This window comes from Cibotium barometz, chromosome 2, assembly GCF_041138505.1.
Source record: "Cibotium barometz isolate CiBa-2024 chromosome 2, ASM4113850v1, whole genome shotgun sequence".
NCBI classification, from domain to species: domain Eukaryota; kingdom Viridiplantae; phylum Streptophyta; class Polypodiopsida; order Cyatheales; family Cibotiaceae; genus Cibotium; species Cibotium barometz.
This window is the reverse complement of record NC_141047.1, coordinates 29,927,737-29,987,736: the sequence shown is the minus strand read 5'-3', so window position 1 is coordinate 29,987,736 and position 60,000 is coordinate 29,927,737. Positions and strand designations below refer to the sequence as shown.

At 40.1% G+C, this 60,000-nt stretch overlaps 2 protein-coding genes across 2 annotated transcripts; one reads left to right on the top strand and one right to left on the bottom strand.

Moving 5' to 3' along the window:
• Positions 1-21,947: 21,947 nt before the first annotated feature.
• On the bottom strand, positions 21,948-25,969 carry LOC147640915 (nonsense-mediated mRNA decay factor SMG7-like). The gene is made up of 5 exons (XM_086816602.1): positions 25,638-25,969; positions 24,910-25,533; positions 24,434-24,556; positions 23,840-24,039; positions 21,948-23,666 (listed from the first exon to the last, which is right to left on the bottom strand). The coding sequence occupies exons 1-5, from the start codon at positions 25,710-25,712 to the stop codon at positions 22,061-22,063; spliced, it is 2,628 nt and encodes an 875-aa protein (XP_086672728.1). The 5' UTR covers positions 25,713-25,969; the 3' UTR covers positions 21,948-22,060.
• Positions 25,970-38,408: 12,439 nt separating this feature from the next.
• LOC147640914 (methyltransferase FGSG_00040-like) lies at positions 38,409-40,748 on the top strand. The gene has a single exon (XM_086816592.1). The coding sequence runs from the start codon at positions 38,438-38,440 to the stop codon at positions 40,637-40,639; it is 2,202 nt and encodes a 733-aa protein (XP_086672718.1). The 5' UTR covers positions 38,409-38,437; the 3' UTR covers positions 40,640-40,748.
• The last annotated feature ends 19,252 nt before the right edge of the window (positions 40,749-60,000 follow it).

The window sequence follows — 60,000 nt, the reverse complement described above, 5'->3', positions numbered from 1 at the left end:
ATTGTTGCAAATTTAACAAGAAGGTCTAGTCTGGTGGTCTGAATCGCAGTTTTTTTCCTTCCTGCTTAAAGCATCGGCCACTTGATTTGGCCTTTCCTAGAAAGTTACTCAATTACACCACCCTATTGTTGGAAAATATGACTCCAATGGTTCTGATCACTCCAATGTGCACTTGGCATTATCTAAATCTAGCACAATGCCTGATGTGGTCAATGCAAACCTCAAAGTCTTGTCCATAAAGGAAATGCTTATGTTTTAGGGCTTGAATCACTAGGAGGAGTTCCCGATCATAGACCGAGTATTCCTTTCTGTGGATAGCAGCTTACAAGATATGCAAGCCATTAGATGGCCACTCTATTGTAAAACATCTCCAATCACCAATGTTACTTGTATTAGTGATTACCTAGAATGTTTTATCCCACAAGGAGCCTTTGACAAGTCCACCTTGAGTTTGTTTAATGCTTTCAAAGCTCATGGAGTCATTTCGACCCGCTGCCTTCTAGTCTTGACACCCTTAAGAAGATCTATAAGATCCACCAAGAGTTCAGAGAACCTTAGATAGGTGGTATGGAAACTTTCTCAAGTGATGCAAGCCTGGGAGGAGGTCAATCTTGTGGTCCTCTGGTCTAGATGGGGGGAGCTAGAGAGGAGGATTGTCCTAAAGAGAAACCTTGTCTCATGGGGAGAGCCTGGTACTTCTCGGAAGCATTGGCCACTGTCCGAGCAGTATAGATCTATAAGATTCCTTCCCATTCTCTCAGGATGTCCAATATCTTCCCTTATAATCAAATACCTCTTCAGAAAAGAAAGATCTTGTTTCTACCTGTTTTGGCTTAGAGAGAGAGAAAATGTTCTAGAAAGAGGTTATTCAGATTTTGGATATTTTTGGATGAAAAAATATCTCTTCTTATTAAAATAAATTCTCCCAAAACAGAAGTTCAAAAAGATTTTCAGAAGGTGCATTAGAAATCAATTATAATCTATTCAAAAGGCCTTATCCTGAGGGTCCAGATTTTCAAAAAAATTTAAATTAAGGTTCTGAGGGGCCAATCAGATTCATCCAAATGTATGGAGGAGATAAATGAAGAAATAAAGAAAATCCCTCCAAAAATGAGTAAATACTCACATAAAAGATGAAGAGTTGACTAAGGACAAGGATATTAGTTAAAAAAAGAAGAGATATTTAGTGCAATGATGCATTTTTGACACCTCAGTGTGGGGGAATTCCCCTCATGAAGGAGGCGTCTATTTCACATGTGTGGGTGAGTTTTAAACTCACAAATAATGAGATATTTTCATCTCTCCTCTCTCCTGCTTCAACTAGATCCAAAAAGTAAGCTAAACTGACCTAAAAATGGTCAAAAATTGACCAAACTGATCTGAAAATTTCTAGAATCAGTTTGCTTGGTTAGAGGCTCACTTTTTTCTATAAATAAAAGCCTCCCCCTTTGTTAAAGCTTAATAGTGTTTTATGCACTGCTACTCTGCTCCTCCCTAGAGCTAAAAACTGTGAATTTGTTAATAATTCATTAGTTTTTTATCATTCCCTCTTCTAAAGAATTGATGGCCACTCTTGTTGCAAACAAGAGTAGATTCCTTAAACCATCAAGCCAAAGGAAAGCTCCCAGAAATTCATGTAAATAAGACATCTTACTTTTTCTTTATTCTTTTAATGGTTTTCTGATTTTTTGTTATCTTTAAAATGATAAACAAATGCTATGCCTTATTGGAAAGGGTTTCCTCCTCTCTTCTTCTTAAATTCAGCCCTTCTTTATCCTAGTTAAATAATCTAATTGTAGGAATTAAACTTTTCATATTGTTTCTCTTTTAAAAGTTAAATTTGATTAGTTTTGAATGCTTTAGACCAATTGGCGATAATTAAACTTTTCATATTGTTTCTCTTTTAAAAGTTGAATTTGATTTTTGGAATACTTTAGACCAATTGGGGATAATTTTTAAGTAATTTTAGGATAGAAAATTTGAAAAATGGTTAGCCATACAAAGGAGCTTATGGCAAAATTTTATGAAATAAGTTTTATCTTTTATTATTCAAAATTCAAAAAGAGTAATTCCCATCGTTTGTGTATTCTACAAGTGTTATTTTCATTCTATGCATAGAAAAATGCATAGTAGAAATAATTTTATTATAAAAGTGTTATTTCTATTAAAATTAAATTCTATGCATAGAAAGATGCATATTAGTTATTTTTTTATTATAAAAGAGTGATTTTCATTAGATTTTGATTTTATACATAAATAGATGCATAAAGAATTTATTTTTATTCCAAAAGAGTTATTTTTATCAATTTTGATTTTATGCATAAACAGTGCATAAAGAATTTATTTTTATTCCCAAAAGAGTTATTCTCATCAATTTTGATTTTATGCATAAGTAGATGCATAAAGAATTTATTTTTATTCCCAAAAGAGTTATTCTCATCAATTTTGATTTTATGCATAAACAGTTGCATAAAGAATTTATTTTTATTCCAAAAGAGATATTCTCATCAATGTTGATTTTATGCATAAACAGATGCATAAAGAATTTATTTTTATTCCAAAAGAGTTATTCTCATCAATTTTGATTTTATGCATAAACAGATGCATAAAGAATTTTTGATAATTCCAAAAGAGTTATTCTCATCAATTTTGATTTTATGCATAAACAGATGCATAAATATTTTTTTTTATTCCAAAAGAGTTATTCTCATCAATTTTGATTTTATGCATAAAGAATTTTTTTTATTCCAAAAGAGTTAGTCTCATCAATTTTGATTTTATATATAAATAGATGCATCAAGAATTTTTTTTAATTCCAAAAGAGTTAGTCTCATCAATTTTGATTTTATGCATAAATAGATGCATAAAGAATTTATTTTTATTCCAAAAGAGTTATTCTCATCAATTTTGATTTTATGCATAAATAGATGCATAAAGACTTTATTTTTATTCCAAAAGAGTTATTCTCATCAATTTTGATTTTATGCATAAATAGATGCATAAAGAAAATTCTTTTTATTCCAAAAGAGTTGTTCGCATCAAAATTGAATTTATGCATAGAAAGATGCATAAAAGATTTATTTTTATTTCGAAAGTGTTATTCTACTTAAAATTGAAATTATGCATAAATAGATGTGTAAAGAATCTTTATATAAAAAATAAGGATTCTCTTGCATTCTAAGAATAATGTGATGAAATGTGATGCGAATCAAATAGATGAGACTGAATGGATGGATAGATGTGATGAGAATGAGAGGTAAATAGATGTGATGCGAATCAAATAGATGAGAATGAATGGATGGATAGATGTGATGAGAATGACAGGTAAATAGATGTGATGAGAATGAGAGGTAAATAGATGTGATGAGATGGGATTTGAATCAGATAGATGGGAATGAATGGATGGATGGATGCGATGAGAATAGGAGTGACGAGAATGTGAGGTGAATAGATGTGATGAGAAGTAATGTGAATCAGATAGATGGGAATGAATGGATGGATGGATGTGGATGTATGTGAAGAATAGAAGTGGATGTATGAGAAAGAATGGATATGGATGTATGTATGTGAAAGGATGGACGTGGAAGTATGTTAAAGAATGGATGTGGATGTATGTATGTGAAAAGATGGATGTAGATATATGTGAAAGGATAGATGTGGATGTGTATGTGATAAGTATGGATGTGGATGTATGTGGATGTGAATGTGATGGATATGAATGAGGATAGAGGCGATGAGATGGAAGTAAATTGGATAGATATGAATGATAAAGGATGTGAATGAATGATATGGGATGTGAATGAATGTGTTAGCATGTGAATCAAGATGTGAATGAATGATAAGGGATGTGAATGAATGTGATAACCTGTGAATCAGGATGTGAATGAATGATAAGGGATGTGAATGAATGATATAGGATGTGAATGAATGTGATATGATGTGATATGGATGTGATAAGATGCGATGTAAACTGGATAGATGTTAATGTATGTGAAGTGATGAGATGTATGGGTAGATGCAAGTGGATGAGATCTGATGAGGATAAATGAGGAATTAAGTGTTGAGGTAGAAAAAGATGTGATTAGATGAGAATGGAAATACTTATGAAATTGTGTGGATAATGTGGATTGATGTGGATGGATGTATGAATGATGTGGATTGATAAGTGGATGATATAAATTAATGTGGATGATGTGGATTGGTGTGTGTATGATGAGTGAATGATGTGGATTGATGTGGATGATGTGGATGGACGTATGGATTGATGTGGATTGACGTGGATGATGTGGATTGATGTGGATGAGTGAATGATGTGGATTGATGTGGATGATGTGGATGGACATATGGATGATGTGGATTGATGTGTGGATAATGTGGATTGATGTGAATGGATGTGTGGATAATGTGGATTGATGTGGATGGATGTATGGATGATGTGGATTGATGTGAGGATGATGCGATTGGATGTGATTTGATGTGGGAATGATGTGATGTGATAGGAATCGATGAAGAAAATAAAATTGTGGTAAGATGAGAAAAGATGGGGACTAATGTGAAAGGATGCGGAGTAATGAGAAAAGATGAAAATATTGTTAGAACTGTATTTATATGTGAAACCTATTTTTAAATGACTGTTTTATGTCAAGAATGCTGGGGAAGCATTTTGACCGTCTTGTGAATGAGGTCTTGGAGACCTATCTATTAAAGTTGCAACTGTTGACGGAGAGTCAACGAAGGACGTCTCGCGTAGTAAGGTCGGCCGAGGTCTTGACCAGCCTCGGTTTGATTTAAATGGTGAGCTTCCGGTACAGTGGATGAGAGACAAAGGAAGCAGCCTATGATGAGTGAAGCGCTAGGTGACCTGCGAAGGATCCTAGAGGGTGCTGACCATGCGGTGCTCGGGCTCTGGGTCGCCGAAGATACCCACAAGTACGTCGAGGAAGATATTGGAACAAGGAGTAAGAGTTGTTTTATGAATTCGGGCATGGATCTGGTTGATTGACCTTGCTGGTCCTCAACGGATAAGTCCATGGCTCTTTTATATGGATCTGTTGGTTGATCTTGCTGATCTTCAACGGAGATTCCATCTGGATATTTTTATGTGATTATATTGTCGGGTACTATGAGCTAGGAACTATTGAAAAGGCCCCTAAGTAAACAAGTGTTGAGCGTTCTGGTTGCCAATGATGCCATAGGTACACCGATGAAGGAAGGAATTGGAAATTAGGATTCAACTGGATAATTAGAGGATTATGATCAGTAACTTGTATTTCTCATTTAGCCTTTATGTGGCTTATGATAGGGAAGTTCGAGATCCCTAGCTCACACTTAATGATTATTGGAGGCTTTGGACACATTTCAGGTAATCCAAAAAGTGTGCCTGTCCCAATTAATGTTGTCAAAAGATTGAACATGGATCCTCAAGCATGCATGGCTATTGTGTGCTTAACCCTAATTATTATGATTAAATAACACTAATCTTATGGTGGCTGTAGCCTAATTACTTGAAAATGACCCTTTTTATATGAGGAGGGTACACCTCTTAAAAATGTGCTCATGTGGGATAATGTCCAAGTGTGATGTGGCTACATGCTCTTGATCCCGATCCTCTACTCATACCTTGCCCTCAATGGCACCACAAATTTCAACACCCACCCCCCTCCTTGATACCATGATGTAGAGGCTACTACAAGGTGGTTGGATGTGAATTACAAAAGATCCATCACTTACCCTTAATGCAACATGCTACGCAAGGTGTTCAAGTGCGGTATTACAATATGTCATCACCCCCTTGGGTGCATAAATTGCTACTCTTAGGTGGTCGTGTGATAAGAAAACACAATAAAAAGGACAAGGTCTACTCATCAGTGACCTTTTACAATCATGGACTAAGGTTGTGAGGCTTGTCAATGTAGATTTGGTTCAGAAGAGATGCTCATCCTAATGACTTAATCCAGCTTAACTCAAGCACAATTAGGTTACAAGATGGAAATTTGTACTCAGAGGCTTGAGAGATTCTTATCTTCATTGCTTAAAAATGACCCTTTTAATCCTAGGCCAGTAGCCCTACGCACGTACAAAATGCCAGTTCCTAAAGCCATCAAACTCAAGGAACAGCTTAGACAACTATTAGAACAAGGGTTTGTGAGACCCAGTGTTTCACCTTGGGGTGTGCTAGTTCTCTTTCAGAAAAAGAAAGATGGAACGCTTAGACTCTGTGTGGACTACAGAGGTCTAAATCAGCTGACAGTTAAGAATAAGTATCCTATCCCAAGAATTGATGAGCTTCTGGATAGGCTAAATGGAGCCCAGATCTTCACAAAGATAGATCTCAAATCCGGGTATTACCAGATCAGGATCAATGATTAAGATATACTGAAAACAGCCAACCATCAATACTCACTATGGGCATTATGAATTTACTGTCATGCCATTCGGATTAACTAATGCCCTAGCTACATTCAATCGCCTAATGCAGGACATCCACACACACCAGCGTTATGCTCTGCTGGTCCACTGTTCACACACATTGCACGCTATTTTACACTCACTCAATGGCTCATCCTAAGCTCCATCCCTCACCGGACCCTAGTTCCCCCTCACACCCAAGCCCGCCTCCTTAGGGAGCCGCAGATCCCATCGATTGTCACTTTTTCACTGTCGTCATCATCGACACCTTGCCCATCATCAATGTACACCCCACCGCCACCCTCGTCCATCGACACCATGTCCATCATCGGCGTCCACCCCACTGCCACCCTCGTCATCGACACCCTACCCATCATCGACGTCCTACCCCACCACCACCCTTCCCATCATCAATGTCCATGCCACCATCACCATCATCATTGATGGCTCCACCATCAACTACCTCTTTGGCACCCTCGCCTCCCATTCTCCTTCCATGGATCCCTTCTTCCTCGGAACCTGCATCACACCACATCTCCTTGGTTACCCCCCCATCATCACCCCTATCCTCGCCACCCTCGCCTCTCCCGCACCCTCCAAAGCCATCTTGGAATCTCTTCCGCGACAGAGGTTCCTCCCGCAATAGTCCACCCCTCAGTTCGCCCTGCCTCACCCATTTTTTCAGCACCTATTCCCCTCGTCACACCACCTCATCTTCCACTTCGCCCCCAATCTCCCATCGACACCAACATGAGCTACTTACTTCAGCCTCTCCCACCCTCATTAGCCCCTTCGACACTGTCTCTCTCGACAGCACCACCACCTATTCCTCCAAGCTTCACCTCCATCATCTTCTCCACCACTCCCTGAGATGGGCTCTTTCCGAGCCTCCCTCAGATAGTCCCAACCACTCCCTCCGACCTGACAAGGCTTCCTTCTTCTTAGTGCTATCGTGTGGCTGACACATTGATGGAAGCCTCTCGACGGATCACGACATGGGTCTCATCCATCAATGAGTCCTGGGTGCTTCACCAACTCGACACTTGTGTCAGTCGATCTATGGGTCTCATCCATCAATGATGCTTCACCAACTCGACACTTGTGTCAGTCGATCTATCTAGCAGAGCGGACCGCTCAGGAGGCTACAGCCCCCGCCGGTCGGGCAGAGGATGCAGAGAGGAAGCCCTTCAGCAGTTACAGGAGACCATGGCATAGCAGGACGGCATGCTTCAAGAGCTTTATGAGAGGAGATATTTGAGCTGTATTTATCTCCCATCCTCGATGAGGATGCCATGGCATCCATTCGGGAGTAGGAACGCACACTTTTGGTAGAGACCCAGTCACAGCAACAGCATGAGTCAGAGATGCAGGCCCTCCAATTGGAGCATGAGACAAAGCTCGCCACTTTACAAGATGTGCATGCACACACTCTTACAAAGCTCAGACAGTAGCATGCACTTGAGTTAGCTGATCTCTGTCAGCAAGCTTCATCTGCAGAGAACGACCTTATGGAGTTCCAGCATCTCATCGAGTAGCGTCATTTAGTTGGCCGCCCACATTCCATATCCACCATAGATCCAACAAGACTTGGGACTAATGCCTCTTCCCATGCCACTTATGATGGCTAATTCAGTTTTGATAATTGTATTTTTTTGTGTTTGCCTAACGGGCATGTACTAGGTATAGCCAAGGTTCATTTTGTATCTTTATGTTCTAGACTTCGTGCGCCGGAAGTTTTGCCCGAACAAAGTGGCCAGTGATGTGATTATTGTTTAGATTGGTTTTGTGCTTTTGTTGATGTTAACCTTCCTGCCGGATGCTTTACTTGAGGGACGCCATGGTAATACAAGTAGTGCTAGCTTGCTGGATGAAGTGCCCAAGAGCTCTCAGAAATAGCTTGCTAGATGAAGTGCCCAGGAGCTCTCGAAAATGGCTTGCTGAATGAAGTTTCTCACGAGCCTACTTGAATCATTTTTATTATTTGTGTCTCTCTAAAAACAAGGTTTGCTTGGAAGGATCATTGTTTGAGGTATTCCTAGGAGCCTACTTGTCGGATGTTTTGCCCGGAGGCTGCTCGGAGGCTAGCTTGCCAAAGAACCACCTGTGTTTTTTCTGTGGCATTCACCGGGATTGTGAATTGAGTAGTAGTGGGCGACCTATGGACAGGAAGCCAGGTCCTCCACACTCCACCAAGAGCTGCGACACCCATCATCTCTGACCCCTTCGACAGCTCCGACCGCCGTCACCGCCGGTGTGCTCCGACCACTTTGATCCCCGGTGCCCTCTGATGGCTCCGACCAATGTCACCACCGGTACCCTCCGACAGCTCCGACCACCTTGACTGTAGTCACCGCTGGTGCCCTCCGATGGCTCCGACCACCGTCACCATCAGTGCCCTTCGACTGCTTCGTCCGCCAGTGCCCTCCTCCAACCTCCGATGCCCTTTGACCGCTTCGACTACGGGTGCCCTTTGACCCCTCCGACCGCCAGTCCCCTCAAACATCTCAGACGTGCATGGCCAACTTTGATGGCACTCATGGAAGCAACACTCCTCTCCCTTTCCCAAGGCAGGGAGAGATCCTCTTAAGGATCCTAATGAGCACCATCTTCATTTCCCCTCTCCCTTTCCCAAGGCATCTTAGACACACTCTCACAGACGAGGACACTCTCTCTTGTATCCCATTCATTATAGCACATTCTCTATTGGAGCAGAGTCTCTCCTGTATCATTCCTTTGGTATTGTGATATGCAGTGTTGCGCTCTGGTGGTGTTTTGTCTCTCTCTCTCTGTGAGCGAGGTGAGTGAGTGGTCAGTGATGTGTGTGGTGTTTGCGTGAGGCCTGTAGGGATACTGTGGTGCTAGGTGGTGGTCGGAGATCACGATAAACAGTGTAGAGCATAGGTCTTGCATGTCTAGCTAGTGAGGTCGACTCATCCTTGGAGGGTATACTTCCCTGAGAGGATCCACGCTCTCTTTTCCCCAACCTTACTGTTTGTGTCAATAGTCCTTGAGTTCCCTAGCGAGGACCAGCAGAGTCATCCACAACACTGAAGGGAGTAGAGCCAGTAGCTACTAGTTGTCTAGCTAGTACATTATCTCGCTCTTCATGGCCCCATTGAAGCGTTCGGTCATGTCTTGGTAGATATGACTTATCTCATAATGTGTCCAAGCATATCAAAGATTGCCACTCTCCCCTTGAATTTAAAATTTGGTATCTTTTTTTTCTGGAATATACTATTTAAATTTTAAACATACTATTTTGAACCTTAAAATTTTTTAAAACATACTGTTTATATTTTCAAATATACTATTTAATTTTCTAAATATACTATTTAAATTTTTTAACATACTATTTTATACCTTACAATTAACAAGCTTAACACAATTTTTCTAAGAATTCAATAGTTTATTTAAACATACTATTTTGAACCTTATAAATTTTTTAAAACACACTATTTATATTTTCAAACATGCTATTTACTTTTTTAAACATACTATTTTATACCTTATAATTAACAAGCATAAAATAAATTTTCTAAGAATTCAATAGTTTATTTAAAAATATCATTTTGAACCTTATAATTTTTTAAACATACTATTTATATTTTTATACTATTTAAATGTTTAAACATACTATTTTATACCGTATAATTAACAAGCTTAAAATATTTTTTCTAAGAATTCAATAGTTTATTTTAACATACTATTTTGAAACTTATAAAATTTTAAAACACACTATTTATATTTTTAAACATACTATTTTCTTTTTAACATACCATTTAAATTTTTAAACATAGTATTTCTCCCCTTATAATTTGCAAGCCTAAACTAATGTTTCTAAGAATTCAATAACCTTTACATGCTAAAAATACATTTTCTAAGTTTAAAACTAGGGCTCAATAACATTCACAAGTTAAAACAACTTTTTTAATTTAAACATATTTTTTGTGAGGAGTAGGGTTTATGGAGAAGAAGGGTTGAGGAAGATGATTGAGGAAGTGAGCCCGATGGAAACCAACACCGGTACGCGCCTAAGGAAGCCACCAACACCAAGGTAGGAAGCCGCCAATGCTTGGTTTCTTTGGGTTATCTAAGACTGCTTGATTCTCTTCAAGGAGCAAAAAAAAATGCCCAGAAACAGGCCGCGCCGACGTGGTCTATTTCTGGGCATTTTTTTGTATGTATTGCACAGAAAGTTCATGGAGCTCCTTTGGTCATGGCATCAAAGAGATAAAAAAAAATGCCCAGAAACAAGCCATGCTTTGGTCATGGCATCAAAGATATTTTTAAAAAATCCCAGAAACAGGCCACGCGGCCTATTTCTAGGCTTTTTTTTCGTATGTATTGCACATATTATGCATGGAGCTCCTTTAGTCATGGCATCAAAGAGATTTTTTAAAAAGCCCAAAAACATGTCGCGCCAGCATGGCCTATTTCTAGGCTTTTTCTTTTATATGTATTGCACATATTATGCATGGAGCTCCTTTGGTTATGGCATCAAAGAAATAAATAAAAACGCCAAGAATCAAGCCGCGTTGGTGCAGCCTGTTTCTGGGCATTTTTTTCTACGTAGTGCACATATCATGCATGGAGCTCCTTTGGTCATGGCATCAAAGAGATTTTAAAAAAGACTTAGAAACAGGTCGACCAGCATGGCCTATTTCTGGGCTTTTTTTTATGTATTGCACATATTATGCGTGGAGCTCCTTTGGTCATGGCTAGTATTGAAGGGCTTGACATTGTGTTAAAAGAGATTGTAGACATTATTTCCTGCAAACATTGTGTTTTTTTTTAATGTATTGGTCTCTTCTGTGGCTAGTATGAAGGGCTTGAGTGTGTGTGCATGGAGCTTTGCATTAGCATGTCAACTTAGGGATTGTAATAAGTGGTGAAATTTCTTGCAGACATTGTGTTCAAAGAGATCATAAGGGTATCATAAGGGCTTTGTATGGGCATGATTAGGGCTCTTGTGGGGGGCAACTGGTTTTTTTCTTTGGGTCTCTCTGAGTTGTGGCCAAGATCGAGAGGCATCAAGCCAATTTTTTTGTAAGCAAGGGGCTATGGCTAGCTAAGGCCGTGTCTCTTGTCTCTTTTTTGTAAGCAAGGGGCTATGGATGGACATGATTAGGCCACATGTGGGGCATATGTTTTTTATATTTGTTAAGGGCATGATTAGGGCACATGTGGGTGCATTAAGGATGCATGGGAGGTTTGAGATGAAGGTGAAGGGATATGGAGGTGATGTTTGAGACTCCTTGTGAGGCCAAGGAGTGATGTTTGTCTTTGTTCAAAGTGTTTCTATTTCTAGGCATTGTTTTTTATATGTTTGGGTCTCTCTGATCTATAGAAGCTTTGACAATTATCCCTTTTGATGGTGGTTGTCTCTCTCAGAGCTACCGAAGCATAGTTGGTGAAATGAATGGTCATGTGTTTTGGTGAAATGAATGGTCAAGTTTTTTGGTGATGCATAGTTGAATGATTCTGTTGTAAAGGATTAATGGTTGCATTTCTCTTTTTTTGATGTGTAGACAATCCACCACTGGTGGCAGGGGAAAGCGTACCAAGAGAAAGGGCACAAGCAGTTGAAAAGGAAGGGGAGTCTCAAGCAACAATTAGCTTGGACCAAATTAATCAAGTGGTGGAGACTAACTTTGAGGGTGTTCAGGATGTTGGAGATGAGGTTGATAGTCAGACAGTGACTGACTCTTTGTCGGGTAGCTCACATGTGGTTGTTGATGATATAATCGTAGGCAGCACTCAAGAAAAGGGTGGTAGCACTTCACCAGGTACCTCTCTTAATACAATGGATGAGTGGAATGGCAAAGAAGCTTTCTTACAGATTGTGCCTTATGTGATGAGATCGGAGGTGCCTCCATTGGAGGACAACAAAGATGAGAATAAGATTTACATTGAGACAAAGGTGAGGACATCATGAAAAAAATTATATTGTTTAGTTGTTTAATGTCCTATAATCCCTTTGTGCATACTTATTCCTTATGCCCGTGTTAGGGGTTTAAGGGAAGATATTTCTACTCTAAATACTACATTTGGCAAAGAGGGATATGTGTGAAAAAAGGGAGCATTTATAGTTTCTCTTTGGACATGTTAAGAAGAGACTACCTATGTGAATGATGAGATTACTAGTGGATAGGATGCTATTTGGCATGACATTAACAGGGAGTTTGAGGAGGCGGTTGGAAGTAGCCTAGAGTTGCAAATCCTTGAGGGTAGGATGTTTTATGTGTGGGAGGGCAACCATTGTACGGTGGCTTGGACACAAGCTATTAAAGAAAGATTTTCTCAAACAAGAGCAAAGCACCATCGTGTATTGTGTACGATCATTGATCTTACACATGTGAGCAAGATCACTCTCGTGGCAAGCCTGCAAAGGATGAATTAGTAAGCTGCTTATAAATTTATGTTTGATATCTTGATCATGTGGTGTTTTTCTCGGGCAAATTGTAATGTTTTCTCTCCATTTTTTAAAGCTTGAATACTCATGCTTTGGTAACCACAACCTTGCGGGACAAGATTATAAATTGTGCCAAAATTAGTGCTACCAATCATGATGATTACATGAAAGATTTGAAAGAGAGAGATAGAAACTTAATTACTTTGATTAGAAAGAAGAATACAAAGGGAGCCGAGCCTTGGTACCCTCTTACTCATAGATACTTGGGCAAGCTTGTTTATAATGTGAGTATTTGACAGCTTAAGCTTTGCTTAATACTCATGCTTTGCTTTAAATTGTCATGTGATGAGATTCGATGTTATGTGAAGGTTCAAATTACTCAAGCCTTGAACAAAAAGCTTGAGCAAGTGCGCATGACCATGGGAGAAGATAAAGAGAAAAAAATTGAAGCTAAGGAGATAGAGGAATTGGCCATGAGATATGGTGACCACATAGGGAAGGTATTTTGTAGTGTGTTTTGCAATGGCGAATTGCATGACTATTGAGATTAATATAGTGTGATTCTAATTGCATTTCAAGATAATATTAATTTTGAACATAGTGTATTAAGAATGATTTCCATTTGCATAGATCCTTAACATTATTGATCCATCTTGCATGGTGATGCATGGCGCGCTAAAGTGTGGTCCTTAAAGTGGGATGTGTATAGCTTCGCTACACTGGAGAAGCTGAATTTATTAGCATTGTGTGATGTACCAATAGAGTCCAAAATCTTTTGGTTGGATTTATTGGAGGCAAACAAGACAACCAAAAATATGTTTGTCCTTGTGCGTGGAGATCATATCTGTAGACAGTAAGTCATGGTTTTCTATAGCTATTTGTGTTTAGTTGTTTGCAATTTCTACAAATATATCATATGCATACTTTCCTTTATGATGTGATCTCTTTTTTCTTTAAAGATGGCTTCGAAAAGAGGTCACTCTTGTTGAAAAGATTTTGCAAAGGGAAAATGTTGTCCTTAAATATTTTGTGGATGATCCTAATGGCCTAGTGGTGCCCAATGATTGCTTGCTCTATGATTATTACAAGAAAATAAATATTGAGAAGAGGAAGCAATTGTTTCATCTTGAGAGAGGCCAAGACACAAGGGAAACAAAGAGTGCTGAGAAAAGGCAACAAAGAAGTCTGACATGGTCTAGATGGCTGCCCATAGGTTGATTTATAGCTTGATCTTTTTTGCGAGTAGTGTTCAAAATGTTCATAAGAAAATGCTACATTCTTTTTAACTCAAAAATTCATTCTCAATCATATGTTGCTTTTCAATGTTTTCAAATATTTTGTGTGTTTAAAAGAAAGGGGTCATTTGGCTGTCATGCATGTAAGAGCAAAGAAATGGTTGGTTGTGGATAATGATACTTAGGGTGGACTTATTGGATGATGAGATATACATGAATATTGAGGATGCTCATGATGATGGTAAGTCATTTTCAACCTCTCTAGAATTGAGCTTGGAATATTCTTTTTGTTGTGTTGATAGTACATTATTTCAAGTTATGGTTTTTGACTTTTTGACTATCCTATCGACAATTGCATGAATAAGGAATTTTTTTGACTATAAATCTTTCTTCGGGTTGTTTTCAAGATGAGGGCCTTAATGGCAAAACAACAGGGATCATTTCTAAAAGAATGACAACATATGTCTACCAGCCACATTTGCCAGTTTCGGATGTGTCATGTGGGGATGGTCCAAAGTGTTTAGCTATTGTTGGGGATTATATTGCTATTGGCAAGGATTTCTACAAGAGATCTAAAGCCTAGAGGCATACAAGACCAAGTTACCCGTGGAGAGGAGGTGCAACAGCTTCATCTACTTCATCAACATGTGCACTACCTTTCAAATGGTTCTCTGGTAAGAGATTTAATGGATTAAGCTTTCTTTCAATGTTTCTCTTCCTTCAAGCAGGAAGCAGGGGATGCACTAATAGATGCTTTAATCTATGATGCTGAGACCACCACAAGGTCTCTATCCTATCTTTCAACATTGATGCATGTGTCAACAAGGCATATGTGTTTTGCATCGACATTCACATCATCACAAACACATCTACATTTGGGTGCTTTGCCCTGGCCTGTGAACCTAAAAGGATGACCCAAGCATCCATTGCTTAGAAAAGTTATTGAAAAAAGGATGACTTCTCACCAACATATGTTCAAGGGGGGATCTTAATCTCTCCACAGTTATCTATTTCCTATTTTATGTTGAGTCAAGGGTTCTCTTCCCGGATTGTCCCCCAAAATTTGAATATTTAAGATGTCTTTTTGGAATTATTATAAAGCCTTGATGCTATAAAAGGCAAAGATGTTTTTCTTATACTAGGAGTCAGGGTCTGGAGGGGGGTGGGGGGAGAGTAAGACTAAGTAATTTTCTCAGCTTTGGTCATAATCTGATTAAGAGAATAGCATAGCTAGGTTGCCTTTCTCAAGTGATGTGATGGAGTTGGGGGTTGGTTTCTTTTTTGTGTTTATGTCTCACCACCTTCTTTGCTTTAGTAGGGCTGTTTGAATTGTCAGAGTCTCTATAGTATGAAAGTGTTATTGAGTCTTATAGTATGAACACTCTAGGTGTGAACCACCTCTTAGTAAGGGTCATAAGGTAAGGGCTTAGTTCCTATAGTTACATTGTACATGGTGTGAGTATCATCACTTAGAAGTCAGGAGTCAGGGTTGGCGGGGGTAGAGCGAGACTAAGAAATTTTCTCAACTTTGGTCATAACCTGATTGAGGGAATAGCACGGCTAGGTTGCCTCTTTGCAATGATGTGATTCTTTCAAAAATGATGCACATTGCATCTTGCTTAAAATGTACCCCCTCACATACATGTTTGATAGTGGTCTCAAGCTTTGGCAACTCGGATACTATCTCTTGTCTTTTTAGGCATAACAAACTATCAAAACTCAAGTAACCAAAGTAGACATGCCGCCATAGCTCCTCCACATCACTCACATAGCATGAGTGGAAGTAATAACTAAACAAGAATTATGTGCCAAACTCTCATAGATATCTAACTTGAAATGCCCATTGCTTAGAATACTAGATATACCGCAGTGATATATATCTCCATCACGTCGGTCATGAATTGTACATGTGCCAACAACAAATTTGACCACTAGCAATGATAGATACTGATATAAAGTTCTTTTTAATTCTTTGAACTAGGCCACTAGGCTTTCCCTAACAATGGCAGAGACTGACTACATTGATGTTTTATGGATCTTTCATCCATATATGCATGAAACGCCTTCGGCATATACCCCCCCTTGATCTATACGAAGGGTGCCAACAGCTTTACATGCAGACATATTTTGAGCCATAGAAACAAAGTTTCTAAATCATGTAAAAAGCTCTCATTTTTCCTTTAATAGATACACTCAAGTGTGTGTGGAGTAGTCTCATCAATAAAGGTCACAAAGTAGAGATATCCCCCGATCGATGGTGTCCTCATAGGACCATAAAAATCACTATGTATAAGCTGTAATTTTTGGATAGCCCTTACTGACCCATCTTTCGGGAATGATGTTGCCCATTGCAACTTGCCCAAAATGCACCTCCTCACATACATGTTTGTTGATAGGGGCCTCAATCTTTGGTGGTAGCTCTGACACTATCTCTTGCCTTTTAAGGCACAACAAACTATCAAAAATCAAGTGACAAAAGCAGGCATGTCATAGCTCCGCATCACTCATAGCATGTGTGGTAGTAATTAAACAAGCATTATGTGCCAATCTCTCATGCATATTTAACTTGTAAAGCCCATGGCAACTCTGACACTATCTCTTACCTTTTAAGGCAAAACAAACTATCAAAAATCAAGTGACAAAAGCAGGCATGTCATAGCTCCACATCACTCATATAACATGTGTGGTAGTAATTGAACAAGCATTATGTGCCAATCTCTCATGCACATTTAACTTGTAAAGCCCATGGCTTATGATATCAAATTTCATAGTGATATCTCCATGCTATACACCTGTCATCAACAAATCTTACCATTAGGCCTACCCTAGCATTGGCAAAGATTGATAGCAAGTTTTTTTAAATTCTTGGAACAAACAAGACTTCTGAGAGCGTGATTTTGTCCCACCATTTGTAGCAGTGAGCACAACCTTACCAAATCCTTTCACTAGAGATGAGGAGTTGTTTGCACATGTGATTATGCGTGCTTGAGGAAGCAAACTCAAGGGAGGAAAACAAATCATGCTAAGAAGTAATATTCTTGCTAGCACCACTATCAAAAATCCAAACATGATGATATGTCATTAACATGAATACATTATGGACAGAAGGGTCATAACTACAGTGCACAATGCCACACAATAATCATGTACAAAGTTTGCTAACTCCTTCTTTTCAACTCCTCTTAGTGCTGATGTATCAGCCCAGCCGCAACCACAGCCATGCCTGACTCTTTCTCTTCCCCTTCTCCAATTTTTTATGCATTCATTGATATAATAGCCAGGCATCCTGACAATAGTTGCATTCGCTTTTCTTCTTAGGCTTATCAACCCCCTTCTCGGCATCCTTGCTACAAGAATGGGTTGATTCTACCTTTAGCTTGTAGCGTCCCTAAGAGAAAGCTTTGCCTTTACCTTTTTGCTAGGATTTATCTTCTTGTAAGAGAACTACAACTAATTCACCAAACATAAGGGCATTGGGGTTACCCTTTATTAGAGCCAAAGTGTGGATGCAAAACCCTAGTATGAAGCCATGAGAACAGTACAGACACCAATGAATATCTAGATAGGCCACACCGATACATGTAAGCTGCTCTCTAAGATCTTTGATCCTTGTGAGAAACTCATACATTAAGCCTTCTTAAATACTACCTGCTTGTGCAAGTAGGACACTCATGCCTCGTTCGCACCTAGTAAAGCACAACAAGTGCATCCAAAGCGTGCTTGGTAATTTTACATGAGCATATGGAATAATGCTTCTTTTCATGAAAAGTACCACCAATCCATGTGTATATGCAACCCTGCCATCCCACCTAACTTGCTTTGTTCTGGGAGGTGTGGACGCGGATATGCCACAGTTACATCTGAACTAGTATCACCATCTAAAGTATGTGTACTATACTGCACGCTGGCAAGGTAGGGCATGCCTCAATGGCAATAACAACATTCCAAATCCCTTTGGCAACCAATACATGATGCATATTATAGGATCACAACGGGTAGTTGGTCCCGTCAAGCTTATCATCAGTGGAAAGCATCCCAAATATGTCATTGTCTGCCATTTCAGCCTGCAAATAACAAATCTTTGACACAATGCAAATATCTTGACAACCTACATGTATTGTGAATGCCCACTGAATACAACCAAGATGGCTACTAGTACATCACTAATGATGAGATGAAGAAACCTACAAAGTGTATGAAAAATAGCAAAGTGTAAATAAAGTGTAGAAATGTTATTGGCAGGGATGCAAAAGTCGATGACAATGATGACGATGCTGACAAAACTCTTGATGATGAGCTCGAAGATGCGATGTCGATGAACGAATGTCGACGATGATGAATGTCAACGAGGACGAAATGACGATGACGGCCCTGCCTTCACACCAAATATATATTGTTATAGTGTAGAAAATCTAAAATCGAACAAAGATAGTTTGATTTGATACCCCGAGGATGTCTGCGAAAACCTTACAGCATGTAAACGAGCCCCAAAATGCGCTCAAAAATGCACAAAAGGTGCAAAAATCTCAATCGTTTAGCAACACAATATAGAGTAACCTTATCACCGAAGAGGATAGATCAATCTGAGACAATCAGAAGAGCAGATTGAGGAGGTGATGAATGAGGGGGTGAGAACCAAGGGAACCTTCTCTGATAATGATTGTTAGAGTAGAGATAAAGGTAGCAACACACACACAGATGCAACAAAAAAGTAGAGAGAGAAAGAAGCACAACACTCAAAAAAGATTGATGCGAATGAGTGAAGCACAAGTGAAGTGACATAATAAGGTCAATTCAACCCTCATAAGAGTGTGTGCACATGCTCGGGGGAAAAAAACCTCCTAAGGAGGGAAAAAGTGTCCCAGTCCAACGTCCACACATCACTATCATGTAAATGGCTACAATTTCTTGGTATGAGATGATTGGCTTTTCTACAAAAGTTGACTCTGCATCTTGAAGCAGTCAGGGAAACTATTCTCCATGATCCCCATTACACTATCATTGGCCATAGGGGCATGAACTTAATGTTGGAGAAGATAGAGAGGCAATCCAGCTGGCCTAAAATGAGGTGGGATGTGTTCACTTAGGTGCAACAGTGTCTAATTTTTCGAAAGGTGAAAGCGTCGCATGGAAAGAAAGCAGGTTTGTTACAACCATTGTCGATTGTCAACAGCCCTTTTCAAGATATATATATGGATTTTGTGACAAGTTTGCCTCCTAGTCCAAGTAAGTGTAACACACAGTGTTTGACGATTGCTAATCGTTTAGCAAGTTCGTTATGCTTATTCCTTGCAAGCTTAATATTACTACCAAAGATGTTAGTGAAGTTGTTTATACAACATTGGTACCCGATTGGTGGCATACCTAGGACCATTGTATTATATCGTGATGCCAAGTTCAAGAGTCATTTTTGGAGGGCATTGTTGGATAATATTGGTACTAAGATAAATTTTGCCCGTGCATTCCACCCACAAATGGACAGCCAAATAGAGATTTACAATCAATTGGTGTTCAATGTCCTGAAGTTTTATGTCCATGATCAGCAAGGTAAGTGGGAACAATATGTTCATTTTGTTCAAGTTATTCTTAATGACTCGTTTTCTTCAACTATTGGCAAGACTTCGTATGAGGCAGTGTGTGGAAGAATCGTCATTGTTGACCATGACATCGTCTTCATTTCTCGACGCTAATCACAGAGTCTCACCATGAGATTTTAGAGTCTGTGAAGGATGGGTAGGCCAAAGCACAAGGCCTATACTCGGCAGGCCAACAAGGACAAAAGGAATGTGAAATTCCCTTAAAGGGATTGGGTATATCTCAAGATTATGAAGCAAAGGTTGAAACAAGTGGGCAAGCAATGCCCAAAGTTGTCATTTTGGAGTTTCATACTTTTTCACATTCTAAAGAAGATGCATAATGTGTTTCATGTCACTTGGCTAAAGCAATATGCCAAACCTCCTCCCATAGATGTCCAAGATGCAACTGGAACCTGATATTGTCAATGAAGCTGAAGTGATGGTTCCAAAATAGATCCTGTTGCATCCTTTCAAGCATGACTCTGGCCATTAGAGAGCGTTAGCTCCTCATGAAGTTTTAGAACTAAGGAATGCATGAAGCAATTTGGCTTGACAAGAACATCTTTGAAGACTATCCGCCATTTTTGAGACGAGCTTCCATCAAGTTAAGCAGAAGGGGATGTCACATGCATACCGCACTTCGATGTCACGTGCATACCGCACTTCGATGCCACGTGGACATATTTGTGCAGTAAGACTTGGAGTGGTAACTAACCCTTTGTGAGCCCTTGCTCGCGACAAGTCATCCAAGGATCCACTTTAGAGGGTCATGGTCAGGTGTGCATCCCCCTCACATGAAGTTAATGCATGTTCCGCACATCTGTGTATGCCTCTAGAATGATGTAGAGGTGGACCGGGCTTTGCTCGGACTGCCAGTTTTATGGCAGTCCATGGCCCATCAAAAGGTCAGCCCAAGAGCCACCAAAGAGTCCATGGATATGGGGGCTAGCCATAGGCCAGCCCCCTGTCAACCAATAAGAGGACTATCAACCAACAGCAAGGGCTGCCCAGCAGCACACGAGTGAAGCGATGGCAATTAAATGCTATTTTCCCTATTCGTGAGCAGGCCAACAACAGCAAAATCAACCGACTAGCATATGGGATGGCCTATATAAGTGAATCTATCTTTTGCATCAATCATCTTATACTCACTACAAGAGCCAAGGTTCAAGGGTTGAGATAGCCAGGGAGGAGCAAAAGGCTGCTGAAGGCAAGGTAGAAAGTGAAGATAAAGGGTCATCTTCAGGCTAAAAGACGTCTAAGCCAAGTGAAGGTCTCCAAGTTAGTTCTACTCATTCAATAAGGCAAATACACCATATGTAGTGGGGACACTTCAAAGGGTAGTTGAGACCCAACACTTTTTATTGTCTCTCTTCTCTCTATGCACTTTTATTTTCATTACATTGTACTATACATCGTCAAAAACTAAGGGGTGAAAGATATTTATCAAAGTATAATCCTCACTTGTAAGCTTCCGCATGTTTCGCATGGTTGGGTTTCTCAGAAAGCCAAGTCAAGTGTCAAGTCCTTGTCCAAGTCCCGAGCAAATGGGCCATGCCATGTGTAAAAGCCACATTGTCTTGCCAATGAGGTGATAGCTCAAGTGGTGAAGGTGTTTGCCTAGGACCAAGACGTCTTGGGTTCAAAAGTCCCCTTGGTGCTTCCTCGGCGGCATCGCCTACAAGTGGTAAAATAAGCGCTTACGGGTGGCTGTCTACGGACGGTGAAATTTGGTTAACTATGGGAGGATTTTGGGCCTAAGGCCAGTTGAAAAAAAAAAAAAAGTCACATTGTCTTGTGGTCACTAGCCATGGTCATTTAGGGGCCATGGTGGCTATGGACAGCCCATGTGCACCCTTGAGTGAAAGACCTGAAGTGAGCATTGTGTATTGTCTGAACACGGGAGAATAGGGTGGACCTTTACAGCATCTTTACAGAAAAATGCATCTGTGAAGGGCCAGCCAGAGCAACAAATAAGGACAGCACATCAAGGCAGCCCGCAGCCCAAGGGACGGCATAGATTAGTCCAAATCAGGTCCATATCTTCAGTGAAGTCTAGTCCCCGTGGGATAGCAAAGCCAGCCAATCTTGTACTCATTCTCTTGCAAGCAATAAAGCAAATACACCGATAAGTTGCAAGTACACCTACAAGGTGGGTGCCCTTGAGAGGGTGGATTGGAACCCAATCTGGTGTTCTTGCTAACGTTATTTGTGCCTTAAATATACCATCGGTTTATGAACAAAGACTATATATATGGGTAAGTTCAATAGAAATTTGAAATGGAGAGAATCCCATTATTTTTGGACCATTAGAAATTTGAAATGGAACAGTGACTATATTGAATGTAACCCCATCTCAGTAAGGGAACAAGACAACACTGTGAAGTTGGAATATGAGTGCAACACACAGATTGATGAACTGTCAAACATCACGACATTTTGTTCAACCGACACACGAATGGGTTCTGTGATTCATACGCTTTATTGTTCCAAGTGATCAGTCCATTATACCTGAATGCTGTTGCATTCATTTTGAAAGCAGAGTTCAAAGAGTGTCTTGATCTTGAACCGGTGATAGCTTCCATAAACCCTTGTCGTTTCACATGTGTGATGCTATCAAAGCACACCTCGAGAGGAATGGGCTGTTGTTCATGTATGTATGAATTGACCACCATATAATTTCCTGACAAATCCCTATTTGAACCTTTTGTTGTAGTTCCAAAAGTTAAGATTCTCTCGCCCTCTCTATTATGGAAACTGTTGCTAGTCTTTATCCTTATCATAGATGGGTGTGGAGGGTCATGTCTTATAACATCAAATATCCGTGATCTTTCCCCACAATCGCAATCATTCAGTCCTCTGCTGCTGTTGATATCAGGTGCTCTTTCAACCATTACTGTATTGGCTTTTGTTGGTGAGACTGAATCAACCTTTACTACAATTCCTGTTGTAAGCACCTGTGGTGCTTCCATGGACATCGGTTTGTCCATGTCTTTGCACTCTTCCAAGAAGTGCTCACCAGAGTGCATTATCATTTCTTCTTCACATAGCAATGGCCATGCGCTAATCTGAGAGCTTCTTTGAACATCGCCTGGAGGATCAGAAGGGCACTTGAAACCAGCAGTTTCAAGAGCTTGTGAAGTAGAAACCGCTTCACCATGCAAGTGTACATCTATCCTATTGCACTGGACCTCCACATGTTTAGCACGAGCCAAGTCAGACAGTACCTCTGTAGAGAAGAATGTTTTCTCAATCCACTCCTTTAATGAAGGTGTGGGATTAACCCCCACAGTGGATTCTTCTGCTGCTAGTCTGAGGTGGCTTGCATCAGGCAGTTTCAGCAGGCAGCCAGAAGTACTCTGTCCAGATGCATTGCATGACTTCTGCAAAGCTTCTGTGTATCGAAGCTTCCAACAAGAATATGTTGCCAAATCACGAACCCCATACCCTGGAAGCTGCATTGAGAAATCCAAGTTCAAATGGGTGGGTGCAAGGGGAATAAACCCTAAAAGTTCATGATCCTCCCATTGAGCCTTATCGGAGAACCTTGAAAGATCATCTTTTCTTGAAACTTTTGTATCCCCCCACAGATCATCCACCGCAACTTTGCTGATTAAGGTGACATCAAGGACAATGACTCTCTCACAAAACTCTGAAAAGCATGATGCTGCAGCCTTCTCTCTTTCAGTTATCTGAAGTGCTTTGGGCTGGCTTGCAAGCCATTCCATGAAGATAACTGCCACCGGAAAGGCTGACCATGTTTCTTCTTCTTTAGCCACCTTTGCTAATACAGAAACAAACCTGAAGGCAAACTTCAAACCGCTGCTCAGAACATGATCCTGGTCCATCAGGTTTGGCTGTCCAATAATATGATGCATACAGAAGATGAGAACCGTAATTGCTTGCAAAGCAAGCGGTGTTCTACCTGCAAGCTTACTGAAAGATTTCGATTGATTCACTGCATCAAGTTCAGCATGAAGAAACTGCTCGAGTTTTCTCTCAGTTGCATCAATAGCTTTGTCAAGCTCGTCTGCACTGGCATAATAATACAAGTCAACAAGGAATCAGGAGAAAAGAAGTATCTTCCTAAGCATTAAAATTTAGAAATTAGTCCATGTGATTCTACATCTTGGAGTTCCGTATACTAGGTGATGGCCTATATGTGAGAAACAATAACAGAAGAGTGATGATGGCATATTAGTTCACACCTTGATTGAGTCAGAAGGATACGAACAAGCTCGATGAAATGCATTACAAACAACCCCTGAGACGTTCCTACTGTGTAAGTCGACCATAGATCTTGCTCGATCACAAAACCATGCAAGTTTGTTGGCAAAGTTGTCTCACCCCGACTTTTTTTATCACAATCACTTTGAGGAAGACAGGCTTGCGCAAGGTGCTGTTTGTTCTGGCAGGAACCAACACATCCATCAGACAGATCAACAAAAAAGAAGTACCTCAGAACTCAATTAACCTCTGGTTAGATGCCCCCTCAGCACTCAGTCACGGGTCTTTCTCCATCAATCAAAGGGCCTTTCCTCTTTGATCTCTGGCCTTCTTATCAACACTTTTTATGCACAATTGATAGGCATCCTGTGGAGCCAGTAAGATATCATCTATGCAAGTGACGAACTGTACTGATGCCACTAATTAGCACGTAACAGCTTTGAGAAGAAATCTATCACACAATTACAAGCACGAGACCTTAGACAAGGGCAGCTACATTGATGAAAAGGTCACATATACGCAACACTGCTATCACCTTATCAAGTGCATTTTATACAGCAGGCATGGAGTCTCACCTTCTCAAATAGCAGAACCACATTATCCCAAGCTGTCGCAAAAGGTACACTGACAGCAAGGCTTCGGCAGTACAGATACAATGCCGTAAGACTGTCTCCACAGTATGTACAAAGAACAGCAAGCTGCGATGAGACAGATCATTAGGTGTATTCATTTACAACATTACATCTACACATGGCAGGAGCTAAGGAAAATCCAGACCTGTCCACCCAGCGCACGGCACATTAGATGGCCGGTGACATTGCCTGCGACTAGACAGGGTTACCAGCCATGCTGCACAAGGGCAGACATCTGAGCCACCAGATGCTGCACAAGGGCAAGCATCTGAATAACTTAAGAGCTCAGATGATGCGCATGGCCAGGCACCTGGGCAGATTGAATGGACAGGCATCTAAGCAGCTTGCCAGCAATAATGCACAGGCGTGTGCTTGTGGGGTGCGGCAGGTCTCAAGTACCTAGTACCTGCTGAACAGACCTGGTTGTAGGGGTTTCCACTGGAAGGCCACAGAAAAGCGGCTTGCTTGTAGTAATTTGCTGCCACGCTCCAATCCCTTACAGATACATCCATGACACCATAGAGCTCCTTGTACCTTGCCAGATCGCCAAGGTAAATGAGAATCCTATGGCATGTTACCATGCACCGGCGAAGCTCCTCAGTGAGATCTCCCTCAGCAGAGAGCCTTTCTGTGTTACCGACCGACGAGGCGAGTCCATGCTGGAGCCTGAGCTTGATGAGCAAGCCATGAAAGAAGCCCGAGGCTTCTCCAAGAAAACTCCTGAAGGAGGTGAGGACGCGGAGAAGAGGTTCATGCTTGTTGCCCTTCTTTCTCTTCTTGCCACGACCCCCCATAGCCGCATTGTCTTCAGCAGGAGTTTTAGAAGTGAGAAGCCTGCGGATCCTGACTCGGAAACCTTCGATTTCACGGTAATGGAGGCGCCATAGGGCCTGCGCAACTTCAAAAGACTCGCAGAGGGCAAGGTCACGCAGGATGAGGAGCTCATAGCCATCTCGTATGCTGGTTCGCAGGCGGCGGACGGCCGGGTCGAAGGGGCCTTTGGTTTTGGAGGCAGCGAGAAGGTTGCGCTCAAGCCTAAAGATCTGCCATAACCACCAAAATTACGAGCAGAGACAGAGGTGAAGGGCAACCAAGGGCAAGAGAATTGCAAAAGGCTGGAATTGTTTGCCAGGGCTCTGTGTTTTACCTGATCGTAAGCTTCGGCTGGTGCTGGTGCTGGTGCTGGTGATGGTGATGGTGCTGGTGCTGGAGGGCCTTCCATGCTCGAGCCACCGTTGTTTCACGCCGTAGCTGATGAGGCCACTGCTGGACTATAAGAGAACCTGTGATGGTCATTTGCATGTTTTTGCGTTTTTCTCGGTGGCAACCTCATGGTGGTAGCGCGCATTTCGGAACAGATCCAGGTATCCAAGGCCACCACCACCCGAGGGCTTCTCGAGGTTCCTACATATGGAAGCACCTCAACCCACCAACTCAACACTACAACTAGGCCTTGTCCGTCATAAAACTTTAGGGGGTTGTCTTTCAAATACCATCTGGTCTTTGGCCCAAACTTGAGAGGTCTTGCCCTCACATAGTGCCCCGTATTACCCTCCCACATAGCAATATTTGCTAGGAAATCCTAGTCTGTAGTACAGGTATCTCCCCGGCCAGAGAGACGTTCATTTAATCCCTTCATTGAGAACCCCATGGGGCAGGAGACCAGTGGTGAAGGTTTGGACAAAAGGGGAGTGTATGGAGGAACAAACTCCAAAAGGTTGTACTACTGAGTCTATTATGATAGCTTGTATGCAGTTAGACTGTCATGTCTCTTGGGAGCAATCCTCTTTTGTTTGGGAAGATGAGAGATGAGACTTACTATGCAATTTGTTGAATTGTGAAGAAAGTGGTACAATTAGTTCTAGTATATAACTGTTGTTAAGATCTTAATATAATTATTCTATGTTCCCAAAAAAAACTTTAGGGGGTTGTTTTATAAAACTTTAGGCCTAGGTTGGGTTGTGCCAAAAACAGCCCCATAGAGAATTGTACTTGGCCGACAACATCAACATGATGCTATTGAAATACTCTAGGAACTTGGAGCTACACAAAAACAATCCCATAGAGAATTGTACATAAACTTGGCCAAAAACGTCATCATGATGCTATTAAAATACTCATGGAACTTGGAGCTACACAAAAAGGGTGCACTCAATATAAGGGCAACTTGCACGGCCAATTAACTAGGTTGTGATAAAACCTTGTAAGTACTTATTTAGTGAAATTATTATATTTCAAACATTATGAGGGATTATCTGAGCCTTTACCCTTGCCTTCTTTGTGCTAGTGGAGAACATTATATCCTCACCATCTCATGACCTTTAACGTGTCTCCTCCTCGAGAAGTATAGCACTGAACTCTTCTAATGCACCTATATGCAAGATCTTAGGTCGTGATTATAATCCTAATATCCACCATCATACTTTCAAGGTAGGACCCTAATGCACCTATATGCAAGATCTTAGTTCGTGATTATAATCCTAATATCCACCATTTGTCACACAATTTCTTGATCCTCATGAGATGAATTGATCCAATGCTTCTTCATCGTAAATGTTCTTCAAACTAAGCCGATTCTGAAGGTTATGAATCCTTGTCTAATAGTGGTCTCATATTTAGACCTTACAACTAGCCAGGCTTCTTGAGCCATTAACACATGCTGAATCATTGTCATAACACAACCATTGACGCTAATGACAACAGAATACATAATGTCGACATCTCTTCTCATCCATGTGCAAGGTTCAGCAAATTTATTTACGTTAGCTCCTTTAAATCGTATTACTACTAGCATCCTATCAATCCCCATAGGTGTCTCTTATAATTCATTGTTAACCCCATTTTCGGTTAACTAGGCACTCTCCGCCACATTAGAGAGCAACAAAATAAGTGTCATGAAAGGGCAGTATAAATCAATGTAATATTATATGAGAACAACTAGCTAGTGTCTAGGCGTTTTAATAACTTTTTAAGTTTTGGGTGCCCGAGTGTGAATAAGGGCGAGTTGTATATAAGTCACTTTTCTCATAATGAAAGACACAATCCCCCTTTGTGCCAATAGAGTCTTTTTCTTCTCTACTTGCTCTCTCTTGTCTATGTGTGTGTGTCAAGAGAGTTGAGAGTAAATAATGTTTGATTCTTGGTGCATATTCCTTGCCCTCTTTGTGTGAGAGAGAGAGTGGTGAGTTGAGAGAGATGTGAGTCCTTTCAGAAAGTAGAGCACCCTCCTTATGGTGAAATAGAATGCAATGGAACTAGGAGTTGGCAACCACCGGTTGAGCACGATCGACTACGGAGTCCTGAGCTCGGATGCATGGTAAGTTCCCTAATGATGGTTGTAGCTTGCTTCTCTTTCTTCTAGGTTGTGGGAATCCAGAATCCAAAAGAGGGTAGAACAGGTTGTAACATTCATACATAGACAAGATTGTGTGTATTTTGAACTTCTAGGGGATATAGTTAGTTTTGTCTAACTTTCCTTCATTGCCGAATGAAGGGAAGACAAGATTGCATATATTTTGATTTTTTAGGGGATATAGCTAGTTTTGTTTAGCTTTCCTTCATTACCAAATGTTGGTGGTGGTCAATCCGGCCACCTCATGTGCTCGAAGACTATTTGAGACCCAGAGTGTATGTTGGAATACCCCCATAAGTAGTATGGTTATTCCTCCACACCTTCAGTACTACCACCCCAGTTGGTTCCTCCAAGAACTACACTAGTACAATAGTACTCAGTGACCCTACTCGCAGAGACAAAAACCCAAGAATAAGAGAGCTATGAGTCTTATAACTAACAAGACCCATATGAGGAGCAACAATATGATCCCTATGGGTATCTTGACTAAGACTACATCTATTTGTTTGAGGCCATGGTACAACAAATAGCAAGAGACTTGAACAATCTGGTACACATGCCATTAATCCAATATTTTGGATGTAAAGGCCCACACCATATTGCAAAGTGCACTCACAAAGACCTTGCACAAAGTCCCCCAATTGCTCCTAGCACTCTGAATCTTGTGCCCAACCCCAACGTAATTCCTTATGGGGGCACATGCTATAAGTGCAAATTCGACCATGCCTACAAGGATTCTCCCAACAGAGTGACAATTTTCCTTGTGGGTGGAAGCATATAACTCCACTTTGACGAGCCTTAACCTGTCAAACATACATGGTCTCCCTTAATCCAAATTACAAGGCTCCAAGCCAAGATAAGGGCAGTAGCCAAAGGAACATCTAAGGTCGCCACCAACAAGCAAAAAGCACAAGCTTCAACTTCAAAGCAAGCAGCAAAAAGGCTCCAAGCCAAGATAAGGGCAGTAGCCAAAGGAACATCTAAGGTCGCCCACCAACAAGCAAAAAACACAAGCTTCAACTTCAAAGCAAGCAGCAAAAAAGCCCCAAGAGCAATAGTAGCACCTAAAAAGGCCAATGAACTAGAATTAAAGGTTAAGAAGAAGAAGACCTTGAAGAGAACACGTAAAAGCATTGCACCATCAGTCGTCTATCAAGGGCAACAACGTCGTGACCATCAAAAGTGGTTCCGAAAGTGGTTTGGATGAGAGCTCCAAAGCTGTCTCCCAAAGCTGTCTCCCTTGCCACCAAGATAACCAAGGATCTCCTGCTCAAACCCACTTAGACCAAAGAAAAGAAACCCAAAGACTATGAAAATCTTCCAAAGAAACTCAAGGAGTACTCCAACCCTGTGTTGGAGAAAGAGAGAATGAAACAAGCCCAAGAACTTAGGAGGAAGGTACAGGCTAAATTAGAACAACCATATTAGTGAATTTGGGAATTTCCCAATTTCCATTTTTGAATACTTAAAAAAAGAGGACATGGATAACATGTTTGTAAGTTTCTCAAAACCCTATCATATGACCTATCGTTTGAAAGCGCTTGAAAAATGGAAACTAAAGAGCTATAAAGCGCTCATTTTGGATTAGTGGTGTTCAAGTTATGGTTAATCCAAACTTTTGACCACGTGTCCCAAACTTGTGGGAAATTCCCATATTCCCCAATATGGTGTAGACTAAGAGCAATGTTAGAGAAAGTGGTCTAGTACGAACCATGAACCGCATGAGCGTATCCTAGAGCCAATTATAGAACCACTGAGGGATCCTCAGACTTTGCCCAAGACCTTAGACATATCCGTATCTACAATTATAGAACCACTGAGGGATCCTCAAACTTTGCCCCAGGCCTTAGACATACCCGTAGAGAACTAGTTTGGAAGACTCTACCTCTAGAACCAAGCCCCACATTGCTAGATGTAGAAGTATGAATACTGTAAACAAATGCTGGAAATGCCAAAGTGTGCATGAATCAAGGCTAACAATGCACAAAACACACATAACACATGAACACGCCCATATAATGCATCAACACGTGTGACACCTCGTACGCATGAAAAATCCCAGAATGTGTGAAAAAAGCTCACAACTCACCAATGTGCATGAATAATCCCCCAAACCACATAACAACTAAACTACGTGTGAACAACCCCTAACAATCAAGAGTGTGAGTGAAAAATGTATGGGTGTGAGAGTGTGAATGGACCCGGTGTGAATGGACAAAAGCAATATAGGGTGGGGAAAAAAAGTGTGAAAAGGCTGAAACCCTAAAGGTTACAAGTCTTATCACAAAACCAAAAGAACACAAGATTCTCTCTCCCTAGCTCTCAAACGATGCTGGCGAACAGCTCTTTACTCGTTGAACCTCGTTTTCTTTCCAAAGCCGCCTCCCTTTCTAACGCTGGAATCCCTAGAGACGGCGGTGACGCGGTTTTTTTTTTTCCCCTTTTTCTGAGCCGCCTACCTGTGTGTTTAGATCTCTGCTCTTGCACTGAGCCTCACAGGGGGGATGTGCTTGCGGCCAACGCTAGCTCTAAGGCAACATGAAGCTGACGAACTGAAGCTCGTGCTGATGCGATTGCTAGTTTTAAGGCAAAATGAAGCTTACACCAATCACACTCCCATGGTTGCTCTTGCAGCCAGCGCTAGATCTAAGGCACAATGAAGCTAACGACCAATCACACTCCCTTGGTTTCTTGCAGCCAGCGCTGATCTGATCCTAATCCAACATTCTTATAACAATTAATCCTATGCTATCAACAGACTATTGTGCACATAAATCCTGTGCTGTCACCAGACTGTTGTGCACATAACTACTCCCCTCACATGCAATGAACTTTGTAAACTTCTTGGGCTGCGTAAACCTGTTGTGAGCTTGTGAAGCCAAACCTGAGGTGGTTTCAGCACTGAACTAGATCCAAGATTTCCAATATGAGGAGCATAGTGAAGTCCATTGTGGATTTGTGCTTGAAGTTGGGAGAGGAGTTGTGGTGAAAGATCCATCTCAGAGGGTATTGCTGGGCCGAGCCTTTAGCCAAAGGCAATGATGCATGTGGTCTTACAAATCTGACTCTCTTTCTAAAGGAAGCTGTTACAATTGCTTAATCACTAATCTTTTGCAAGCTCTACCCTAGGACTTCTTAATCATCATGATTAACTCAAAATCCACTTAATTTTGCAACAACTATGTCCAAATGGCTTGTTGTTAACAATCTACCTCTTCCTCAAGCAATTTCTACTTTCTTCTCAAATTGTTTGAAACCTTTTGGTGTATGGTGCACAGAGGCTTACACCTATAGATTGGGTTTGATTCCTAGCAAGGTTGTCAACTGTATTTGCACCACTATTTGCTAATTTTTGCACACTTGCACCAAGATTCTATGCAATACACTTTGCACATCAATGTTTGCACAAATCTACACTAAAGCTGTATATTCTACACCTTTTCTTAACAAAGATCATGCACCAAAACACTAATGTCTAGATTAGTAAGAACAATATGCTATACATTTTCTTGATGAAAAATGTACCAAAATATTGTAGTCCACAATGTGTGCTTGTAGACAGTGTTTTCTCAACACTTTTTTTTTGTTGGTCTTTCCTTGTAGTACATCAAGATTTACACTAATCTATGTAAAATAGTACTAATCCAATATATTTATAATCTTTATCTAACTTCTTTGTTGCAAAAAAGTAACAAGATTAGAAAGATTTTAATCTATAATCACTTACTGTTGTTCTGCATCAAGATTTAATTTCAGCATAATAAACTTTGCATAATTTGTAAACTGCTCTATTGTGCATTGTAGATCTGCAAAACAAAATAGTATTTTGCATTATAATCTTCAATACTGTACTGATCTTGAAACAGATCTTCACTGTTCTTCAACTCTACTCTTGAATCTTTAACTTTGCACTTAAAACTGCATAGCAACTGTATTCTGCACACTTTCTTGAAACTGCACCAAGATTTTGCACAACAACCTTCTTCTTGTAGTATTCCTTCAAGAACTCAAAGATTTGGCAATCTAAGTTTTCAATCTTGAAGAAATAAAGGCTCTCAGGATAAATCTTTGAAAAGATACGCTTCCTAATGCAAGAAATCACTCAAAAGCAAGATAATGCAAGAAATCACTCAAAACTGGTTTGCTAAAATTCAAGATCAAGAAAATTCAAGAAATCAAGATTAAGAAGATCAAGAAATTCAAGAAATCAAATGGTAAAGTGGATTACGGTTTCTGAAACTAGTGAGTAATACAAATTAAAAAATGATTAACACAGATTTCATTGCTAATCTTCGCAGATCAAGAAATCAGCAAATCTGAAAACTATGTAGGAATCAAATCTAAAAATGATTAAGGCTCAAATCAATCCCTAATCAAAGCATCAAGATCTAAGCCAAGAGCTCTGATACCAATGAAAGAAAGAAACATCTAGATTAACCTTGGATTAGCCTAGATTAGAGAGATTAGTCCTAGATTAGAGAGAAAATTAGAGAAGATGTCTAAAGGTATATTCAAGGGTATACAAAAGGGGTACAATGCTCATGAGCCCTATGCCTAATATAGCCCAAGGCTCCTAAAAGTACACATGTCAATGACCCTAAGTCTAAGTTCTTAAGCCCCATCCCCCATATACATGTATATACCAAATCTACTTCATTACAATTACTATGCAACAGTAATAAGAGAAACTTTAGGACTAGGCAAATGCTAGACACCAACAACAATATAGTGCTTTATGAGCTTAGTTGTGGTTGAGAGTGATAATTAATGAAGATTTATGTTGCAAATATATTGGTAGGAAAAGGTTATTATTAGTCAATATAAATACACTCTTGATGGAGTTTTGATTGCTTTAAAAATGAATCCACATCAAGAGGAACAAGATTGATGTAATCAAAGAATCAGAAATAAATTCAAATAAGGTTAAAGTATTGTCTTGTGTATGCATACCCCTTGCGATATACCTTTGTATATGTGTAGTATATGCTCTCTACTGTGAAGATAAGTGTTCTTTGACATAATTTCTATATCTAACATAAACTTATACCCATCAATGTGTATATGCCATTTTTTCTAAGCTTAGAAACTTCATATTGTGCAATGAATTTTAACATTGATATGCCATATAATATTGAAAAACAAACTTTAGCGGTCAAATCTAAACATATCTATGGTCTTGTGTAAGAAGAAGATTTAAAGCCAAAAAATAATCTTACTAATAAATGAAAGTGAAAGGCATTAAGGGGGATATTTAATTGATGCTGGTGTTGCATCATGCAAAGTGGTAACACTAAAAGAGGTAAGAACTATTGATCATGGGGGCTCATAATCTTGATTAGCACTTAATGGCAACATAATAACAATGCAAATGAGCGAAATAGAGTGTGTCGTTGAATTGATTCGATGCCTCTTTAAATAGGCTGACATACATGGGATTAGCTTAGAGCTAATGATGTGATTAGGTACTAATATCTACCACAATCCTCTCCTTCATTATCTCCTTAATTATCTCCACCTCTTTCTTAACCTTTGAGATCGAACTCGACCAAGAGGATGTTCATCTCTGCATGTGATGGAGCATATCCAACACCCTCCTTGATCCATACCTGGAACATGAAAATAAAAACATAATGCAATATCATAGCTCTACATGAAAAAAAGTGCATGAGTCTTAAGTATTTCTAAGCATAGTGTATCCCTCCAAATCCCCATCACAACTCTATGAAACATAGTGCCTCATGTGAACTATCATGAGTTGGGCATGGAGACCTAACACTCCCATCAATCTCCCCTTTGAGGACTACATGGCCAAGTGAGAGAATGTGGGCATAGACATATCACATAACCTACATCATAGTAGGTGGTTAGAGGTGATTTACTTGTGGGCAATGGAGAGTATTACATGGCTTTAAAAAGCCCAAGATGCCTCTTCATCATCATAAGAGGTGTTTACATGGTTGCATAGTGCAATGTTTGCTTCATGTATAGAGATGCTAGCAATGTTTGCTTCACCCTTGTTGTTGTAGCATTTTTTTGCAAGGTGTCCTAGCTTTCCACATGTTGTGCATTGGAGCTTTGGTTTATCCTTACGATAGCAATTCTTCATGAGATAGCTAATCCTACCACAATGAGTACATTGACGAGGTTTGACATTCTTCTTTTGAGTGAGATATGTTTGATCCACCAGCTTCTCCTCATAAGCTTCATGTTGTAGTTGTTTATTTTTATATTCTCCAGTTGTTTCTTTTTATGTTCTCCCATAAGAGAGGGCTCCACATCTTGAATTTTTAGATTTGGAACATTCGGAAGTGTAGTTACAATATTATCATATTATTCATACATACTATAATAAAGCTATTGTATCTTCATCATTGACAGGTGCCTTGATATCTGCTAGTTGTGCAAGGATACTTTTCATCTTATAAAGATGATTAGGAAATGAGTCTCCAGTCTTCATAGTGAGCCTAAAGATTTGTAACTTCAGATTTATCTTTGAATTCTTTCCACTAGCACCAAAGAGTCTATCGAGAGTTTCCCATGATGCTTTAGCTGACTCTATGTTTGAAATATGATGCAAATATTGATCACCAAGCCCAAGTGATAAAATAGCTAGTGCCTTAGTGTCACAAATTTCCCATTGTGCTTTTCCTTCCCTTGTGGTAGGTTTATCATTTTTACATGTAATAATTACTTTCCACAAATATTTCCTTTGAAGGATAAACGTGTGCCTAGTCTACTAAGTATGAAAATTTCCCCTAGTAAATCTCTCTAACTGTGAGGTTTTAGACATGATAGCAAAGTCTTACTTGAGAGAATTTCTTCAAGCATTATCTAATGCCTTGTACAAATAAATTGAGTTAGAGGAGGATGCAAAAAAATATTAGTTATCCACTCCAGTTCCATACAAATGCATATTTGTTGCAAGGAACTCACCTAAACCAATATATTTGGCATAGTCTTTTAATCCAATTCTAGGATTAACAAGAGCTATTGCCATTATCTTACGTCAAGGAGTCACAATAGATACACCAAAGGGTCATACATTCAAGATATCAAGCAATAGTGTCCAAAGCTACAACTTGGACGGGAGCCCGTTGGTGTGACGGAGTATTTATGGTAATTTTTGCTTCAAGAGCATGTGGTAGCAAGCTAGGTGTGTCATTAAAGGGTTGACTTTTTTTATTCCACTTATCTTTTTTGGGAAAATGCCTATATCCCTTTTATTCTAAATTCAAAAAATATTCCTCCCAAAAAGGAAAATTCGTATTTCCCACTAGACTAAAAAAAAACTAAAATCTCACGTGAACGGAAAAATGACATCAATGGAAATCTCATGTGAACGGAAAAATGACGTGAACGGAAAAATCACATGAACGGAAAAATGACGAACAAAAAAATCACGTGAACGGAAATTCGACGTAAAAAAAACGAAATTTAATTCCACGTGAAGTCCGTCCAGTTCACGCGTGAAAAGTTTTTCACAGCGTGAAACAGAAGTTCATGACGCGGTAAAATAATAATAATAATAATTTAAAAAAATCAAAATTTAATCCCCACGTGAAGTCCGTTTCCGGTTCATGAATGAAGTGTTTCACGGTGTGAAACAGAAGTTCACGTTGCAAAAAATAAGTTAAAAATAAAATTAAAAAAAATCAAAATTTAATTTCCACGTGAAGTCTAGTTCACGCGTGAAATGTGTTTTACGACGTGAATTAGAAGTTCATACAGCAAAAAAAAAAGGGACTTTGGAAACCACCCCTGTTTGGAGGCCCGTATCTCATAAACCGTATATCCGATGAAGGTGCTCTAGGGCTCATCGAAAAGTTGACATCAAGCTCTTCGACTTTGGACTCAATCGTCCGAAGTCAAAATTGATCATTTTGGCCTCCGACCAGCAGCCTTGAAATTCGACCCAAAAATCGAGGCAAAAAACAACTCAAAAACCACAAAAAATCGTTAAAAAAACAGCGTGAAAATGATGACGAGCCATATTCGAGCTACTTTTTGAGGGTCTAAACGACAAAATCACAGACGAATCAGGGAAACAAAGTTGTAGTACTCCAAAAATACTACAACTCCCTCATACATAGTTTTTCAAAATTCTTTTTGGATCACCCTAAAGAACATGCTGCAAAACAGGAAAAAAATTCTCAATTTTTTTTTCGTCGAGTGATGGAAAATAGGTTTTAGGACCTCCCCTTCTGTCTGGGAAGTTCCTAGCATACGCTTTTTCTAGAAAAATATCTCAAAGATCGTTCACGTGCGTATAACGCTTAAGCTAATTAGGGCAAACGGACACCCGTTTGATCCAATGAAGAGTACGCTAAGCCTCTTGAGGCTGTAATAACAGGCTGTGGGAAAGTGAAAAGCAAAAAAACTAATTGCTCATTAAGGAGCATTTAGGCACTCTGACATGGCCACAATAGAGAGATTGCCTGTAATTACACAAGGACTGAACCCAATGGCTGACGTCTTTGAGCCATTGAGATCCATGCCGCTAATTCACCTCCCCATGCCATTGACCATGCCTAACAAGCATGTCATCCGGTTTTACACTCCCTGTCACTTCGATTCCACCAAGCTTTGGTCCTTTGCTTAACATAGTCAAAATACCATGGTTTTTCATCGAGCCTTGATTTTGATTTTTTAATCCAAAGATTTATTTCTTGGGAAACCACTCTTTTCCTAGGCTTTAGCTTTTGTTTACAAATTTTGATTTTTTGTGACTGCTAATTTACAAAAGCTTCCGCGTTAGATGAAATGTGTATGATTTCTTTAGAATCTTTTAAAATTTGACATGAGCTAGTCATATCAACAGTAATGCAAAGAGTATTGAAATAGTTTCCCTTCACTGGAATTCAGTTTCAAGCCTTGAGTTTTGTTTTTGTAGACCTGGTTGAGCTGGGTGGAGCTAAACGGGGCGCAATGGAGCTGATGAAAAATTTAATAATTTTTAATAAGGCTTATAACCCTTATGTAAAAGCTTTACACAAAACCTTAATTAAAGGCTTAATCAGGCAGCCAAAAAAATAGAAAACTAGCTAGCAAGCAAACTCAGAGGTCGTTGACTAGTCTCACAAGTCGAAAGTAGCAAAAAGAAACAATAGTTTAGGTTCCGTCATCGCCATGAGGGCCAAGTGGAAGAACTGTTTGGGTTCCGCCATTGCCATAAGAGCCAAGTGGAGGAAGAAGAGAATGCACAGGCTCAAACGCAAGCACAGAAAGATGAGGCTCAGTCGAAGTAGCTCTGATACCAGAGCTCATAATCTTGATTAGAATGCAAATGAGCAAAGTAGAGTGTGTCGTTGCATTGATTCGTTGCCTCTTTAAATATACTGAGATACATGGGATTAGCTTAGAGCTAATGATGTGATTAGGTACTAATATCTTCCACAATTGATTATCTCCACCTCTTGTTTGATTAGTGAGCCAAGAATATCTCTAATGCAAGTGGATGTAGGTGTGTCTTTTGTGGTAGATCTATGAGCTTATTACAAGACTAAAAGGGCCAAGACTAATGCTTGAATAACCTTTGAGATTGAACTCGACCAAGAGGATGTTCATGTGTGCATGTGATGGAGCATATCCAACAAGAACAAGGGAGATGAGTGCCTTGTTTGATGCCCAATTTTCATTAACAACTTAAAGGCTCCTATAACATTCTCCTTTGCAACTATACTTTTACACATTCACAACCTTATATTGATTGCTACACTAGCATGTACTACCACTATTTTGTTACTCTGGCTACCTCCCAACCTCTAGTTGCTATATATAATACATTTAATATAGGAGGAGGTATTGATAATACTATTTTGTTACTTTGGCTAGTTCCCAACCTCTAATTTGCTATTTAAAATACATATGCCCAACTTTCACTGCTTAAAGGCTCCTACGGTGCAAAATATAAAGCTGAGGTCCCTTAACATTCTCCGTGCAACTATACTTTTACACATTCACAACCTTATATATTGATTGCTACACTATCACTACTATCACTATTTTGTTGTTTTGGCTACCTGCCAACCTCTACTTCTATCTATAATACATATTTAATATGTATTATAATATGTACTACCATTGTTTTGTTACTTCGGCTACATGCCAACCTCTAGTTGCTATGTATAATACCTCTACTTGTCCCTTGATGGGTAATTGGAAGAGGGTAGGTATTTCCATCAATCTCAAGAAAAAGGGTGAATGCGCTTTTTCGTGAAACATTTTCCAAACCAATACCTTGCGCCTCAAAGTTGAGTGTGTCGTCATGTGTACACACTTGGAGGCACACTGTTGGAGTCTCTTTAGGGGATGTGAAAATACTACGTGTTTGCTTTTAACTTGAATGTTTTCGAATGTTTTAAGACTTTCAACTTTTTGTTTTTTCCCAAACCGTGTAGGCTCTTTGGCTGGAGCTCACTCAATGTTTCCTCAGGCATCCAATGGTGAACTCTAGGCCACCGTGTGAACAGAACCTAAGGTTCAAAAATCCTACCGTTTGGATGTCCGTTTCATACACTTCGCGCCACCTCTTAAAACCTACCTTCCCCAACCAAGCTCTTCGGAGTAGAAGAGAGCCAGTTCTTGGTGACTTCAAGATGGATCCCCGCGAGCTCGATAAGCAAGTGGTGGTGGGCGTCCACAAGCAAGGCTACAGTTCCTTCAGCCAGATCGCCGGCATGCCGCAAATCAGGCCCTCCTTCACGCAGGACAGTGGGCCGGCGGTGCCCATGCAGGGCCTTCGAGCCATAGCCCTGGGGCAGATGCAGCTGGGCAGGGTGCACCATGGCCGGGTTCTCTTTGGTACGCTCTGTGTGGATGCCTTCATGGTTACAGCCGTCATGACCGTGCTGGAGGACAGGCAGGACCCCATGATGGCTGTACATCTGACCATCTACAATGCAGTCACATCCAGGAGCACATTCCGAGATGTGCAGAGGCTCTACCCCAAGGGCTGCAGGGTAGCCATCAAAGAGCCCTTCTTGAAGCGTGCCATAAGTGGCCTCATTGCCGTCCGGGTCGATAACCCTGCGAACATTGAGAAGCTTGATGCTGATGCCATTGGAGATGATGGTGTACAGCATGACGACCCCTATGAGCTCCGGCAACAAGGAAACGGTCTCTTTGCTAGAGAAGATTGGAAAGGGGCCATTGATTGCTACACCAGATGCATTACCTCTCTCTTGCAGAAGAACAAGGTAAGCAAGAACACTCCTTCCTCTTCCCTTTCTGATTCGGTTGATCTAGATACAAAAGAAAGCATAAATGCTTCCCTGGCTATGGCCTACTCCAACCGAGCAGAGTCCTGGATGAAGCTGTCTGAATATAAGCATGCCCTTATAGATGCTGACGCTGCCCTAGACATAGATCCAAACCATGCCAAGAGCTTGTTCCGCAGGGGCAGGGCTCTCCATGGACTCATGGAGTATGAAGTAGCCTCCTCTTGCTTGGAGGCCCTGCTTGCACAGCATCCTGAGCACAAAGACGTGCGCACCCTCTTGAACAGTGTCAAGAGCCGCCTTGCAAACCCTGCAGAGATTTTACCTGGCTTGTCGGATTTTTTGCTGGGCAAAGTCCCCCCTCCTAAGCTTCCCGATTACACTGGCCCCGTTAAAGTACAAAAGACCAATGATGGGCGTGGCAGGGGGCTGTTCGCTCTGAAGAATGTGGAGCCTGGTGAGCTTTTGCTCGTGAGCAATGCTGCAGCTGTCTGTGAAACAGATTTGAAGAATTTTGGCTTTCACCTGGATATTAGCACGGAGACACTGAATGTGGCATCTCAAGAGGACTTGGTAACAGAGCTTGTTAACTTGGGCATGAAATCCTCCGCCTTCTTGAGCAAGCTTTACAGCCTAGCAGCCTCTCCCTCTCAAGAGTCCATGGAGGTTCCATCCATGGACCTCTTTAGCTCTGCCTGCACAGAAACAAATGATGGATTGGCAGTCGATGTAACTCGAATTCGGCAGATAGTGAGGTTTAATTCATTTGGAAACAGCCTTATCCGGTTGAATCGAGTGCCGGAAAGCTTTGAAGAGAAGGATAATTCTGGGCTATGGCTGCTGCCCTCCTTTATGAACCACTCTTGCCTTCCCAATGCCTGCTATTTGCATGTTGGGCATGCCATGATTGTCCATGCAGCCTCTTGGATCCCAGCTGGCCAAGAAATCACTATCTCCTACCTCAACCCTCTCCTTCCTCTCAGAATGCGAGAAGAAATGTACAAGCATTGGAGTTTCATTTGCACTTGCAAGCGCTGCACCTTAGAAAGAAGTTTGCAGAGCCGGCTTCAAAGCCTAAGCTCCCAGTTCCAGTCCATCCATGCAGAAGCAACAAAGCATTTCCCTGCTTTTGCTGCTGACCCAAAAAATCTTCCTCCAGACTTCTACGCAACCTGCTTTAAGCTCTCCAATGTGTTTAAGAAACTCAGAAAGAAAATCAACTCGCTTGAGAGCTTGACAGATGTGGAGAAGAAGTTGGTGTTGACTGGTTATTCTTCTGCTTTCTTGGGGAAATGGTTCCTCTCTTGGGCCATGGGCAAGATTAGTAGCTCAGATGAGAGTGGAGTGGAATTGATGGAGGCCATGAGATCTTGCACACCTGGCAACTTTTTGACCCTTTGCTTGGTGGCCCGTCTGGTCTTAGCAGCTCAGCAGGTAGGCCCTACTGGACAGGGTTTACATTCTGACTACCTGATGGAGCAAGCCAAGCAGGAATGCATATGTCTCGTAGGGAATCAAAAGGCTCCTGTAGTAGAGCAACTGGTGGAGCGAGCCTCCAGGATAATGCCCATGCTTTTTTAGAGAGAGAGAGAGAGAGAGAGAGAGAGAGAGAGAGAGGCGACAACCACAATGCTAATTGTGATCTTATCCTGTTATTATGAATGCTTCTCTCTGTCATTCTTGTTTTCAACTATTGGTCAAATTAGCTAATCTTGAAAGTGTTGATTATGTGTACATGCTTTATCTCCTTCCATGGATATATACCTACTGCCATTCTAGATCACACCTCAATTTTTCCAGCTCACACTTATTCAATGTGATGGGAGATTATGGTCTTTTAGACACACTGTAATAATGTTTCTTATGTTTTTGTGTTGACGTGTTTTTATTTGAAAAGGTCTTTGAGGTATGATGGCCCTATGCATTCACATGCAACTTGCATGATCTCAACCTTTACTGATTTGCATGGTTGTGTCATGCCATAGAGGTATGATGGCCACATGCAACTTGAATGATTTGGACGGGCATTGCCATGCAATTTGTATAGGCATAGATGCCTCAATGTATACTAATTTGCATGGGTGTGTCATGCTATAGAAAGTAGAGAAATCTATATACTTGTTTAGGTTCACAACGCTCTAAACACTTATTCTTGTTTGAACTTTCTAGCCCAAGTGCCTAATGGTTCTAAATCCGTGATGGTGCGTTGCTTGGCAAAGATGCCAAAGCTCGTTACAGTCACACAAGTGTCTATTTTGAGGTAAGTGACAAGTCCTAATTGAAACTATATTATTGTGGTAGGGCTTGGACAAGGCCTAAGGTGGTTTCCTTAGCTTGCCCATTCCCTGCTCTACGTGTCTTCAAATTGCTCTACGTGTCTTCAAATAGAGCCCACTTAGTATGGACTGAAATACAAACAAAAAATCTAAACATAATCAACTTACTTCACTCATTCCAGTCCTATGCAATCTAATGAAATGATGATAGGCACAACTTAATCTATGTAACTCTTTTTGTAGAAGTACCTCTCCAAAGTGGATAATTTTTGGTTGTGCTAGTGGGACCATGTTACACTAACACTACTATACTCCCCTTGTCAAACCTTCATTGGGAGAACTATACTTTCATTGGAAGATATTTTTATTGGCATTGAAGTTTTTACTAATCAACCGTTTATAAGCACATCTCCCTACTTAATCTCATTGTGTACTTCGTAATGGTGAGCAAAAGAAATGATTAATCTCTTGCTAGAACTTGAAACTAGACAAACTAATGTTTCCACCACTCAATCCATTTAGATCCTCTCACAAGTTTCCTTATCCACTCCCTTTGCAAGGCTCTATCCCTCACAGGCTCCACTAGCTTCTTGTTTCCTTGCTTCTAGCCATTCTACATCAAGATTTCAAGCAAGATTCTATCTCAAGGTTAGATGAAGCTTGCATGAGCTTGTTAGAGTGAGCCTTTTTAGAGTATATATAAGACTTGAATCTACATACATAAAATACTTCTCATGAAATACGATTTGTGAGACTCAATAGAAAACTTGGACGCATGAAGCCTATAAACTAGTTTAAGCATATCAAAGTAGAGAGCAATAGGAACCAATAATAAAAGGGAAAGAGGAAAGTACAATCCATTAGAATGTAGATAAATTATCTTTTATACAAAGCTGGTAGATAACTCAAAGGCACTTCAAGTACATCCTCAAGCCCTTAATTCGCTTAATGTTAGTTTTTCTCTCATTATTTTATTTTACTATGAACCGTACTAAAATGCATTAGCATAGGCATAATTGAAAGGATACTCTTGTGCCAATCAAGGCTCTAAGCTAATGGTATTTCCAAAACTAATTTCCAGCACCGTGGGACTTGTAAGAACACCCAATGTATGTTATAGCACAAGGATTGGGTTAAATCTCCCCCTCATGCGTGCTGGCTCCTTGCACGACATGAGTATTTAATCATGTATTATAAAAAATAGCCCTTGAGCCAATCGTGTAGCTTTTTCCAAAAATAGGGTTCTTTTACAAAAATAATCAATCCTTCTAGAGGATGTTCACACACATCTAGTGTGTATCAAAAATAATAGTGAAGCTCTAGCTCACACTACGCAATACACCCGTGCACATCGGGGTGCATAAATATTTGAGTACAAATAAATGGCACGCGGCCAACCAAAAATAGTGAAGTATACCTCATAAATGTCGAGGCGATGTAAACGCCCATGCACATGACAAAACCCGTGCGACACCTCGTTCGGTGACCCTCACCTATGTGCAACACCTCGTTCGGTGACCCTCGCCTATGTGCAACACTTCGTTCGGTGACCCTTGCACACTCATGCCTGTGCGACACCTCGTTCGGTGACCCTCGCACAAGGATGACGCCTCATTCGGCATCCTCGTACTCATCACCAATACTCAACAAATCAACATGTTAGGTGAGGCAATTAAACACCAATATCAACAACACTAGCATGTGTACATGGCATCACCCAATCACAGCATACATAGCATAGACCCGCAAAGCATATGCCAATCACACTTACAATGTAGTATTTAATATGACATCACTCACGATACTAAATGCAAGCATGGCACAATGGTCGGATGGGCGTCCCCAATAGACCATAGAGGGCCAATAATGTAACATCCCTCTTGCTCGGGTTAGCAACTGACCTCAGTTGTGTGTTTGATAGGAGTGTATTAAGTCAAGGCATGTGCGAAAAAGCCGCTCGGGCATCCAATGAGCATCTTCTCTCGGATGGTTCTTGAAGGTCAAAAGATATCTGTTATAAACATTGCCAGTTCCTGTAGTAGTCTGCTCATGGTCAATAATTTCATCAGGTATTAATTGCTCTTCATCATGAACTAGCTCTGGAGGCTCTTCATAAACAGGATGAGTAGGGATTGGTCCTTTAAAGGGTCTCAATAGACTAATATGAAAAGAGTTATGAATCCTCCAATGGGATGGAAGATCTAGTCTATAAGCCAGGTCATTGATTTTGTCTACTATCTTGAAAGGACCATAGAATCTAGGTGCTAGTTTGACAACACGATTCTTTTCTACACTCTTAAGTCTCCTCTTTTCTATCCTCAAAAGTACATGGTCTCCTTTTTCAAAAATCATGGGTTTCCTTTTCTTATTGGCCTACTTTACATACTTTTCCTGAGCCTTCTTAATAGCCTCTTTAACTTGGTCATGAATAGAGCTAAAGTCTCCAGTAAATTCATCAGCAGCTTCTATAGTGCGGGAAAGACGAGTCATCAGAGTGGGAAGGGTCTTTCCATACACTATCTCAAACAGTGCCTTTTTAGTGGCAAAGTGAGGAGTGTAAATTAGAGAATATGTAAATATTTATCCCATTGCCTAGGTTGTGATGAAACATAGGTTCTAAGAAGGTCTAGGATAGTGCTATTGGTCACTTTAGTCTGAAAAGCAGTAGAGAAATCTAATTTTGTGCCTAAATTATCAAACAATGTTCTCCAAAAATCGCTCAAAATTTTAGAATCTCTATCTGACACAATGACTTTAGGCAAACCATGATGCACAAATATATGCTTTAAAAATAAATGAGCAGCTTGATGAGCAGTCAATTTCTTTTTACATGTAATGAAATGAGCCTGTTTGCTGAATCTATCAACTACTGTCTAAAACATGTCATTTTGATTAGCAGTAAGCGGAAAACCAATTATAAAGTCCATTGAAATCTGCTCCCATGGTTCATTGGAAATTGGGAATTGGGAGTGGCATAAGTAATCCTTGAGTTTTCCCCTTATAGCTTTTAATCTTCTGGAAAGTAATGCATTCGGCCACAAACTTGGCTATATCTTTCTTCATAGATGGCCAATAAAAGTCTCGGGCAATGGTCTCTCTAAAGTAGATGATACTCCTCTATACCCTGCATATGGGGGTTGGTGCAACTCCTCCATATAACACAGACTGTCTAAAAGGTCTCGTGATGCATAATCTCCTCTGAAAGAAGAGATATCTATCATGATAAAGTAATTTGAGTGGGGAGTCCACCCATTATCTCTCATTTTGGTCCAAGTGTCTGAAAAGTCTGAGTCTTGGTCATAAGAGTCTTTCATAGCATCGAAAGTCAAGCTATCTACAGCCGTGATGTGATAAACACTAGGCCGTCGACTAAGGGCATCAGTGACTACATTCTCTTTCCTAGGCTAATAGAGAATAATAGGCTGGAAACTCTAAATAAAAGCAGCCCATTTGATGTGTCTGTATCAAAGGCTGGGTGAGTAGGTGCCTGATACTCTGCTCGTCTGTTTTAATGATGAATTCTGATCCCATCGAATAGTGTTTCCAAATCTTTCGGGCATGGACTACAACAATCAATTCTTTGTACTTGCACTCGGGGGGTCTAAGTTTCCTACTCTCAAATGATATGGGGTGACCATCTTGCATTAATACTACCCCTATGCATGTACCACTAGCATTAGTCACAACAATAAAGAAAGGTCTAGCAAAGTCTGGTAATTGTAGAACTGGTGCCTTAGTGAGAGTGCTTCTTTTAAAGCATTAAAAGATTTTTCCTGTTTATCAGTCCACACATACTTGTTTGTTTTCTTTAAAAGAAAAGTCAGATAATGAGAAATATAAGCAAAATTCTTTACAAAACATCTATAGTAACTGCACAAACCAAGAAATGATCGGAGTTTATGAATATCTTTGGGTCTCAGCCAACAAGTCACTATAGTTTCTATCTTTTTGGGGTCCACACGAATACCATTAGCAGAAACAATGTGACCAAGGTATTCAATTTGCTGTCTGAAAGAAAGAGCTCTTCTCAGGATTGAGATATATCTCATTCTCTTTTAAGAGATTAAACACTATCTCCAGATGTTTCTCATGCTCAGCAATACTATCATTGAATACAGAATATCATCGAAGAAAACTACCACAAAGTTATGATATTTGAGGAAAATGCGGTTCATCATGCGGCTTAAAGTAGCTAGAGCATTAGTGAGTCCAAAGGGCATCACTAAGAACTCAAAATGACCCATATGTGTCCTAAAAGCAGTCTTGTATATATCTTCCTCTACCATCCTCACTTGGTGGTATCCGGATTTCCGGTCTATTTTACTGAATACCTTTGCTCCTCGCAATCTATCTAGAAGATTGTCTACTCAAGGAATAGGATATCTCTTTTTGATTGTGATTTTATTCAGGGCTCTATAGTCAATGCATAGACGACAGGTTCCATTCTTCTTTTTGACTAGAATAATTGGAGCTCCATAGTGTGAACTACTAGGCCTGATCAATTTCCTCTCTAAAAGGTCTTCTATCTGTCTTTGAATTTCTTTTTGCTCAATCTGATTTACTCTATAAGGTGCCTTGCAGGGAGGCTTACTACCAGGGATAATGTCAATCTTATGGTCTTCAAGTCTAGAGCTAGGCAAGCCAGGGGGTAGGTCATCAAGAAAACAATCAGAAAACTGAGAAAGGAAGGAATCACGCGAGGTGTCCTTCGGAGGTGGTTCATGAGCAGTAATCTCATTCACAAAGACGAGAAATGTCTTCTCCCTCTTCCTCAGTGCTCTCTTAGCCTGGGTATGGCTAAGGAAAGGTGCACTCCTGTCTTCCATCATTCCCCTAGACACAAATGATGATCATTGAACATGAAATACAATGAATGTGTGTCATAATCAACATATGGAGTAGACTGGTGTCGCCATGGCATGCCAAGTATTACATCTACACCTTGCAGTGGTGCAACCAAAAAAGTTCATTTTTCCTCATAAGGTAAAAGTGATATTGTTAAATTCCTTACTTCTTTGGTGTAGTTATATTTTTGATTTTGAAAAGCAGACTTAACCTTTAATGAGATGGAGTGATTTCAAGATTAAGTACCTTTACCATCTTTTCAGAAATGAAATCGTGTGTGCTCCTGTCATCATGCAAGACTGTGACAGATTCATTCTTAATCTTTACTTTAATTTTCAACAACATATGTGGTGTGGACTTAGGCCGTGAAGATTTAAACTTAACTCATGAAGATTTAGGCTTACCTCTTGGATCTGAGAGATCTTCGTCTTCGGAGTTACCCTCTTGCTCGGATAGATAGTCGTCGTCCTCCTCCTCCTCGATCATGTTGACACTAGCTTTCAGTGTATTTTTCTTTTTTTTCTCGACACTCGAATGCCACATGGCCTTCCTTGTTGCATTTGAAACACCGAATTCGACACTTGGGCTCCTCTTTGTTTGTCTTCGGAAGATTGTCGGTCTTCTTTCTTTCCGATTCGTTGCTTTCTTACCCACCAAAGTTGCGGCGCCATCCATGAGTCCTGTCAAAAGGTTTAGATGAAGAAACTTGCTTTTCAGATTTAAAGGCACGAGACTCCTGGGGGTAACACAATTCTCCTTCGGAACATTATTCTTTTTCTCACAATTAATGTTTAAAGAGATTGTTGAACTGAGAGAATGTGGATGGAACATGTTCACTTCGGCCCTAATGTGAGGTTTTAATCCCGCTATAAACTTCCTCTTCTGGTCCTTCTCATGAACTTTCTCAATGGCTTTAAGTTGTAGGAGAACCTACCAAAACTTGTCTACATACATTTGAACGGTCTCTTTCTCCAACTAACGTAAGCCATCCCACTGCTGTCTACTCCTGGCCTTGTATTGTGGTGGCAAAAAGTTTTTCTTAATTGCCTTTTGGAATTCTTTCCAAGTACGAGGCTTATGATGGCTTGTCTTGGTAGCATTCCACCATAACGCAGCTCCTTCTATAAGATGATTAGCAGCACATTTGACTTTATCTTTTTCACAGAAATCTTCCCCGAAAAAGTAGTCATCTAACTGATCGAGCCAAGAGAGAACTAGCTTGGCGTCCTTCTTCCCATCATAATTTTGAAAGGAAAAGGCCTTCTCACTAATCTTCTTCTCCTTTCTAAAATCCTGGGCTCTAAGGGTAGCCTCCACCGTACGCCGGATTTCATCACCTAAATCAGACTTCGCCCCTCTACTCCTCTTTCCATTCCTCTCCAACTTCTCCCTCTTTTCCCTCTCCTCTGAAATCTGAGCTTGAAGAGCTAGCAATTGCTCCTCCACAGTTGGGGGTTGCGGATTCATTGTAACAGAGATAATGAAGTTGAGAGATAGAGAAATTGATTAATTAATGATAGAAATAATTCAACAAAGATGATAAATGATGATAATACTTATCGTTGAACCCGAAATTTGCAAAGAGACGAGTCGATTCAAGATTCAAGCGCACCGATGATACTCGTATTCTCCCGGACAATACCGTCGAGAGATATCAGAAACCACACACACTTGCTCGGCCACCACAGAGAATTTGTTGAAGCCTTTGATTTGTCCAAAATTGCCAAATGAATTTTTGAAAGCTTTGACAATTAAAATTTTTCCCTCAAGGCATTGCGGAGAGCCTTGGCAAGAAAATTTTAATTTTCAGCAAATCTGTAATTTTTTTGCAGGTCTTCAGAATTTCACCCAGGGCCTCCATGTGCATTTACTCCCTTGATTTAGCTTGGAAACTTTTGAAAGAACTTTGAAAGGTTTGAATTTGGAGAGATTTAAAAGCCTTGAAATTTGAATGGTGTGAAAAGACTTGATATGCTTAAAGCTTAAGATCAATTAAGCTTTGTAAGCTAATCTCCTTCACTAAAAACGACGCAGCGCACATCGTGGAAGCGAAAGAGAAAACAACCTACAATTTTGTGATGCTGTGCCTCTTCACACAAGTTGAGAGTGGGTCTTGGGGTTTTTCCAAATGCTAATCAAATCTATACGGTTGGAGCTGAGAAAGATGCAGAGCTGTAGAAAATCACCTTTCTTCTTCTAGGCATGGTTTTGTAGGGATTTTCAAGTGGTTTTTGCATGTATTAATTGCTAGCAAAACCATACAAGCTTTAATCCTTTGGATATGACCTTTGTCTTTGAATTTATGCTTTTGCCCAATTTCTCCACGAGATTTATGCCTTCATGCCTTCTCTTTGAGTGTGGTTGGCTCGGTTACCATTGTCAGGAACTTGCCACACAAAAGAGAATCAAAGTACCAAAATTGCACACAATAATCATGAATAAATATTCAACTCCAAACAATTAACAGATTCAAACATATTAAACATAGACATGGAAGATAAACCATAGACTTGAAAATTGTGCGCAAAATAAACATCACCATCAATCAACAAGGATTGGGTTAAATCTCCCCCTCATGCGTGTTGGCTCCTTGCACGACATGAGTATTTAATCATGTATTATCAAAAATAGCCCTTGAGCCAATCGTGTAGCTTTTTCCAAAAATAGGGCTCTTTTACAAAAATAATCAATCCTTTTAGAGGATGTTCACACACATCTAGTGTGTACCAAAAATAATAGTGAAGCTCTAGCTCACACGACGTAATACACCCATGCACGTCGGGGATGCATAAATATTAGAGTACAAATAAATGGCACGCGGCCAACCAAAAATAGTGAATTATAACTCATAAATGTCGAGGCGATGTAAACGCCATGCACATGACAAAACCCACAGACACCTCGTTCAGTGACCTCGCACGTGCAACACCTCGTTCGGTGACCCTTGCACACTCATGCCTATGTGCGACACCTTGTTCGGTGACCCTCGCCGGTGATCCTCGCACAAGTACGACACCTCATTCGGCATCCTTGTACTCATCACCTATGCTCAACAAATCAACATGTTAGGTGAGGCAATCAAACACCAATATCAACAACACTAGCATGCGTACACATGGCATCACCCAATCACAGCATACATAGCATAGACCCGCAAAGCATATGCCAATCACACTTACAATGTATTATTTGATATGACCTCACTCACGATACTAATTGCACGCATGGCACAATGGTCGGATGGGCGTCCCCAATAGACCATAGAGGGCCAATAATGTAACAAAGATGCAGCCCATGTAATTAGCATGGGTGTAAGTGCTAGAAATACAAAGGCCTATGTGTACCCTGCTAAAATTATTTCCATGGGTGGTCAACTTAAAAGATTGATAAACTTATTAAGTTTTCAACCTACACCACTAGATCACATATTGTGAACTACAAGTAGAAACTAATCCCCTGCTTCCATTCTCCAATACTCCCACGCTCCCCCCCACCTCCACCCCATAAGATCCCCCTTACTCCCTAACTTATAAACTTAAGCCCACCCTTTGTTTCACCATCCTTCAAAATGTATAGTTGTATATAACTAGATTTTACAAGTAATAGTCCTCAAAAGGCACCTAAAAAACCTTTTATTGAGGGAGGTGGAGATATTCATATTTATAGATTAAAGTCAAGTTCTTCATGAGCATCTATAAAGGGAAGTTCACCCCTTCTATTTGTTAGAGTTCTTGGTGATAATAAAGCTTTATGCTTATATGGATGATATTTTGATGATGATTCAATAGGAAAATAACAATTTGGAATCAGGAAAAACAAGAATAATGATGTGTAGTGAAAGGCATGTATAGGGGTATATCAAATGGATAAAAATCAATGGGATTTTAATATGGAATGGAAAGGGAATATATGTCAAATGGATAAAATCAATGGGATTTTAATATGTTTGTGTATGAAATGGGATGGAAATAGAATATAGTTTGTGTACAAATGTGTGAAAACAATGTGTAAGGGTTCAATAGGGATGTCGAGTAAATGTTAAAGAAAACAACAAAGAGAGTCAATACATCTCTCGATGGGGGACCATGGCTGGTGCAATCCTGGCCCATGGTACAACCCATCACCCAGAATTACTTTGTGGGATACTTGCGTCAAGCCTCATTTATGCTTTCTTCACTTGTGTTTATGCATGCTTAGCATTAATCTCTTTGCTTTATGCTCATAATTACTACTTAGCATGATTAGAATCTGCATTAGAGAGCTTTTAGTGACTTGCAGCCAAATTAACTTCTATTTAGGATGAATTATGTGCCTCTACAGATGTGTATAGAGCTAAATCTACTACTCTTTGTGAGCTACTTCATTGAAGTGGAATACCACTTCTCTAGTTTTAAGGTGGGCAATGCTCAAGGCCTTACTGCTCCAAGCTCTATCAGTCCTCTTTGAATCTTTATCTGTGGATTTCTGTGCCTCTAAGTAAAGTTCCTGCAAGCTGGCCATCCTCACCACTCTACCATAGTGAGTGAGAGTCAGTCCTCTTTGAATCTTTAACTGTGGATTTGTGTGCCTCTAAGTAAAGTTCTTGCAAGCTGGCCATCCTCACCACTCTCAGTGAGCTACCATAGTGAGTAAGAGTTAGTAATATCTCTTATGTGCTCAGGTAATAAGGTGGAACAAGCTGAGTTTTATAGTTGTAGAGCAACCTTGCAAAAATGAAGTGTTTCCAATGTCCTCTGTATAGTAGCATGCCAAAGGTTGGTGTAGGTTTAAGCCGAAGACTCGTCTCTTCGATGTCTTCCTCCCTTTCTCCTTGAAAAGAGGGGAGTGAGTTTTTTACTTTGTGTTTTTTGGGTATAAATATTGGTGAAACGCTTACTCCTAACCTTTGTGGAACCCTGAAATTCTTTATACGAGCTCCATTGTAAGGTCGTTAATCTATAAATCCCTTTTAAGTGTTGAGTTAAATTTCTATATGTGTGTTTTGATTCAACTAAGTTTGTGATAAGGATATGTGTTGAGTATACCATCCTCTATTTTAGGAAACCTCTTCGTGCTACCTACTTGTTTATGAAACCCATGTGTGACATGGGTGTGTATATTCTTGTGTTCATCATCCTTGGTGGTTCCCATCATCATTTACATGGTGTTGACTAAATCATGCTATGTGGTCATGAAACTTTGTGTTCCTTTGGTGATTCCTTGTTTATGAAACCCATGTGTGACATGGGTGTGTATACTCTTATCTTCATTATCCTTGGTGGTTTTTAGCTTCAAATCTTTGTTGATAACTTGTTGGTAGTATTACCTTGTCATCAACTATGTGATCCTTGGTCATATTAGTCTATGCATGTAATAAAGTGCTAAAGGACTAAGGCTATGGGCAATGGACTATGGACTATGGGCCTTTGGCATGGCCCAATAATGTGGAGGTCAAGGCATTGATAGAGGTGTGAAAAGGGAGCCAAGGTATATAAGCCACTTATAAGGCCAAGTTGTAAATAATCACTTTTATAATCTTTACTCAATATCAATCAAGTTCTGCTCATGCAAGCTTTCATGGTGACGTTCACCCATATATTGTACTCCATGTAAGCAATGTCCTGTGTTTTTGACTCCACACGTTAACGAGTCATCTCTGTGTTTTTGACTCTACGTTAACGAGTCATCTCTTTCCTCCCTTCTTTCATTCATATCAGAGCCTAGCTCTTGATCCATCATCTTCTTTTTTGACATTATTTTTTCAGAAAAAATGTGCGATTCTTGATTTTTCTTGAATTTCTTCTAAAATTTTCTTGGAAATCTTGATCATAACATGGAAATGCTTTAAGTTTGGATGTTGTGATCAATAGAAGTGTTGAGATTGGATGACATTAATGGCTATGGAAACCGTGATTCAAACTGGTCAGGATTTGGAACATTTTTGGTCATTTTTGGTTCCTCATGGGATGCCCATGGGCCTATGTGGAAACGTTTTGATACACTACAATGTGAAAACGGGTCTTGAACAAGAGGAAGAAGTAGCGTGGATTTATACCGGCTGAAAAGGGTTGCATTTTTCCCTTTTGTCGAAGGTCTCCTTGCTTGCCTGTTGGTACAATGGCAACATTGCCATGCCATGCCATGCCATGGAGAGCAATAAAGATAAACTGAGGCATCAATGGAGAAACTGACGGCTACGTTTGGGCGATCGCTGCGCTTTTTGTCTCCTCGACCTGTTTACGCTTGCGCCAGTTGTATAACTGGTTCATTTTCATAAACCCTAGCCACCACTATCATCAAATCTTGGTTACTATGTGCTTTTCTCATATTTTGGGGCATTCAAAAGCTATTTGGTGATGATTAATGTTGTCTTTTACTCATGGGAAGGAAAAATGGGTTGCATTTGTTGCGTTTAGGGTTTCATGATGGAGTCTATGCTTAATAAAAGGATTAATGCTTTGATTTAAGACTCTCTTGCATGATTCACACTGTATCTACCGCAAGAATTAGGGTTTTTCACCAAGAATACATGCCATTGTGAGAGTGTTTAAACAACATTATAATCATTAATGATGTCAATAAGAAAACCATTCCATCACATTGGCCAATGAATCAGTTTTAGCTCTAAATTTTGCCAAGAATCATTCTTACTTTCTTGAGGAATATTGTGATTGAAAAAGCCCTATTTGCCTTGTCACTTGTCAATGGATGCTTCATATGCTTAATTTTAAAGAAAGGAGTATCTAGATTAGTCTAGACTAGCCTTGGATTATCTTAATTAGCCTTGGATTAGGGAAAGCTAGAGAGATTAGCACTAAAGAATAGTATCAAAAGGTCATAAGGTTTCAAACTCTTAGAGCATATATCTTTTATAGTACCAAGGCCTATGTGCCCTAATCCCACATGTAAATAACCCTAAGTCTATGTTCCTAGGCCCATCCCATGTGCATGTGCATCCTAAGAACACTTTGTGACAAACCATCCCCTCCTAACATGATTTCATCCTTGAAATCGAAGGATGGTCGTGCACAAAACAAATACAAAGGCTATATATAATGAACCAAATACATGACCAAGTGTCACCTCACAGAGCACCAATACCAATACATGAATCTCATGACCCCCGGGATCAAATGCAAAAGATAAAGGACTCCTGTTAATGATGAGGCTAGTCGGGTATCCTTTAGGGTCAAATGTAAAAGATACGAATGTCGCCCCGAAGATGAAGTAACATACAACCGCACACAGTGTTAGCCAACTAACTTTCTGAATTTCTGCACTTGAAATTGTAAAGCTTGTACGCTTTTGCATCAACTATTCATCAACATGCTCTCTGCATAATATTGATGCTCATATCTTGTAATAGAGCTACATGCTATACATTTGTGTTAAAATGTTGTAATCCAGGATATGTGCTTGCAAACAATGTCTTCTCAACACTTATCTTGTTGCCTTTACTTGCAATACATCAAGATTTATACTAATATGTGTAGATTTGTATTACTACAATATATTTATAATCTTTGTCCAACTTCTTTGCAAGAAAGTGACAAGATTTGATCAAGAATCACTTACTGTTTTGTTTTGCATCAAGATTTGATTTTAACACAATAAACTTTGCATAATCTGTAAACTGCTCTGTTCTACAATGTAGATCTGTAAAATTGTACTATGCACTATAATCTTTAACTTTGTTCTTGAATCTATATAGTAAACTATATTTTGCACACTTCTGGAAACTGCACCAAGTTTCTGCACACTTTCTTGAAACTGCATTGAGATTTTGCACTTTTTTGAAAATCTATGTCAACTGCACATAAAATTTTGAAATCTGCACCACGATTCTACACATTTTCTTGAAGCTGTATCAAATTTCTACACAATAATCTAAAATCTACACAACAACCTTGATTTTCTGCACTACAATCTTCTTCTTGCAATGCTTCTCCAAGAACTCAAGATTTAGAAATCTAGGGTTTGATCTTGAAGAAATCAAGACTTAAGGATTGATATTTGAAACTGTAGGCTCTCTAAGCAAGATAGTGGAAGAAAATCGCTCAATATTGAAGAAATTAGGTCTTAAAGATTGATATTTGAAACCGTGGGCTCTCTAAGCAAGATAGTGGAAGAAAATCGCTCAATATTGATTACTAAAATCTCTGCAAATCTTAATTTTGAAAATCACGAAAATTTCAAGATCAAGAAGTTCAAGAAATCAAACAATAAAGTGGATTAGGGTTCTAAAAATAGTGATTAATACAAATCCAAAAATGATTAACATAAGTTTCATTGCTACTAATCTTGTCAAAACAAGAAATTAGCAAATCTAAAAATTGTGTAAAAATCAATTTCGAAAACAATTAACACTAATTTTGATTAGAAAAATGCATTTCAAAAACCTCAATTAATAGTAATTTGAAAATGATTAATCTTCGAATTAAAGCATTAAGATCTAAGCCTAGAGCTCTGATACCAATGAAAGAAAGGAGCATCTAGATTACTTGGATTAGGCTAGATTAGCCTTGGATTATCTTAAGAGTCTTGGATTAGAAAAAGCTAGAGAGATTAGTACTAAAGAATAGTGTCAAAAGGTCATAAGGTTTTAAAAGGTACAATACTCCTAGAGCACATGCTTTTTATAGTCCCAAGGCCCATATGCCTTAATCCCACATGCTTTTTATAGTCCCAAGGCCCATATGCCTTAATCCCACATGTAAATGACCCTAAGTCCATGTGCCTAGGCCCATCCCATGTGCATGTGCATCCTAAGAACGCTTTGTTACATAATTGCATATAAATAGTATGTCATATGTGCTAAATCCTTGCAAGCCACATGTTATGAGAAGCATTGAAGAGAATTATTGGTGCTAAGCAAGGTAAAGGTGTTGAACAATTGACTCTAATTACTTTTGGATGCTATTTTGGATGTATTGAGATCTTTGGGAGGTTCATAAATGAGCATGAGTACACGCTTGAGTATATGAACATTTGTAAGAGCATAAGTGATGCTTAAAGTCAATTTTCAAGTGATCTCATCCATCTATTTGAGATTCTCCACATCACATTGTACTACACTTTTCATTTCTAGTCACTAGTGATGTGTGAGGCTACCCTAGTATGTGAAGGAGAAACCGAGGGGTAGAATGGCTTGAACTCACTGTGCCGTGAGTGCCATGGTAAAGCGGTACGGTGAGGATGTTAATCCCATTTTGGATTAACAAATATGCTTCTCCATTTGAGGACATTAATAAGTGTTATGTAAAGGCACTATAAATGTTTTACATTATGAGATACTGGCCAGCCAAGGCTTTAGTTAGTAAGTTTTGGGTACCCAAGTGTGAATAAGAGCCAGTTGTATATAAGGCAATTTCTCATAATGGAAAAACACAACCCCCGTTTGTGCTATGATAGCCCTTATCTTGTCTTGTGTAAGAGAGAGAGAGAGAGAGAGAGAGAGAGAGAGAGAGAGAGAGAGAGAGAGAGAGAGAGAGAGTGTGTGTACTCTAGTGCATGTGCCTCTTCTATGCTTGTGTATGGGAGAGTGAGAGGACAGTTACCTTGCATTATGGTGTGAGCGACTTTGCGGGGAGAGTGGAGGATTGAGCTTTCAAAAGCAAGCTTGGAGAGCCTCAAGGGACATGAGCTCGAAGCATTGGTAAGTACCCCATGATGGTTGTTGTTTATTTCTTCTTTCGATTGTGAATGTGTATTCTCTTGGGAGATGCAGTAGACCATAACATTTTTGGCACCGCTGCTAGGGAAAAACACATTGTTTCTTCCATCTTCTTAGAGTTCCATCTCCCATTATACAAGATTCACTATTGCCTTTGCATTCAAAAGGTGCATTGTGAAAAACGGTGTAGATAAGGTTTGTGTGGAAAGAAAGAAATTAGAGTAGTTGTGGAAATTTGTGTGTGGAAGTCTAGGTGAGTACTTGGTATTGCTTAAAGGAAAGCTATATTTGGATTTTCTTTCAATTTTGTTAATTTCGTTACCAATTTTGTTATCGTGAGATAACAGTTGGTAACATTCATTTTTTTATTTTTTCACAAAAATCACAAAAATCACAAAAATAAGAAGCCATTGGTTGTGTGGGTGACTTGCATTACATTCCTTTTTCTAGACACAACCTTTCTGGATCTTATGGGGATGGAAATGATACTCTAATCAATCAAAACATCATTATGTTAACTCGGTTGTTAACATGTGAAAGTGTAGGAAAGTAGTTCAGGACATAAAACATTTCCCACCATCAACGTCGTAAATTTTGGGATTGCCTTCCTAAATTTAGTGCATCGTATCTTGACACGTCTGACATAAAGAAATGGAAGAATCTTATATCGTGAAAGTGTTGGGAAACACTTCATGCTGTGAAACACATTCTACTTCACGACGTGAAAAGCATTCTATTTCACGATGTAAAACATATTCTGCTACTTAACATAGAACTTCTGTTTCACGACGTGAAAAGGGTTGTTCACGGATAAAAGGATTGTCATACCAGAGGTAAGAGAGGGCCATAAGTGCACCATAGGAGTCTCTACGACTCGGATTAAGGCAATTCTAAACCATAATTTAAAAGGGTGAAACACATTTCACAACATGAAGGCCATTTCACGACGTGAAACACAGACTACTGTTTCACGATGTGAAACGTACATAGTTTGCTATTTCATGACGAGAAAAGTCAGTTCAACAGAAAACCAAGCATAACGGTTGGAGTAATGATTTAGTCTATTGAATTGTATTCTCATGCACTTGAGGTTAGGGAAACTTATTGGAGACGACCTTACCCCCGATGATAGTGCATCTAATTACCCATGTTCCTCCTACCATAAAAGTGTTGGGTTAGGTCGCTCAGCGAGCACCCAATTGAGTGTTGCAGCTTGGAGAAATCTGACCACTGCAGAAACTAGTAGTGAAGAATCTATGGAAGAAGGATTAAGGTTCTCTGGACTTGGAGAGGAAGTGAAACCAGCTTCTCCTGTGAGGTTTAGTGGAATCTTTGATATGGCCAGGGGATTTTTTGGTCTCCAACATATGGCACAGAAGATGAAGCACAATCTGTAAGCATAGGTCCGTCAACAAGCATGGGACATGGGATGAACTTACCAATACATACATCCCTCACGTGTGGACCTAGAAATGCTAACCCTTTGAGACCTAGTGGAATGACTCCTACGGTCAGGGCGGGACAAGGAAAATGCTACCAAGACAAGTCAAATCTTCTTCCCCACATCTGAGGAATTAGAAGTTGACATAAAGATAACAAAAGCACAGCGTCAAATGCGAATTCTGAGCTTACAAAGGCAAAAGCTTGATATGCAAAGAATGATGGTGGAACAGAGGGAGATTGGTAATTTGAATCTATTATGGCCATGTGGCAGGGAAATAGAAACATCGAGAAGCCATGGATAACATGGGGATGAGAATGGCAGATGAGAAATATCAGCCCTTACAGAGCAAATAAAGTTGGTTACACACTCGTCCCTCACCCATCATGTGTGTGTCAGCTGAATATAAGGATGAAACAGGGCTAGAACCCATAAATGAGGAGCCTAAGGCTGAGGAAGATCTCGAATTTCAAGAAGAAGTGAACAATTAGCTCTACACAAGAGAGGATCAACTCTACACAAGAGAGGAGATAAATGAAATGATCAATAATCCCACTTTCTTGTAGAGCATCGAACTCTTAATTCAACAAAGGTGGGCTAAGGCCGCTAATAAAACGAGCCAGGTGATGAGGAATTGCCCAGACCCACAACCATAGACCGGGACTGGATAGATGGAACTCTGTAGGTAGAGGACGGGGTCTAGGTAGGGGGTAGCTCCTCAGAGGCCAATAATAGATCCCCACACATATCCAAATACAGCCACAAGGGTAGATTTATTGAATATGGTCGCATCATGAATGGATAGAGGCATGGTAAGGGAACTAGGCACAATCCTTGAATCTAGAACATCTCAGGTGAAGCCACACATTATTTCAAAACTCGTGTAGAAATTCTCAAGAGATAGAGACCCTATCCAACACATAGAGATCTTTGAGTCAACATGTGAAACAAGTGGGCCGGTTGAGAGACGTGATTATGATACATGCCTTCTCTCTAGCTTTAGAAGAGAAAGCTCACCAATGGTATCGAACCTTAAAGCCTGAAGATAAAGTCAATTTCACGTGGCTTAAGAATGTGTTCATACCGATATTTGCTCGAAGTGGTGATAGGTGGAGTCCTATGGCTCAACTCCATAACATAAAGAAAAAAGAAAATGAATCCATGCGGGATTATGTTTCTTGGCTCAAGCACTTAAATTCAAGATGCAAAGCAAGGGAAAGGCTAATTGATGCTCAGTTATTGCCCTGCTTCTGGAGAGAAGTCCAAGATCATAAGATGCATGATTATTTGGTGTTAGCCCGACCGACTACTCTGGATACGTGTTGTAAGTTGGCCATTGAATATGAAGATAACATGCTTAAGTTGCCGCAACCGAAAGATGCCAAGGCAGCTTTAGTGGTAGCAACATCACGAGTCTCTAGTCATCAGGACGTGGGATCCAAGAACAAGCAAGTTGGCAACATGACAGTTGAAGAACTCAACACTGCCATTTTGGAAAAGCTAAACACTGCCATTTTGGAAAAGCTAAAAGTCAGGGATGGGAGAGAAGCATCGGGAAATGCTCATCTCTATCCCCGGAGAGACTTGATTTAGTGCTCAATCTATATACAAAATCATATGAGCATTGAATGCCCACACCTAAGACCGAGGCAATTACTTTATTGTGCTCACTATCGAAGACTAGGAAACCATGATATTGCCATGTGCAGGTACCCAAGGATCCAGCCTTTCACACAATTACCATCACCCAGAGTAACTCTAGCTTTACCAGCACCACCATTGCAACCCAATGTGGAAGCAGCTGAATACATTCTACTTACCAAGAGGAATTTTTAGGATGCAGGACATGTCGCCATTACTGCCTGTCACCTGTTTTACCACCACAAGCCAAGATCAACCGGGTGTTGATTGAAGAACCCTTGGAAGAGGGGGAAGCTATGCACGAAGTAGAAGTCAATAATGGCTGTTAAGGAACCAACTGAGATTACATTAGAGTATTATGTCTTACAAAATAGCACGCTAGTACCAGTGTTCCAAACCACGATAGAGTGGAAGGGAAAAGACATAAACTCGACTATGAGAAGGGGACCCATGCAGTGTTATCATTGTAATGGACCTCATCGAGTAGCAGAATGTCCTCTGAAAAATGTGGCTAATGCTGGTCAAACTCAACAAATAGCAGCGTAGAGCAACGCCATGCCCACCCTTTCATGTGTTAAGTGTGGTGTTGATCATCTGATCAAGGACTGGCCATATCATGCCAACATCAATGCTTCTACATCTAACCATGCCACCATCATGACTATTAGTGTGCAGCTTGGAAATATCACGCCACTAAATGCCCTGACACGCGCACAAGAAAAACAAGTAGGCAAAGGGAAAAACCTAGGAGGTATTACAACCTCTAAGACTAGGAGAAGAAGAAGAGTGAAAAGGTGGGCAAGGGTGATACCTTGGTCGTAATCAAAGATCGATCCAAGGAAGTTACCATTCAGACTGGTTCCACCCAATCAAAGGAAGGAGATGATCAAGTGTCGAGGCCAGATGAGTAGGCAAAAGAAAGACCAGCAACCCCCAAGGGTGTTGGAGAATATCCAAATGCTGAGGAGGAAATAGAAAATCTTAAAGAAGCTAAGGCTCTTATAGAGGAGTGTCAGCACAACCATGAAGCCAAATTGAGGGCTAACAGGGCTAGGGATATATAACAGGGCTAGGGATATAGTGTATC

What these genes read in the sequence shown, in the direction of transcription:
- LOC147640915 (XM_086816602.1), bottom strand. Translation starts at nt 25,712, where the DNA reads ATGGAAGGCCCTCCAGCACCAGCACCATCACCATCACCAGCACCAGCA. An exon ending in CAGCCGAAGCTTACGATCAG is followed by an intron (nt 25,534 to 25,637) that starts GTAAAACACAGA and finishes TGGTTATGGCAG; the next exon opens with ATCTTTAGGCTTGAGCGCAA. An exon ending in GTGGAAACCCCTACAACCAG is followed by an intron (nt 24,557 to 24,909) that starts GTCTGTTCAGCA and finishes GTCTCATCGCAG; the next exon opens with CTTGCTGTTCTTTGTACATA.
- LOC147640914 (XM_086816592.1), top strand. Translation starts at nt 38,438, where the DNA reads ATGGATCCCCGCGAGCTCGATAAGCAAGTGGTGGTGGGCGTCCACAAG.